Genomic DNA, 71,940 nt, shown 5'->3' with positions numbered 1-71,940 from the left:
GTTCCCTACTAACAACTCACTAACTCATCATCATCATCACACACTCCCAGTTCCCTACTAACAACTCACTAACTCATCATCATCCCAGTTCCATCATCATCACTAACAACTCAACTCACTAACTCATCATCAGTTCATCAACACACTCCCAGTTCCCTACTAACAACTCACTAACTCATCATCATCAACACACTCCCAGTTCCCTACTAACAACTCACTAACTCATCATCAACACACTCCCAGTTCCCTACTAACAACTCACTAACTCATCCATCAACACACTCCCAGTTCCCTACTAACAACTCACTAACTCATCATCATCATCAACACACTCCCAGTTCCCTACTAACAACTCACTAACTCATCATCATCATCATCAACACACTCCCAGTTCCCTACTAACAACTCACTAACTCATCATCATCATCATCAACACACTCCCAGTTCCCTACTAACAACTCACTAACTCATCATCATCATCATCATCAACACACTCCCAGTTCCCTACTAACAACTCACTAACTCATCATCATCATCAACACACTCCCAGTTCCCTACTAACAACTCACTAACTCATCATCATCATCAACACACTCCCAGTTCCCTACTAACAACTCACTAACTCATCATCATCATCATCAACACACTCCCAGTTCCCTACTAACAACTCACTAACTCATCATCATCATCAACACACTCCCAGTTCCCTACTAACAACTCACTAACTCATCATCATCAACACACTCCCAGTTCCCTACTAACAACTCACTAACTCATCATCATCATCATCAATCATCATCATCAACACACTCCCAGTTCCCTACTAACAACTCACTAACTCATCATCATCATCATCAACACACTCCCAGTTCCCTACTAACAACTCACTAACTCATCATCATCATCAACACACTCCCAGTTCCCTACTAACAACTCACTAACTCATCATCATCAACACACTCCCAGTTCCCTACTAACAACTCACTAACTCATCATCATCATCACACACTCCCAGTTCCCTACTAACAACTCACTAACTCATCATCATCATCACACACTCCCAGTTCCCTACTAACAACTCACTAACTCATCATCATCATCAACACACTCCCAGTTCCCTACTAACAACTCACTAACTCATCATCATCAACACACTCCCAGTTCCCTACTAACAACTCACTAACTCCTCATCATCATCAACACACTCCCAGTTCCCTACTAACAACTCACTAACTCATCATCATCATCACACACTCCCAGTTCCCTACTAACAACTCACTAACTCATCTCATCATCATCAACACACTCCCAGTTCCCTACTAACAACTCACTAACTCATCATCATCAACACACACTCCCAGTTCCCTACTAACAACTCACTAACTCATCATCATCATCAACACACTCCCAGTTCCCTACTAACAACTCACTAACTCATCATCATCATCAACACACTCCCAGTTCCCTACTAACAACTCACTAACTCATCATCATCATCAACACACTCCCAGTTCCCTACTAACAACTCACTAACTCATCATCATCATCATCATCAGTCATCAACAACTCACTAACTCCCATCATCAACACACTCCCAGTTCTACTACAACAACTCACTAACTCATCATCATCAACACACTCCCAGTTCCCTACTAACTAACAACTCACTAACTCCTCATCATCATCAACACACACTCCCAGTTCCCTACTAACAACTCACTAACTCATCATCATCATCATCACTCCCAGTTCATCAACAACTCACTAACTCCTCATCATCATCAACACACTCCCAGTTCCCTACTAACAACTCACTAACTCATCATCATCATCATCAACACACTCCCAGTTCCCTACTAACAACTCACTAACTCATCATCATCAACACACTCCCAGTTCCCTACTAACAACTCACTAACTCATCATCATCATCAACACACTCCCAGTTCCCTACTAACAACTCACTAACTCATCATCATCATCATCACACTCCCAGTTCCCTACTAACAACTCACTAACTCATCATCATCATCAACACACTCCCAGTTCCCTACTAACAACTCACTAACTCATCATCATCAACACACTCCCAGTTCCCTACTAACAACTCACTAACTCATCATCATCATCAACACACTCCCAGTTCCCTACTAACAACTCACTAACTCCTCCTCATCATCATCAACACACTCCCAGTTCCCTACTAACAACTCACTAACTCCTCATCATCATCCTCATCAACACACTCCCAGTTCCCTACTAACAACTCACTAACTCCTCCTCATCATCAACACACTCCCAGTTCCCTACTAACAACTCACTAACTCATCATCATCAACACACTCCCAGTTCCCTACTAACAACTAACTAACTCCTCATCATCATCATCAACACACTCCCAGTTCCCTATTAACTCACTAACTCCATCAATAACTTCCCTTTCCTTCCAGATCTGCATGCAAACATACTGTACATCTCTAGCGAGAGTTTCAATATTATAATCTAACTCCTTCCGATTCACCTTGGTGAGTTAAGCATCATAAATGTTTCATATTTCCCCCATCAACTGTGAAAATAGGCCCAGGGCTGAACCACTTCTCAAACAGAAAGCCTAAGGCGACAGAGGCCCTAAAACCCTAAAGGTAGGACAATGGGTTGTTATGACGAGCTTGTCTTGATGGACACCCCGCCACAGTGCCACTGTTGAGCAGCATGTAACAGGTCATCAGATTTTAAGTCATTTAATCAAGTGGCAATGGAGTGATTTTAACACCAATTGTAAAATATGTGACTTGTGTGACTTGGTTTGATTATGTGTTTCTTAATGTTTTAACACTGTATTAAGTAATTAGTTTACTGCAGCACAGTACAGCACCTCTCATCTCAAGTAAGTAGCATTATAAACAGCTACTCTAATGCAAGGTGGTATATTATGTAGTGACACAGTGTTAATTTATAAACGGAATCGTTTCCCTCCACCTCTTGGCCTCCCCATTAATACATGGGCATTAACAGACTTTATAAACACCCTGTTAATTAATTGTTGCTTAACACGCTGCAGGCTGGCCACGGTGGCTTTTCACGGGGCAGAGACCCTGCACGTGTCCCAAGTGGTACACTATGTCCTACAGGTCTCTGGTCAAAGGTAGTGCACTATATAGGGAATAGCATGACATTTGTGATGCGTGGTCTGGATGTCCACTGGTGGCCGGGGTGGGATCCGATCCCCATAAGCCCCCTTCCAGATCATCAGGCCCCGGAAAGATGATGCCCTTGAGGACAGGACAAACGGATGGCCTGCATTCACATCCATAAATTCACAGCTTTTCTAACTATCTCATTCATCATACGCCACACACTCTCGGCAGCATCCCCCCCCCCCCCCCCCCCCAGGTTTGCTACCTAGCAAATGCAACAGGCAGAGAGAGAGAGATATTGGGGACAGTGTATGACCGTATGATGACGCGAGACCTCCCATTTCACCTTGGAATGCCTGAATCGCTTGGCTGAGGGAACAATATTGTCTCTACAATAGATGGATACATTTTATGTCCGCATCCCAAATGGCATCCTATTCCCCATGGGCTCTGGTCAAAAGAAGTGGACAATATAGAGAATAGGGTACCATTTGTGAAGCTACAGTATATCTCCACACTTCTCCTAACGGGTTCTCTAGTCCCCATATGTTTGAATTTATTCAGGTATTTAGAGAGATAGGCTAGAGAAGCAAACGGTGCCATATTGGGTGGTCAAATAATTCACTTTCTGTGTGTCTGAGGATTACCGGAGAGTCCAAAGGCAATGCAGAATACATTATGTCTTCATCCCAAATGCCATCGTATTTCCTAAATAGTGCACTACTTTTGACCAGAACTTTATAGGCCCTGGTTAAAAGACGTGCACTATGTAGGGGATAGGGTGCCATTTGGGATGAAATCTAAAGCAACACCTGGAGAGGGAACGTAAAGACACAAACAGGACAAGGTACAAAACACCGGTTCATCGAGGTGCAGGTTGAGATACATATGATGATTTCATTGCATAAATTTTATGTCTCTTTTTTTCTCCCTTGATCTCTTGTTCCTTCCTCTCCCCCTCTCTCTCTCTCTCTGACTGCAAATTAATTTATGGACAAAAGACAATTGCAGACGGTCTGAATAAAGTAAAATGTATTTCATTTCCAACTAATTTTACGTCATTTCAACCTATTCCACCATTTCAATATTAATTATGTTATCTCTGAAATCCATCTTAATTAGTCTTTGCAATATGCGTCTGGCAGCTGGCTCATTGAATATACTGAAAGAAAGGTCCAGTCTGGTGTTTAGTGAAAACGAGACAAGAAAGGACAATCGGCTGTCTCACGATCGCCCCCAAGTGGCCACTGTGTGTGTTGCAGCAAGTGGGAAATGGACAAGTAAAAACGGTAGAAGAGGAGCATCAATAGAAGAGACTGATTCACTACCCATTTATCATATGATAAGACCACACTCTACTTTCCATAATCATGAGATAGAGTTGGACTGGAGACAGCATGAATGCCAATTTCCTACCCTCTGAATGCAACAGCAAACTAGATATTGTATATGAATATATTACCATGAATTTCTATATGTAGAATATTTGAATACATTAAAAATGTGAATAACCTTCATAACTCTTCCTCAACCTGTACACAAACACAACTGACTTTGACCCTGATTAACGTTGCCGCGGTAATGCAAGATGACGAACAGGCCAAACGGTAGGAAGGTTTACAAAAGCTCCCCTCACTTCATTTATATGTGTTCAATTGAATGTTTTTCTCACTAATGCCTCCAGGTTAAAATACATTTGCAGGATTTAATACCACCGGCCATAATGTGCCATTCCCACCATTGTATCACGGCGCACAAGTACGTTTTAGTCCCCGTGGCCGTGCTGCGATGATGACATGTACAGGTACTTTTGTATATTGTCAGAGGAATAAGAAATAAGGCGTGGTGGTGCAGGAGACAGATGTTCATAGATAATGCTTTGACGCTACTATGATGAACTGTTTTAGGAGAACTGTGTTTGTTCAGAACGTGGAAGTAGCTTCCTGTCATTTCTGGTTAACTTCCTTCAGTAAATAATACCATAGAGAACTCCCAAAATACTTTCCAGAACTCTCAAACGTTCAGATCCATATTCATATCTGTACAGAAGAGACGTCACAAACCCAAGGCACGGAAACATCTCAGTGCTGAGACTCTTTTATACGTAGATAAAGGAGGCCAAGATAGCAGACCTTTTTGTTTCAGTATTAATGTATTCCATTTGTTGCTCGTATGAGTGCAAATCCCTCTACTGGCATTCTTATGGGTGCTGCTCCCCACGACATATGGTGCTGTGTGTGTCTGCCATCAGGCGTTTCCGACCTCTGGCACCCAAACTCAGCATGTGGTTGCAGGGGCACGTCATGGACACCAAATATCTGAAGGGTCACAAAGCTGTGGCCCCCGTCCATAAATTGGTGAATGTTGTATTTGTTCAAACACCTGAAACAGCTTTTTCCTGCCATCTAGAGCCATAATCATTATGCTTCATTCTACGTTTAAAAAGAACATGCATATTTTTCTGCATATCGAAGCATTCCTCTTGAGCGGTCTATGTTTATTTTTAAAGGAAACTAAATGTGCATCTCTGCTAAAGTCTGGGTAAAAGATTGAAAGGAATTTCATTTGGGGAGTTTCTCCTATTCTTCTCTGCAGATTCCCTCAAGCTCTGTCAGGTTGGATGAGGAGCGTTGCTGTACAGCTATTTTCAGGTCTATCCAGAGATATTCGATCGGGTTGAAGTCCGGGATCTGGTTGGGCCACTCAAGGACATTCAGAGACTTGTCCCGAAGCCACTCCTGAGTTGTCTTGGCTCTGTGCTTATGGTCGTTGTCCTGTTGGAAGGTTAACCTTCACCCCAGTCTGAGGTTCTGAGTGCTCTGGAGCAGGTTTTCATCAAGGATCTCTCCATACTTTGCTCTGTTCAACTTTCCCTCGATCCTGACTAGTCTCCCAGTCCCTGCCGCTGAAAAACCATCCCCACAGCATGATGCTGCCACCACCACGCTTCACCGTAGGGATGGTATTGGCCAGGTAGTGAGCGGTGCCTGGTTTCCTCCAGACATGACAAACTCTTTGGCATTCAGGCCAAAGAGTTCAATGTTGGTTTCATCAGACCTAAGAATCTGGTTTCTCATGACCTGAGAGTCCTTTAGGTGCTTTTTGGCAAACTCACCCGAATACGCAATTTGACTGGGCGGCCAGCCCTTGGAAGAGTCGTGGTTGTTCCAAACTTCTTCTATTTAATAATAATGGAGATCGCTGTGTTCTTGGGTACCTTCAATGCTGCATAAATGTTTAGGTACCCTTCCCAAGATCTGTGCCTCGACATAATCCTGTCTAGGAGCTCTACGGACAATTCCTTCAACCTCATGGCTTGGGTTTTGCTCTGATATGCACTGTCAACTGTGGGATCTTATATAGACAGGTATATGCGTTTCCAAATAATGTTCAATCAATTGAATTTACCACAGGTGGACTCCAATCAAGTTGTAGAAACATCTCAAGGATGATCAATGGAAATGCACCTGAGCTCAATTTTGATTCTCATAGCAAAAGGTCTGAATACTTATGTAAATAAGGTATTTCTGTTTTTTATCTTTCATAAATATGCTAACATTCCTAAAAACCTGTTTTCGCTTTGTCATTATGGGATATTGTGTGTACATTGATGAGGGACGTGTATTTAATACATCCTAGAATAAGGCTGTAACATAACAAAATGTGGAAAAAGTGAATGGGTCTGAATACTTTTCGAATTGTATTTTTTTTATTTTTTTTTATTTCACCTTTATTTAACCAGGTAGGCTAGTTGAGAACAAGTTCTCATTTGCAACTGCGACCTGGCCAAGATAAAGCATAGCAGTGTGAACAGACAACACAGAGTTACACATGGAGTAAACAATTAACAAGTCAATAACACAGTAGAGAAAAAAGGGGAGTCTATATACAATGTGTGCAAAAGGCAGGTAGGCGAATAATTACAATATTGCAGATTAACACTGGAGTGATAAATGATCAGATGATCATGTACAGGTAGAGATATTGGTGTGCAAAAGAGCAGAAAAGTAAATAAATAAAAACTGTGGGGATGAGGTAGGTGAAAATGGGTGGGCTATTTACCAATAGATTATGTACAGCTGCAGCGATCGGTTAGCTGCTCAGATAGCTGATGTTTGAAGTTGGTGAGGGAGATAAAAGTCTCCAACTTCAGCGATTTTTGCAATTCGTTCCAGTCACAGGCAGCAGAGTACTGGAACGAAAGGCGGCCGAATGAGGTGTTGGCTTTAGGGATGATCAATGAGATACACCTGCTGGAGCGCGTGCTACGGATGGGTGTTGCCATCGTGACCAGTGAGCTGAGATAAGGCGGAGCTTTGCCTAGCATGGCCTTGTAGATGACCTGGAGCCAGTGGAGCCAGTGGATCTGGCGACGAATATGTAGCGAGGGCCAGCCGACTAGAGCATGCACTGTACATCCCTTTCATACTAAGATGTTTTTCTGCCAAGTTTACCATACCAGAAACTTTCTTTATATCTGAAAAGTATTGCCGGTATCAAAGACGAAACTTTTATTTCCGCCAAACAAGCTAGCAATCATTTCGGTAATGTTGAAAAGTGGCATGCACTACCCTCTTGAACTCCTGATGGTTGCTAGGCAGCTCAAGTTTTACCATCCTCCTGGCAGTTCTAAACTTTGCAAAGCATGTCACTTCGCCCATCTATTCACACAGCCCACCACTAAGCATGCACTGTTTCCTTTACCTCAACTTGATGGATCCATAAAGAACTGAAGACGAAAATATTGGAATAAAGTAGGCTAATGCAATTGAAGGCATGTATTCTTTTTCTTTTGCTTAGTGAAACTCCCAGTCATCCAATCCACACAGTGTGGTCAACTAGATTATCATTTCAGAACCGTTTTGATTGGGACAGAGTCATTATGCTGATTTGTGACAAGCATGAATATAGGTTTGGATATTAGCTAGGCCACAATTAGGCCGGGAAAATGTTAGTTCCTGATCATCTTGTTTATTAGAACATTTTGCCACGTTATGTATATTAACATGTATTTTTTCCCTTTACTCGCAGTCGCTTAGTAGCCTCCCAACCAAAAGACAGTGACTTCACTGATAATCAATCAATGTGATTTTGTTTCACTGAATCTCTGTCTGTAAGGCTATTTGGTTAAATGGTTTCTGTCTGGGCAAATAAGTGGATGTGGTATAGCTCATTTATTTGTTTGATCATCTATCATTGATCAGAAACATTTAGCATGTTACATACATACATTAGCAATAATCAGTGGCGACCTGTCATTCCGGGCTATTTTGAGCCCCACATTTTTAGGGGGCTTTCCTGTTTTGCATGTTATTTTGGCATTAATATGAGTCACATATCAGTTTGCAAACAATGTAAAAAAAAAATATAAATTAATAACCCATCCTAGATCTGAATGAATGAAATTTTTTATTAAATACTTTTTTCTTTACATAGTTGAATGTGCTGACAACAAAATCACACAAAAATGATCAATGGAAATCCAATTTATCAACCCATGGAGGTCTGGATTTGGAGTCACACTCAAAATTAAAGTGGAAAACCACACTACAGGCTGATCGAACGTTGATGTAATGCCCTTAAAACAAGTCAAAATGAGGCTCAGTAGTGTGTGTGGCCTCCACGTGCCTGTATGACCTCCCTACAACACCTGGGCATGCTCCTGATGAGGTGGCGGATGGTCTCCTGAGGGATCTCCTCCCAGGCCTGGACTAAAGCATCCGCCAACTCCTGGACAGTCTGTGGTGCAACGTGGCGTTGGTGGATGGAGCGAGACATGATGGCCCAGATGTGCTCAATTGGATTCAGGTCTGGGGAACAGGCAGGCCAGTCCATAGCATCAATGCCTTCCTCTTGCAGAAACTGCTGACACACTCCAGCCACATGAGGTCTAGCATTGTCTTGCATTAGGAGGAACCCAGGGCCAACCGCACCAGCATATGGTCTCACAAGGGGTCTGAGGATCTCATCTCGGTACCTAATGGCAGTCAGGCTACCTCTGGCGAGCACATGGAGGGCTGTGCGCCCCCCCAAAGAAATGCCACCCCACACCATGACTGACCCACCGCCAAACCGGTCATGCTAGAGGATGTTGCAGGAAGCAGAACGTTCTCTACGGCATCTCCAGACTCTGTCACGTCTGTCACATGTGCTCAGTGTGAACCTGCTTTCATCTGTGAAGAGCACAGGGCGCCAGTGGCGAATTTGCCAATCTTGGTGTTCGGGCCCTCATACCACCCTCATGAAGTCTGTTTCTGACCGTTTGAACAGACACATACACATTTGTGGTCTGCTGGAGGTCATTTTGCAGGGCTCTGGCAGTGCTCCTCCTGCTCCTCCTTGCACAAAGGTGGAGGTAGCGGTCTTGCTGCTGGGTTGTTGCCCTCCTCCACTTCTCCTGATGTACTGGCCTGTCACCTGGTAGCACCTCCATGCTCTGGACACTAGGCTGACAGACACAGTAAACCTTCTTGCCACAGCTCGCATTGATGTGCCATCCTGGATTAGCTGCACCCCCTGAGCCACTTGTGTGCGTTGTAGACTCCGTCTCATGCTACCACTAGAGTGAAAGCACTGCCAGCATTCAAAAGTGACCAAAACATCAGCCAGGAAGCATAGGAACTGAGAAGTGGTCTGCAGTCACCACCTGCAGAACCATTGGGGGTGTCTTGCTAATTGCCTATAATTTCCACCTGTTGTCTATTCCATTTGCACAACAGCATGTGAAATTTATTGTCAATCAGTGTTGCTTCCTAAGTGGACAGTTTGATTTCACAGAAGTGTGATTGACTTGGAGTTACATTGTGTTGTTTAAGTGTTCCCTTTATTTTTTTGAGCAGTGTATATACAGTGGGGCAAAAAAGTATTTAGTCATCCACCAATTGTGCAAGTTCTCCCACTTAAAAAGATGAGAGAGGCCTGTAATTTTCATCATATGTACACTTCAACTATGACAGACAAAATGAAGGAAAAAAATCCAGAAAATCACATTGTCAGATTTTTAATGAATTTATTTGCAAATGATGGTGGAAAATAAGTATTTGGTCAATAACAAAAGTTTATCTCAATACTTTGTTATATACCCTTTGTTGGCAATGACAGAGGTCAAACGTTTTCTGTAAGTCTTCACAAGGTTGGCCCATTCCTCCATGCAGATCTCCTCTAGAGCAGTGATGTTTTGGGGCTGTTGCTGGGCAACACGGACTTTCAACTCCCTCCAAAGATTTTCTATGGGGTTGAGATCTGGAGACTGGCTAGGCCACCCCAGGACCTTGAAATGCTTCTTAAGAAGCCACTCCTTTGTTGCCCGGGCAGTGTGTTTGGGATCATTGTCATGCTGAAAGACCCAGCCACGTTTCATCTTCAATGCCTTTGCTGATGAAGGAGGTTTTCACTCAAAATCTCACGATACATGGCCCCATTCATTCTTTCCTTTACACGGATCAGTCGTCCTGGTCCCTTTGCAGAAAAACAGCCCCAAAGCATGATGTTTCCACCCCCATGCTTCACAGTAGGTATGGTGTTCTTTGGATGCAACTCAGCATTCTTTGTCCTCCAAACACGACAAGTTGAGTTTTTACCAAAAAGTTATATTTTGGTTTCATCTGACCATGTGACATTCTCCCAATATTCTTCTGGATCATCCAAATGCTCTCTAGCAAACTTCAGACGGGCCTGGACATGTACTGGCTTAAGCAGGGGGACACGTCTGGCACTGTAGGATTTGAGTCCCTGGCGGCGTAGTGTGTTACTGATGGTAGGCTTTGTTACTTTGGTCCCAGCTCTCTGCAGGTCATTCACTAGCCCCCCCCCCCGGGATTTTTGCTCACCGTTCTTGTGATCATTTTGACCCCACGGGGTGAGATCTTGCGTGGAGCCCCAGATCGAGGGAGATTATCAGTGATCTTGTATGTCTTCCATTTCCTAATAATTGCTCCCACAGTTGACTTATTCAAACCAAGCTGCTTACCTATTGCAGATTAAGTCTTCCCAGCCTGGTGCAGGTCTACAATTTTGTTTCTGGTGTCCTTTGACAGCTCTTTGGTCTTGGCCATAGTGGAGTTTGGAGTGTGACTGTTTGAGGTTGTGGACAGGTGTCTTTATACTGATAACAAGTTCAAACAGGTGCAATTAATACAGGTAACGAGTGGAGGACAGAGGAGCCTCTTAAAGAAGAAGTTACAGGTCTGTGAGAGCCAGAAATCTTGCTTGTTTTTAGGTGACCAAATTCTTATTTTCCACCATAATTTGCAAATAAATTAATTAAAAATTCTACAATGTGATTTTCTGGATTTCTTTTCTCATTTTGTCTGTCATAGTTGAAGTGTACCTATGATGGAAATTACAGGCCTCTCTCATCTTTTTAAGTGGGAGAACTTGCACAATTGGTGGCTGATGAAATACTTTTTTGACCCACTGTATATACACAGTGGGGAGAAGAAGTGTTTGATACACTGCTGATTTTGCAGGTTTTCCTACTTACAAAGCATGTAGAGGTCTGTAATTTTTTATCATAGGTACACTTCAACTGTGAGAGACAGAATCTAAAACAAAAATCCAGAAAATCTCATTGTATGATTTTTAAGTAATTCATTTGCATTTTATTGCATGACATAAGTATTTGATCACCTACCAACCAGTAAGAATTCCGGCTCTCACAGACCTGTTAGTTTTTCTTTAAGAAGCCCTGTATTAACTGCACCTGGTTGAACTCGTTACCTGTATAAAAGACACCTGTCCACACACTCAATCAAACAGACTCCAACCTCTCCACAATGGCCAAGACTAGAGAGCTGTGTAAGGACATGAGGGATACAATTGTAGACCTGCACAAGGCTGGGATGGGCTACAGGACAATAGGCAAGCAGCTTGGTGAGAAGGCAACAACTGTTGGCGCAATTATTATAAAATGGAAGAAGTTCAAGATGACGGTCAATCACCCTCGGTCTGGGGATCCATGTAAGATCTCACCTTGTGGGGCTTCAATGATCATGAGGAAGGTGAGGGATCAGCCCAGAACTACATGGCAGGACCTGGTCAATGACCTAAAGAGAGCTGGGACCACAGTCTCAAAGAAAACCATTAGTAACACACTACGCCATCATGGATTAAACTCCTGCAGCGCACGCAAGGTCCCCCTGCTCAAGCCAGCGCATATCCAGGCCCGTCTGAAGTTTGCCAATGACCATCTGGATGATCCAGCGGAGGAATGGGAGAAGGTCATCTGGTCTGATGAGACAAAAATAGAGCTTTTTGGTCTAAACTCCACTCGCCGTGTTTGGAGGAAGAAGAAGGATGAGTACAACCCCAAGAACACCATCCCAACCGTGAAGCATGGAGGTGGAAACATCATTCTTTGGGGATGCTTTTCTGCAAAGGCGACAGGACGACCGCACCGTATTGAGGGGAGGATGGATGGGGCCATGTATCGCGAGATCTTGGCCATTAACCTCCTTCCCTCAGTAAGAGCATTGAAGATGGGTCGTGGCTGGGTCTTCCAGCATGACAACGACCCGAAACCCACAGCCAGGGCAACTAAGGAGTGGCTCCGTAAGAAGCATCTCAAGGTCCTGGAGTGGCCTAGCCAGTCTCCAGACCTGAACCCAATAGAAAATCTTTGGAGCTGAAAGTCCGTATTGCCCAGCGACAGCCCCGAAACCTGAAGGATCTGGAGAAGGTCTGTATGGAGGAGTGGGCCAAAATCCCTGCTGCAGTGTGTGCAAACCTGGTCAAGAACTACAGGAAACTTATGATCTCTGTAATTGCAAACAAAGGTTTCTGTACCAAATATTAAGTTCTGCTTTTCTGATGTATCAAATACTTATGTCATGCAATAAAATGCTAATTAATTACTTAAAAATCATACAATGTGATTTTCTGGATTTTTGTTTTAGATTCTGTCTCTCACCGTTGAAGTGTATCTATGATAAAAATGACAGACCTATCAAATACTTGTTCTCCCCACTGTGTGTATGTATGTATATATATATGTGTAATTGAGTTAATAAAGCCGCATACAAACATGGTCTCTTTTTCGATTTATTGAGTAAGGCAGCTCCAAAATGCAGGTGTTTTAGACTAGCTCAGTGCTTTCTGTGGTGGTGGGGCAAGCCAGCAGAAAATACAGAGTGTTGCACTGTGATTGGCTCAGTGTTCTGTCACTCATGGGGACACTACGTCACCGCCAAGTCTAAGGTTAGACCTCGGAAATTCTATCCCCTTGGGTGCTGCCATAGAGTTACATTATATGTGCCCATCCAAGAAGGCTTAAGGTCATTGGCCACAGCTAAAATGACATCAAATCATATTATATCTACAGTAGCTTTGATTCGTACTGGTCATGTCAATATCATACTTTCAAAATCTTAGCTAGCAACCTAGCAGTCATCATCATGAATCATGTTGACAATCTACTTGCAAATTATTTTTAATCCTTGTCATAATGAAGAGAAATAATGTAGAGAAATTATGCATTATTCATATCGGTGCTTATCGGCCATTGGACATAAACATTGCACAACAACTTGGAAACCGAAAATTCAACAATGAGTGGTTTGGAAGGAATCTTTGGCTAACTGCAAGCACTGCAAAGCAATCATTAGCCTGCTATTCAGTGGAGTGGCTGTGTGTTCGCAAATCTAAGATTAAGTGTCTCTTTTCCTAGTTTAAAATGATAAACATTCAACATTGGCCATGCTGTCAATGAAGAATGATTTGTGCCTCGCACAAAACAACGGTTAACTCGGAACTGCAAAATCTTACTTTAGTGAGTTCAAGACAACTGGGAACTCGGGAAAAACTAGCTACGACTGGGAAAATAAGTTTTGAACTTTCATCCAACTCTGAATTGTAAACTCGGAACTCGGGCCTCTTTATAGAGCTACGATGTGAAGATCATTATTCTACTATTATTTTCTTCGATTTCCCAGTTGTCTTGAAAGCACCATAAATCCAGAGAATTCCAGACTTTGATGACCAAATTTGCCCACGAAGGACCGCCGTGCCACCTTCCTGTTCAAGTGAGCACAGCACAACAAGGTGAGTCCAAAAATGTATTGTATGCTGCTGCATAAATTACGTAATATGCCAGGGAGATATGTGTACTGTAGCTAACAAAGTAATACTAAGTGTATGTTGTGTAGTAAGCTGTTAGTAGCCCATGTGCCTCACCCTAATAATTTGGTTTATTTTCAATATTCATTGAATATTGCTTTCATTCTGCTTATATGCCCCCTTTATTTATCCTACGGTTCTGACTTGGTGTACAGGGAGAACACTGTAAGAATGGCCCATGTTCTGAATTATGTTGCTGTACATTTCAAAAGTGCTGAACAAATAGTTATATTGACTACGTCCGTCCTAGCACGCTCATTAATGTCTTAATCGAAATCACGGACTGCCTCTTATCCACTCTTTGTCCCCTTATGCCATAGTTTGTACATCTCAGTTGTCAGTAGAAAACACATTTGTTTAAGCAAATCAGCCATATCAGCTGTTTTTTTTCTAAGTAAATGAGGCTGAATGAACTGTTTCACTGCCAGACAAGGCTCCGCTGATAGCCAGGTGTAGCAGTGGTAAGGTGTTGGGACTGCTTTTGAGACAGTTTTATGTAGGCCCTAACAGTTTGTGGGCACTGTTTGTCACTGTTATAGTGCAATTAATGTTGTTTAGTGTTGTGTAGTGGCTTTGTCTTACCCCACCAAGATTTACATGCTAAAATCGCCATTGGCAATAATGCAGGCTAAATCAAGAGTAAGCCTAAGCCTATTATTTTAGTCGACAGGCAAGCAACTCCAAAGCCTGCAGAGGTTGTGAAATATGAACAAGAGACTCACATGCTTTTAAAAATAGGATTGCTATTAATTTGTCTTGGTATCATGACAAATATATTACCAAATGCCTGCTCCCTAACAAAGTGGAGTGAGGGGAGGAAAAAGATGAAACGCCGATCAAAAAAGTATGGGCTTGGACTCCGTTTCAAAAGAGCATTTATATGACAGCGATTCCACACGTTACAGCCAAAATACAGAAAATCCTATGTGAAAGCAGTATTATTCAGTACATTTAGTTATTGCTTGCATTTCTAAAGTCTACCAACCTTACCAGCAGGCTTGCCAGCTAAGATAGTTAGACAAGCTACACTAACTTGATTGATAGCCTGATATGGCTTCTTGGTAGCTAGTTATGAGGTTGATAACCTATCTGGGCTAGCTAAAGCTAACTTCATAAAATTGCTAAGTGACTAGTACATGTGCCTGTGTGGTTGGTTGCTATTGTGCTCAAACGGTGCCACCTTGGATCACTGAACACACCAGCAGCTGGGGGTTTCATCATTCCTGATTTCATGGTTTCTATTGGTCCTGACAAAACGTTGTGGAGTTTAGCTTCCAGGTCAAGAGAGAACGAAGAGTTCATTACGGGCAACTAATTATAATAATACACTCGATACTTTGATAAAGCCAGGAAGATAATGACTCTTCAGTTGATTAATATTTACTGTGAGCAATAGGAGAACGGACCCTGAACTTCTTATCGTGGCCTTGTCATGGACATGCACCCCCTTGCTAAGAGGTGTAAAACACCTCATCTCTTTCTCTGAGCTTGGACACCCGTGTCCCAGCCCTCCCTGGGCTTCAAAGCAAAACAGCAACAAAGACTTTGGTTGTCCTCTTTACGGGGCCAGCACATAGTGCTGTGAACCCATGAGGGAACAAGACAGTCTCTGTGCACTTAGCCCATATACGATTGTCACCGTGCACTGTGTGCTGCTACCCAGCACTTTGGCGCAGATGCATTAGCCGTACCCTTCTACACCAAGTCTGGCGTAGGCTGCTAGGTTCACAACAAGCGGGCTCTGGGGTAGGAGAGGTTGGGATGTCTGTGTCCCATCGGTGACGTACAGTGGACAGCGAAAGATATCCCACATCGTGTAGTGGGAAAGTGCTGCTTTTAGTTAGCCACCAAGGACCAAGCCACCAGACAATGCGGACAAATGTCAAAGACTTGTCCGTTAAGAAAACAAGGAACTAATTTTATGGGTGCCTTTGCAGGAGACTGGATCTAGGGCTTTTTGTTGTGCTCCACTTTCAATGAATCCAACACAAGTTACAACAAACTCATTACAGTACAGAAACATCATCCATTCCCACTGGGGCACACCCTTCCAAACCATCCATGAATAGGAGCACTCAATATTTCATGGAATGGCAGCATCGTGGAGCAACACACCATCTGCAGTGGGCATGAGGGACTTCCGTTGGAGCTGACTGTAAAAGACCTGCCATGATTGACACGTTCCGCCAGTTGCTTCCCATTTCCCTCCAAGTCTTCCTGCCTACACGGCAATCGGGCAATTTTATTTCCTTGACATGACCAGACCAGGAAATCCTCCGCCGAGATACAGCGTATATAACCAAGGACCCATATACAACTGATTCAGCCTCACTTGATGCTATAGAACAAACGCTGGACTGAAAGTCTACTTTGCAGTACAAAATAGGCCTGTTTCTTGAAACTGTAGCTTAAAATGCTTTAGAGGTAGAACGCGGCTATCTGTCTGCTCACACTAAGTAATTACTAGTGCCCGAGGGCAAGAGAGGGAAGGTTTTAGACTTAATTTAGTGTGAATCCAGTAATTCATTAGCCACATCTGGGGCAGCTAATGGGGGAGGTCAACCCTCCAGACGCATTTTCAGAATTCAGCTAAATAATTGTGGAGGCCACAACTGAATCCCAGGAACACTGGCTCAAATTGCCATCTTGCACCTACACAGCTTAACTTCAAGATTGATAACAGACATCTGAATACTGTGCTCTGAATACCACACTGGAAATATACTGAAAATATAAACACAACATGTAAAGCGTTGGTCCCATGTTTCATGAGGTGAAATTTAAAAAAATCCCAGAAATGTTCCATTACACACAAAAAGTGAGCATTTCTCCAAGATAATCCATGCACCTGACAGGTGTGGCATATCAAGAAGCCGATTAACAGCATGATCATTACACAGGTGCACCTTGTGCTGGGGACAATAAAAGGCCACTGACGTCCCAAGTTTTGAGGGAGCGTGCAATTGGCACACTGACTGCAGGAATGTCCACCAGAGCTGTTGCCAGATAATTGAATGTAAATTTCTCTCCCATAAACTGCCTCCAAAGTCGTTTTATAGAATTTGGCAGTACTTCCAACCGGCCTCACAACTGCAGAACACGTGTACCTGCGCCAGCAAACGACCTCCACATAGAGCTTCACCTGCAGGACCATCAGAGACCAGCCACCCGGACAGCTGACGAAACAGGAGTATTTCTGTCTGTAATATAGCCCTTTTGTTGGGAAAAACTCATTCTGAGTGAGTGAGCCTTGCTCCCAAATGGGTGTGGGTGGGCCCCACCCCCGGCTGCACACTTTCCCAGTTATAGAAATCCATAGATTAGTCTAATTAAATTATTTAAATTGATTTCCTTATATGAACTGTAACTCAGTAAAACCATTGAAATTGTTGCATGTAGCGTTACATGCAACAATATATTTTTGTTATATATAAAACTCAAATAGTATTGGTCCAATGTTTCATGAGGTGAAATAAAAGCCGCCAGAAATGTTCCATGTGGACACAAGGCTTCTCATTTTGCACACAAATGTGTACATCCCACCTAGTGAGAATCTTTCTTTTGGTAAAATAATCCATCCACCTGAAAGGTGTGGTATATCAAGAAGCTGATTAAACAGGATGATCATTACACAGGTGCACCTTGTTCTGGGAATAAAAGGTCACTAAAATATGAAGCTTTGTCACAACACAATGTCAGATGTCTGAAGTTGAGGGAGCGTGCAATTGGACATTCCTGCAGTCAGCATGCCACCAAAGCTGTTGCCAGAGAATTTAACGTTTATCTACCATTAGCTGCCTCCATTTTAGAGGTTCTGGGGCCTCGACCCTAGACATGTATATGGTGTCGTATGGGCGAATGGCTCACTGATGTCAACAGTGACGTTATGGTATGGGCAGGCATAAACCACGGACAACAAACACAACCGCATTTTAAATCGATGGCAATTTGAATGCAGATACCATTACGAGATCCTGAGGACCATTGTCGTGCCATTCATCTGCCGCAATCACCTCACGTTTCAGCATGATAATGCACAGCCCCCATGACGCAAGGATCTGTACACAATTCCAGAAAGATGAAAATGTCCCAGTTCTTCCATGGCCTGCAGTCACCAGGCATGTCACCCATTGAGCATGTTTGGTATGCTCTGGATCAACGTGTATGACAGCGTGTTCCAGTTCCCGGCAATATCCAGCAACTGCGCAGTCATTGAGTGGGACACCATTCCACAACCAAACAACCTGATCAACTCCATGCGAAGGAGCTGTCACGCTCCATGCGGAAAATGGTAGTCACAAAAGATACTGACTGGTTCGGAACCACACCCCTACTAAAAAATAAATTATAAAAGGTTTTGACCAACAGATCCATCTTTGTGAAATCCATAGATTAGGGGCACATTAATTTATTTCAATTCACTGATTTCCTTATACGAACTAACTCAGTAAAACCTTTGAAATAGCCACATTTATATTTTTGTTCAGTATAAAATATGAATCATTCTCATTGTACCAATACATAACATTTTGACTGTAGCAATCTAATAAGACAAAATACAAAGTCCAGTCCACTGGATTTGGTGTTTTATTTTGCAGTTCTTTACATTTTAGAAAAAGAATCCAAGAATTTTCCCTCCTGTGTGTTTTCGTCTGGCTTCTTCATGGTCCATGATGCCAGCTGAGGTGGTCAGCACGATGTATCTGAAGAAACAGACATGGTGTGTAAGACATGAGTTTATAAATACTCACAACAGGCAGACTTAAATTCATTTATGGCAAGCAGAAGGGAAATTCTATTACAAAAGTAAATTTAACATTAATAGACTAAGACCATGAAACACCAGGAACAGCTGAGACAAATCCAGTTGAACCCCTTGTAAAGCAACATCAGTCGCTTCCATTGATGCCATACAACACTTAAGAAAGCATTTTCTAACCTCATCCTTCAAAAACCTGCTATAAACCAATTGCAGACAATCATTACCGCATCAAGACAATTTAAGGTACTGTTTTGGTCTCTACTCCCGAACCACTTTTCCACAGTAAAGCTAAATAGAGCCAAAGCATGTCAACTAGGTCCTGCATGAATCTAATGCATTTATAAACTACCCCATATCCAGGCCAGTGAGGGGGAAAAGGTTTGTGTTGGACCCTGGTTGGTGCTCATTTGATGTGACTTAGCTCACTTATATGGTTTGCACTATTGAAGCTGGACTGAATTTTGGCGACATTAGTTGAGTTTAGTCCTCCATTTATATTGTATGGAGGCCAATTATGATCCTAAACATTCAATGCTTTTCCAATCAAGCAATTTTAGCAATGCATGTGGATGTACAGAGTGAAGCCCATCATAACAAGAAATGCATCGCGGCGGTAAAACTATTCCTGATAGTGACTATCCAAATCACATCCAATCTTCACTGTAAGAGTCATTCTCTTAGAAAAAGCTAGATGCAACAAATGTTATGAAGTCATACAGGGGGGACTGGAATAAAAGCCTGTAAACCCATTAGCTCTCCTGGAGGATGGTTGACCACCCTTTATGAAAAACATTGCAACCAAATACGTCTTGTGCCCTTTGAAATAATTTGCCCATTCAACATATCAAATGGCTATGTAGGCAACTAATCGTTTTATTAATCTGAATCAACCCCACAAAGTTTCTTCAGGAAGTGTTTACTTTGCAGGCTGTCTAGCATCTATTGAGTTTCAATGTCCCATACATTGGATGCCCAAATCAACTGCAAGTATATACAAAACAAGTTCCTAAAATTAATGTTAAGGATTCACAAATAATCTTGATTCGAATCCCAACTAATACAATAGCAAAGTGAAAAATTTGTTTCTGCAAAAATAATTTAAATGAAACAAATTGTTAAGTGAATCAACTTTGCATGGCCTTATTCGCAAGTGTCAGGGGATATTTTTGAACATGGTAAAAACATTAATACACGTTATCCTTTGCTAAACCGTTAGAGGGTACAAGATGTTTGGAATTGGCTACCTAGTCTCTTCTTGATCATATTTTATAGACTAGGCCTACCTGCTTCAGCAATGTCCGACTGTCTCTCTCCTTGAGCAACAGGCCACACTTCTCGCACATGCAGGTGATGCTCGCAAACACGCTTAAGTGTAATTCTGATCCTGTCTGATGTAGATTTTTTGTGAATTGATAAAATATTTACACCATTCCTAAACAAATTACATTACCAGAAATAAAACTCAAACTTGCCCTAAACTTTTGGGATCTTGGAAAACACCATTTTAAAATTCCATGACCTTCCCAGGATTTTCATGACTATACAAACCCTGATCATGTGGCCACAATTCAGTCCATCTTCAATAGTACAAACCATATAAGTGCGCTAAGTCACATAAAAATGAGCACCAACCAGGGTCCAACACAAACCTTTTCCCCCTCACTGGCCTGGATATGGGGTAGTTTATAAATGCAAGACTTAGATTGACATGCTCTGGCTCCATTTAGCTAGTAATAGGCTCCATTTGGTTATGATGGCATATAATAAAAAGCGGTGTAACAATGTAGCAATGCAAGACATTATATTCTTTAAAATTGTATTAATTATATAAAATGTTGTTTCTAAAGTACATCAATTTAAGAAATAGGACGTTGCCCCTTTAAGACGAGGACTAAAAGAGACATGGCTACAGCCGGCCAGCCAAGACGAATGTGTCTTTTTGTAGCTTTCTTTTTGCAGACTATCAATAGTCGACAGTAGCCAACCTATTGCAACTTTTGCAGCATTTGAAGGTTTACTTTTGTAAATCGCTTACCCTAAAACCAATAAGTGCTTGATAAATGCTTATTTTTACTCTTGACAGTTTGTGTGCCATGTGAACGCCTCAAGTACGGTTGTAGTTCAAGAAGTTGCAAGTTCAAGTTGAATGAACTGCCAATTATATCGCTCAAATACAAATAGCATGACTTCCCCGTCTGTAGCCTTCAAAGGTTTTCTATGTCAGACTGACACAGGTAAACGCCACAGATTGAATGCCAAAATATGCCGACTATAGATGGGTTAGCTGATAACAGCAAGAAAACGATGCACATGCTTTAAATGGGGCAGAAGTCCAAGCATAGTTGTGGATGGCCAGAAAGCTAGCAAGAATGACAACTGCCCTGTGGGGAATCGTGACCTGTTTCAGCTAGTTCATCTCATTCTTGATGCCATGTCTTGTTTTGAGATGTTTTGACTGATTTCACATAATTGCTATTGGCTAAAGTTCGCTAGCTAGCTAGCCAACCACTGTAACAATGTATTTGAGAGACAAGTGCTTATTGTGCAAATTTCGGTTTTCAATAAACATTGGAGACGAAATACAGTCCACATATCAACAACCTAAGCCAGTCCCATCGGTTTTCCCCCCTAGTTGCGGACGAGTCATTGGATTCATCAATCGACATCACACAGATCAATAAATCTGTGACCGTGCCCTCACCACATCCACCATTGGACTTAAGTAAAGCTGAGAGCAATTTCATGCACATAGTGATACTGTCAGAACATTCAATCATATTCACCCCCTTTTTGCAGGTCAAATCCTGTTCAAGAGGCTGCAGCAATCATATTTCCATGGATACATTCAGTAGAAAGTGGAAGCACACAGAGGACACTCAGTCCCAGGGACCCAAGTTGCCCATCCCCGACTTATGATAAAGGTTTTAGTTCCCGTTGCCCAGGCTGCCCTCATCTTTTCTAAGTGCATTTCAAGGACTGTTCCAATCCCCAACCCAGCCAGCATCTATAAATACTAGACTAATGCTGCATTTGCTTGCTCTTAATGGTATCGGAAGCTGAACATTCAGGCACGGAAATAAAGGGCGATTAGTTTAGTTGCTTTGACATCCAAATAAACGTTCAGAGATTTAAAGTCTGTGAAACCCGGGGCACAATTTTATACACCCCAAAGGTGCACATTAACACGACATCAAGAGATGCATTCATACGTGAAACACCGTAGCAAACAAAGTCGCCACTGATGAATACCTCCCTGTTCACAAAGTTCCACTGCACAATCGTGATACGGCCACTCCGACATTCATGCCACCATTAGGGTGCTGCTGACTGATTCTCACCCGAACTGTCTTGAGGGCAGGAGGTTGTTCTGCCATTTCTCCAGATCCTTCAACTGGAGGTCAAAACGAGGGCTGATCACACCACACTGAAATGAGCAAGAGAAGGATTAGAAGTGCCAGGTGCAAATATACAATTACGCAGGTAGGCTGATAATGCCACAATGCAGAATATGAGCAGGGGAAAAAACATGTCAGAGAAGATGAGCAAAACAGAGGGGTCAGATAGTCTTATCAATCTACCCCAATACAAAAGATAAGTAAAATGAAGTAGAATGGCACTCAAAAGGTCTGATGGTAGTCCTTGTGATGCAGTATATTTAACTTTTTAAAATTGTATACCTTGTTCAGCCTGCCAGTGAGATTGACGACTATTTTCCCAGCTCTGTGGTCGTCGATGATCTCAAACTCACCAATGTAACCTGGGATAACAAGGGAGGCAGGGAATCAAAACCAAGTACAGACACACAGCATTGTCGATAGGACGTTACAGGGCTCAAACTCAGATCCCTCAACCAACCACTGTGAGGGGAACTGCACCTCAGTACCTCCAGGCTCTGATCAGGCCCTACACCCAAACAAGGGCACTGCGTTCATCCACCTCTGGCCTGCTCGCCTCCCTACCACTGAGGAAGTACAGTTCCCGCTCAGCCCAGTCAAAACTGTTCGCTGCTCTGGCCCCCCAATGGTGGAACAAACTCCCTCACGACGCCAGGACAGCGGAGTCAATCACCACCTTCCAGAGACACCTGAAACCCCACCTCTTTAAGGAATACCTAGGATAGGATAAAGTAATCCCCCTCACCCCCCCCCCTTAAAAGATTTAGATACACTACTGTTCCACTGGATGTCATAAGGTGAATGCACCAATTTGTAAGTCGCTCTGGATAAGAGCGTCTGCTAAATGACTTAAATGTAAATGTAACCAGGGGTAAGCAATTCCTCTCCTGGAGGGAAGCGGGTTATGCATGCTCATGGTCCTACCTGTAACTGACACCTGCGCATCTTGACTGGACCCATACCACTTACAAATCAAATGATACATTTCAGTAACTCACCGTGCTTCATCATGACGGTCAGGAAACGTACAATGACCTTCGAACACGGCCGGATCAGAACCTGGCGTTTCCCACGTTTCTCAGCATTGTTGATGCTTTTGAGCGCATCCGCAAGAACGTTCATGCGCACCATGATGCCTGTCGATCAGAGATACATAAAAAAGTTTAGTTTAGGAGTTGAAAGACAGCCAACTAGTTAATAGTAAACAGTCTAATAGTAGTTTGTTCTCCTCATAACATGCTGTGAAACTGGCAGGCTAACGTTAGCTGTCTAGCTAGCTATTGACTTGACAAATAAGTCAGCCAACAAACTTGACTAAGTTAGCTCAAATGTAGGTAGATGGATATTGAGTATGCAATGACAATTTGAGTATAGGCTTACCTAACGTTAGCGAAGATATTGACTAACAAAGTATTGCCCAACTAGCCGGTTAGCTTGCGTTACTTTGGTGAAGAAAACAGAAGGCTACATACTAAGGTAGCAACCTCGACAGACATTATGCTAGCTATCCAAATTACCTGGTTAGAGCGAACCGTCTACATTTCACTGGTCAAGACATAACATTAGAATGGCTAACGCCAACACCAACTATTTCAAAACTGGGGCAAACGTTAGGTCCTTAGATAAGAAATTAGAAGAGGTTTGCACGACCATACAGACACGTTTAACAACCACCATCGACTGTCTACCACGCATGGAAGGACTACGAGTACGGGCCAAACTAGCTAGAAGAGTTGGTTGGCCAACCAAACTGTACTATTCAACATTTATACCATATCTTGACAATAAAGCAAATTTGTCGATTATTTAAAAACACAACGTAATTAGCAGTATTAATTGTCGGGTTTTATTCATATGCTCTAGCTACCGATACAACACACCAGTAAAACGGACAGTGATGGGGACTTTACGAATCACAAGGCAAAACACCAACATCTCACAACATATCGACACAATAACCATTTCATGACATTAGTACATTATTAAACGTTTATATAATTTCATAAATTGTGTTTTAGACGGCTGGATGGGTTAGATTTGGGAAAGATTGACAATGAGATTTTAGAGGGGGCCCTTACCGGTTCTGCAATATGGCGGAAAGAGGAAGTAGGAAGACCTAGCGATGCATTATGGGCAAAAACTAAGATTTTTTACGACGAGTTCACGCAATCACCAGCTGAAAACCACTGGGTTTATGAAAACTTGATACAAAATAAGGTTGATAATTAAATATATATATTATATTTATTCAGACAGTGATTTAGATGCAAATGCATCCTTATTTTACAGTCTCATTACCTTATTTACCCTTTAGTCTAAATGCAAACAAACTTCCAAGTTGATAAAACAGAATCATTCAATTCATATTGCTGATTATATTTGTGCAAGAAATAGAGATGTCTAAATTAAAGACAAATCTACCAAGATATTTTGAATGTGTCGGTAAGCAAATGTAAACGTCCAAACATATTACAGTCTTTCTGAAACATCTCTGATGTCTCTCTTTTCATATTTACAGTAGTAGTTGGGAAGTCTGTAATCCCTTTTCAAACTATAGTATCTTACTTGGGGCTTTGGTTTAAATCTAAAATATCGCCATCTACTGGTTGGAGTGTGGGAAATAAATACAGTATGATGTTTTACCAGTAGGTTTACCGAGTAGATTATACTTTATTGAAACCTGATGGAGATTTTTCTTTAAATCTCAGAGCTTGTGAATTTGAGGATGATTTTAAATAATAATGATTTAATAACAGGAGGTTCAATCAAAGAAAAAGTAACAAAGCTCACTCTGAACAGGTTTTCCAGGATAATCCAACCTTTTATTTATTGTTCTGTATTCAATTCAACATACATCCACTATATAATGCCTGTCAAGTTATAGTTCTGTTTACAAGGTAAATATTTCAAGCAAAATAGGGTTCATTACATACAATTTAAAACAGTAGCAAATCAAACAATTCGGATTATAATTACCATACAATAGATTAGATATAATCACATTAAATTCATCTTTAATGATGTCAATTATGTAGATATTACAGTACATGACACACTAGCTGAGTAGTATCGACTACAGTGTTTTTGAAGAGGAAACATCACTTAAAAGGGTCCATGGGAAGATACATTAGGTTCAAACACACTTCACGGTAAACTCAAAGAAAGAAGAGATGGTCACGACCTTATCTTGATAATATAAAATATTATAAAGTATGACAATTACTTTTCATTTGGGCCACTTTTGCAAGATCAAACATCCCTTACTTCACATGCATATCAAATATATATTTATATATATCTAAAAAGTCAACATTGTAATTGCAGCAGCAGTAGAAATGTGGGAAATATAAACTGTAGGATGTGTGTGTGTGTGTGCACGCGCGTAGAACACATTCAATAAAAGTTAGAGAATGGTCTCGGCACTGCAAGTGTCCTTGCAAGACAGTCCTTCATTCTCTGGCAGTGTTTGAGCTTGGACATGGATCTAAAACAGCAGACTCATATAATATATCCTTCCAGTCAACCATCTACATTAAAATGTACATTTCCTCTGAATACTGTACCAGTCCTATGTTGGCAAGATGATAAAAAGTGACAATAGCTTATTCAAAAATCCTCAAAAGCAGTACGTTTCACTTCACAAAATGTTGTTGAAGTTTTGTATAGTACATGTAGTTGGGTGAAAGTGTGTTGCAGGTTTGGTGTCTGACTGGTTAGCTACAGGTACCTGGCACTCCTCGTTCTCCCTTGAATCAAATGTGAGACACAACCCAGGGGTAAACTGGAATCACTCCCCTCCCCTCTTTAAACTGTCCAGGAGAGGGATCCTGGAGGCAAACTGTAACGTTACAGACAGACATAGTGTAAGCCCAGTGACATACCCACCGGTCAAGACGGCATGGTAACAGTGGAGCACAATGGAATGGCTGAGCGGCACAACAGAAGTAACCAGATTCTGTACCTTTCATGGTTACGTCATAACTCATAAAAAATGTCCCTTCACTAAGCCAGAGAGTGGGCTTCTATACTCCTTGTCTTAGCCACCGTTACTGACCATGCTAGTTATAGAGCTACTGTCCCTCCTGAGGTCCAGACCTAGTTTCTGGAGGTCCAGGCCCATGCCCACTAACATCTGGAGCAGGGTGAGCTCCTGCTGGGTGGCCTGGTCCACCAAGGCTGGGCAGGTAGGGTTGCACTGGGGCCAGTGGCAGGTGTCGATCAGGTGGAAGGGACAGCCCTTCAGGGGGGTCTTGCTGTTACGGTTGGCTTCTTGGAAACTCTTATCCCAGCACTGCAGAGCCCGGGGCAGGGAGGTGCCTTTGACTTGAAACGTCATCCAGTTACTAATGTAAAGAACGGGGGGGGGGGGGGGAGAGAGAGAGAGAGAGAGAGAGAGAGAGAGAGAGAGGAGAGGGAGTGAATGGGTGCCAGAGAACGGGGAGATGATTGAAGTAGGTAGCAGTGAAAAGAGAGAGAGCGTGTTGGGCCACTTGAGCCCTGTATCTTCTCACAAGCAGTATGCCTTGGCAGGCTGCGTCTCAATTGGTTCCCCAGCTGTGCCCTCCTTGTGTCCAGCCCCCAACACCACCACCATATCTACCATCAACATAGCCCTGCATTAGATAACAAAACTGTGAAAATATGATCCACCTACCTCACACTAGTAAGATTAGGCAACCAGTTCCTCCCCTACAACCCTGAGCTAATCACTCCTCCCATCTCCAACCCTGCCCTTTACCATAACATAGGCTCCACCTTCTGCCCTGTCACTGACCCTACTATGTCCAGCTGGAGAGGTGTGTGTGTGTGTTAAGTGTGCGTGATTTTGTGAGTGTGTGTGTGTTCCCTTTTAAGTGTGTATGTGTTTGCTTGCTTAAAAGGCTGAGTTTGTTTGTGCACGTTTGTGTGTATGTAGGTGGGTGGGTGGGTGCATGTGTGTGTGTGTGTGTGCGTCCGTGCGGGTGTGGGTGTGTGGGTGCGTGTGTGTGTATGTGTAAAGCGTGCTGGAGGGTTAGTGAAAGTGTGAAATGTCATTCAGTGACACGCAGAATGTGGTTTGATGATCGAGCTACACAAAAAGAGTAGCATGAGCTTACTGGGTAGAGATGGGTCAGGGTAGGGGTGAGGGATAGATGGGACAGTGGATGTGCTTTTCAGGGCCCCCAGGGAGTCAGATGTCCTACCTTTTAGTGATCAATGTGTGGGACAGGCAGGAGGGTGCGAACACAGCCCTGCAACACACACCACAGCATAACGTCAGCACTGAGCAGCGTGACATATTTGATAGTGTTGGGAACATGTGGAGAATATTGCTGTTGATTCATTTTTGCTAATTTTCCATTTCAGCTGATCAATAGTATACACTGACAGTACAAAACATTAAGAACACCTGGTCTTTCCATGACAGACTGACCAGGTGAATCCAGGTGAAAGCTATGATCCCTTATTGATGTCACTTGTTAAATCCACTTCAGTCAGTGTAGATGAAGGGAAGGAGACAGGTTAATTACTTTTTTTAAGCCTTGAGAAAATGTAAACATGGTTTGTGTAAGTGTGCCATTGAGGGTGAATGGGCAAGACAAAACATTTAAGTGACTTTGAACAGGGTATGGTAGAAGGTGACAAAAACACACCGGTTTGAGTATGTCAAGAACTGCAACACTGCTGGGTTTGCATGTATCAAGAACGGTCCACCACCCAATGGACATCCAGCCAGCTAGACAGAACTGTGGGAAGCATTGGACTCAACATGGGCCAGCATCCCTGTGGAACACTTTCGACACCTTGTAGAGTTCATGCCCTGACGAATTGAGGCTGTTCTGAGGGCAAGAGGTGATGGGTGTAACTCAATATTAGGGAGGTGCTCTTACTTGTTTTGGTCACGAAACTTAGGTTTTGTGAATTCTTGGCCTATATGCCATGGATCAATCCCAAGCTCAGCTGTCTACCACATTCCACGGTCACGTCTGTCGCTGCAGCTGCACACTTACGTGACATCTTTGAGTGAGTTCTTGATATCCTTTCCCAGGTTCTGCATGTAGGTCCACTGCTGTTCTGACAGGGTCTGACCCCCCAGGTAGATATTCTCCACTCTCAACTGCTCCTCGTCAAACAGCCACTGCACCACAAACAGAGGGGCTGTGACACACACACACACACACACACACACACACACACACACACACACACACACAGTATGAGAACAGAGTTGGGGTGTTGCTTGTACCTATAAGTGTTTTATTGGGTAACATGAGGGTCGTAACATTTATTGGTATCTTGATGGGTAACACGATGGACATAAAGTTTACTAGCATTCCGATTCAAGACCCTTCAGCTTTGATAGATGAAAGACACATTCTTACAAGATGATGGTAGGTAGTCAAGACACTCACAGGTCAGGGAGGAGTAGAGTTTGTGGCTGAAGAAGCACTGCCACTCCTCTCCTTTCTTGTACTGCTGCCGACACTTGTCTGGGACCACCCCGTTCCACAGCCTAAGAAAACAGCCATTGGAGAAAAATGGCTTCCAGTGCGCATTGAACATAGACAGGGCAACTGTTATATGCTAAAATTATTGGTGAACTTCAAGCCAATGGAAATAAAGCTACACGTGTGATGAGATGCAATGCTTTGTTCAGGGCATCTGTCATTATAAGGTCATAGAGACATGGATAAGCTGAAGGGAGAGAGACAGATGTGTTTTACTTGAGTCCTCTCTTGATGGCGTCTACAGGTGAGCAGGAGACACTGTCTGGGCAGTCAGGAACCCTCTGCTGTTTACTCTCCAGAAACCAGCCCGAATCCACCAGGCCTCGAACCTGGGCCTCTGCCCCCAGCTGCTCCAGCTGACTGGACACTCTCTCAATGTTCAGTAGCACTCCCGTCCCTCCAGCACTGCAAGGGAGCAAATAAACTGGGTAAAAATTGGCACACTGCCAATTGGAGCCAAAATGGCCGACAGCTAGCCACAATAATGCTATGCTGTCACAGTCAGACTTAACTGTGTGTTCTTGTTTTAGTCCTCAGGGTGTCTCACCAAACATGTTGCTAATCTGGGAAGAATCTCCAGAACTGTGTCCTCCTTTATGGAAGAGGCCCCTAATAGACATGATGTCATTGTCCCACACTCTACGGCCAATACAGGACAGCAGGGCTCGTAAACATCTTTATGGTAGACAACAGTAACAGGACGTCCTAAAATAGACTCACTCTGTCAATGTGTGTGAGTGTGTGGAGCTGGGTAGCGGAGACAGACGGTGCCAGACAACGGGGCTAGATTGGGAACAGACCCAAAGCAGAGGAGAGGAACTCACCTTGTGCCAGCCAGCATGACAACCTTGGCCTGTTTGATGCCTTTAGGGACTAGGTCTTTGATGACCTCACGGATGATCAGGGAACCCATGAAGGTATACTCAACTGTAGGGAAACATAGATATGCAATCAATAGAACAAACCACCGTATTGAAATGGCTTTGGTGTTGAGGAAAATAATGAGGATCTGCTGGTGGTGAGAGGACCTACTGGCATCTTTCTCCTTCTCTTTTCCCGGGCCTCTCTTCTCCTTGGTGGCTGTGGGCCCTGTGCCACTCCACACGTCGCTGGAGCAGTACGGGATGAATCTGCAGAAGAGGAGATACACAGCTGGGTCAGAGCCACCCACCCACCCACCCACCCACCCACCCACCCACCCACCCACTCACACTCACTCACTCACTCACCACTCACTCACTCACTCACTCACTCACTCACTCACTCACTCACTCACTCACTCACTCACTCACGCACGCACGCACGCACGCACACTCTCACACGTACTCATGTACATATGTAATAGTATTAATGGGACTCCATCCCTCATTGTGAAGCAACCTGTCATGTTTGATATTCATCATCTCAGCCTGCAGTTGGCTTCTTCAATCACACAGATCCTGAGAACTTTAGTTAGCAGTACAGTATGAGCAGTACAGTATGTAGGACAACATGTACCGGTAACATACAACAACCAGCGTGTTAACAAGCATACTTACACAATATTACTGTTATACCAATGAGGGTTTTCTTCCGTCTGGGCTGACAATATTCCACTTCCTGTAAAGCAACCAATAGAAAGTCAAGCAAAGACAGTGGTGACCTCTCATTGGACATACAGTAGGACACAACTCTGATGTCATATGACAATCAACAACCCATGACACAATGTATATTGGGAATGGGACCAAACATGGACGCCCATGTAAAACATGTATGATGAATGACGAGGACGCATTCTAAAACAGTACCTACCTTTGCGCATTTGGGGCCAGTCGGATGAGGTCATGAGTCGTGGGATATTTTTATATCTGGTATCGCAGGAGTCTTTGTTGTAGCAGCACCAACCGCCTAAAAATAAGACACTAATATTAGCTTCTCACATCCGGTTTCAGAAGCTCAGAAAGGGAGACCCCCTTGTTAGCCCATTTCAGAGGCCTGAGAGGAATGGGGGTTGGGAGGAATGGGAGAGGGAGGGTAACTGAGGCATCCACCTGCAGCTCCATCTGCTAGCCTCTGGCCAGGCTCCCGAACTGAGGGAGTGTCTGTGGGGTCTGATGCACATGTATGGCAATGGACTGTTGAATAGAAAAGGCAGGGATATAAATTGGTGGCTATTATGTGACTGCTTCCTAAAATCCCACCTGGGGTCCATTAATGGTTGAGTTATAATCTTATCCATACCTATGCTTATATGCATGTTTAACATGTAAATCAAATGTAAGTAAAGTCTTTTGGAGCCGTACCACCTGCTGAGAAAATAAATGAATGAACAAACGGTGGCATTTGTGACCTAATCAGATCCTTGCCGTATAAAAGAGTGGATGTCTTGGTACTTGTTGACCTGTATCCAACAGTAAAGTACCTCTGATGTAGGATATGTATGTTGTGACATTTCAACCTGCTGAAATGTTTGTTCTTAGAAGATGTGACACATCCGGTTCTAGGTCTCAGAATACACGTGTGATGTCACAACGCAATCCTCATAAATATCTCATAGTGATGGAGGGGCGAATGCCAGAGGAGGCGTCCAATCAGAGTGACAGACAGCCGCCGAAAAAGACGAAAAAGGGAAAGGAGACTACTACCGGTCCAGATGCCGATAAGGGCGTCACGCAAACATGCCACGTGCTGACCTCTCAAGATCAAATTAACCAGATGAGTTTAAAATACACACCTTCCAGAAATATCAGCCATCTCTTACTCCCTTTGAACTCCTTTAGGTAAAACCTGTGGACCACAAATAAACATGGATGAAGGTCTGTGAATGGTGAAACCTAGAGAACACTGCTGTATAGTGTCACGTGTTGGCCGATCTTCCAACCATAATCACTCATCATTGTAACTCCTTATCAACACAATGATGCTAAGTACCATAAAGTATGTGACAATTCATGAATTCTTTAATTCCTTCAAAGTTCAACCACAAACTCTAATTCCACGTCCTTTGATAGTGATTAAAACCATCTACCCCTTGCCGTCACCAACTTAGATAGCTGATGACTAGATTACTACTTTATCTAATATCAAAACACATTACAGTGTAATAACAGCTGTAATAGCACTGACAAATACAAAAACATTAACAACTGGTTCGTTATTTCAGTGTTTTCACAGCACTATATGATTCCTAATCACATCCATTTTTGCTGAAATTGATAGATTGATTGTACTCAGGACATAAGACAATCTCTAGAGCTTTTTTATTATCTAAACAGCCATCATTTGCCTCCATAAATAGTTTTCCAGAGCATCTTACCCTGCTGCTGTTCCATCGTTGCATGTGACCTGAGTATTCTTGAGGACATGCAGCTTCATATCATCTGAAGCCTTGTTGTTCTGTGAAGCTGACTGCTGGGCTGCCGCCCGACCTCCAGAGTTACCCTCCCTGCCCGACTCCACTGGCCCAGAATGGGGCTCATCTTCTGGGGCCGACTGGGCTGCCTCAGCCCCTTGGTTCTGGTTCCCCTGGTTCTTCTTAGATGACTTGCCACTAGGTTTGGCATTGCGGTTGTTCTGGCAACAAATCCCTCCTATCAGCAGCAGGAAAACCACATGGCCCGGGATCTTCATAGTCAATCCAGCCTGAGAGTTTAGCACAAAACATGCTACATGAAACACTCAACTTATAGACACTGAAAACACACCATCCTTACTCAATGGTATAGGCGAGAGACGCAGTTTGGTTTAGAGTAATTGGGCACCAGCATTGCAAAACGAATGAAGGTTAATGATATGTTAGGCAAATTGACTTAACATACCAAACATCCTTCTCAAAAGTTAAAAGAGATTAAAGAAATGAGCAATAACAATCAGGATCCATTAAATTCCACAGAAAATCAACATACCCCTTTCAGTATCCAGTCCTGAAGAAAGTCACGTGTGAGGAAGGATCTTGGGTAAAACAGAGCAGCGATGCTACTGAGGAGACAGGTGAGGAGAGACTGTAGGTGAATGGATGCTGGCGTTGAGGACGGCTTGGCCAGTTTTTTGGTGAAGGCTCGGGGTTGGCGGTGCACTTTATAGTGCCACCATATGGATCCTATTTCCCAGCATTCCCTTTGAGCTGCCGCCAGGTTCTGACTGTGCGATGTGACGACACGCTAAGGGTGTTGGATCGTTAGTGGCGAGGAGAAAAGATAACACACGCTCTGCTGAACATATTTCAAGCGCCCCCACCCACCCACTCCCGACTCACACCCACACATCCACCCACCTGACCCAGTCCCACAACAAGAAAAAGCTATACCTCCCTCATCCCCTCCTCTAATCCACCCCTCTCCCCTCTGTTCGCCTGTGCTTTGATTTAAACACCTACATGGCTGGCATATCTGCAGCATAATCCTTCCGTGTGCCGTGTACCCCGCAGGTCAGTGGAGCACAAAGCTCAGACACACTCTGACAAGAGCGCATAAGCCCCTGTATGTTGACCTCACGTTGAAAGATCCAGAGGACACACACAAAGGTACAGAGGGGTTGATACTTTGGGTGTCAAAAGCACGTGGTGGCTGTCTTGTTGAGTGATGGGTTTCCAGCTTAATGATATCAGATAGAAGCTCTTAAATGAATGTTTATCAAGCTGAACTTTACCCCCTGTGCCACAAATGTTCAATTTGCCAACTGAAGGAAATGTGTTGGTAAACAAATGACCTCAATAACAGTTATGTGAAGTGGACTGTCGCTAAGTAAATGTGTTTAAAACGGCAAAATCAATGCACTACAGTGAAACGTTTTAAACATAACAATAAGAAAGTGTGTTGAAGGAAGGCTATTAATGTTAATATATAAAGTTATTATAAATATATTGATTCAAAGTTTACAATATGTGCAATTGAATTTGCTATGTATATATTTGACTTTTAGTCAAATCCATCGTCATTTTATGCCCGAGAATTAAAATGCAAAGCCTCGAGCTAAAGCCCTCCAAAAAGCATTGCGTGCAAAACACTGCCATCAAAACCTTTTCTAATCGTGAAGGGTTGTTCATCTTCAAACATTGTCTGGCTTGAAACACTCTAAATGCTTGAAATATAACTGTCTAGATTATAAATCATTGTTGCGGTTATTACTGCACCTGCTGGGGTAGCCTATATTGTGTGAGACTTGAATAGGACAAGTGACAGTTAAAACCGTTAGGAAATGACTCATACGAATGGTAAAGACCCCCAATAACCTATATTACAACAAATATAAGGATAATCATCAGGAAATTGAGAGATAAAACAATTGAGGGCTGTGGATTATTTTACAGTCCATATTTTATCGGGCTCTGTATTTACATATAGATAACATAAGGTAAAATTATAACATTATTGTTCATTTAATAACAATAATAATTTGTTTCTTTGGGATTCCTTAAAGCAAGAAAGGTATAATTTGGTAGTTACCAAATCTGTTTACAGAAGCACCAAAAAAAGTACCCACTGTGACCGCAATATCTTCCTATATAATTTCCAGGCAAATATTTGTTGAAAAAATAAAGTATTACCAGTAAAATCCCCAAATCCCCTTTACACCCTATGCAATATATTCTCAATTCATATATTACAGATCTCAGCATACGCACAGTACAGAAGTAAATCCAAGTTCTACACGATGTGGCGGTAGTCGACCGGCTGCGAGCTGCTTTACCTTTCGCTGTGCTCCTGCGGGGGCCAGGTTGGGCTGGGGGCTCCTGGACAGGACAGAAGGTTTGCCACTGAGGGAAGAGGCAGGGTATTTGAAACCGATCTCACGTCCCCCCTGGGATAGCTGTGGGGTGACGTACTGATCATTACAGAAGAAGTTCACGAGCCCGGCCTCTAAAATTCTCATCAATGAAATGCACACCATCCTGACGTGTCAATCAAGTCCCTTAATGAGGCCCAGGGACTGGGAGAGACAGCAGAGAGGCTGGGGTTAAGAGACTGGGATAGGGGCTGGGGATTTTGGGACTGGGGACTTGGAGGGAGGCATGGGATAGTTACATACGATACTTGACACAAAAGCATTGATTGCAGCACTAGGCAGCCTAGACCATTAGCGTTTCGACCACCTACAAAACACTCTCACTATTCCTTTAACTGAGCGTCGGGTACCTTCATCTAAATGGCTATGGGTTGTGCTATGTTTAGACACTATACACCAAACAGTTACAGCAGACAGTAATCCAGGTGTATCTACAACACAGAAATTATATCTAGAAATATTGGTATTTTGAAACTGGTATTTATTAGGATCCCATTAGCCGCTGCAAAAGCATCAGCTACTCTTCCTGGGGTCCACATAAACATGACATAATACATAGTACGGGACATTATTCATCAAGGACATCAATTATATCCAGAAATGACATCGATTATATCCAGAAATGTTGGTGTGTTTAGTCTCGTAACTAAATGTTATGTATAAAATCAGACATTTATAGTTAGTCTTATTGCTTTGGCATGTTCTAGAAAGGTATTTTAAAAAAATCTCATTCTGATTCACATTCTCACTTCTCAATAGAAAGCTTCTTCTAAAGCATTTTCTTTACTTTCAAGTTATGCCAGAAGGAACATCCGTGAAAATATGTCTGCGAGAACGTATGTGTCGAAACAATAAAATGAAATCTAATGACACTGCTATTCTGAACTTGATCTACTGAGCTGAACAATTTCTTCATTCCTTCGGTCGTCTTGAAAGCATGCACACAACCATCTGTCTTCCCAGAAATCAATGCAACAATCTGTTTAACAGATACCTCAAATAGCTGAGAAACAAAAGAAAAAACTTGTTGTAAATCTATCACCTTTTCGCTAGAACGCCTTGAGCAGTGCGCTCGAGATGGCATTGCTGCTATTTTGTTTTCTTTGATATGGGATTCGACAGATGATCATTTTTTACGCACCGACGGGCTTCAGATCAATAGCGAAAGCACATTCGATGTTCTCGGCTCCCCATGTTGGTTTCAACTCTCTGAACCAGCTAGAGGTCAGGGGCCAAGCCTCTCCAAACCACAGTGAGGACACACACACATCTCCGAGGTCCATTACCTACTCCATTACCTACTGCACTTTACTTGTAAAGAAAAACATTTAGCATAACCTCACACAGAATGTGCCGAGGCCATAAAGACCTTGCTGAACTTAACACTAGCAGGGTTAGAAGCTTGACCCCTGAGCACATAAGAGGCATACTTTCTCCCTGTGTTGTTTTTTTCTCACGTACCCTACGCATCTTCAAGGTCAGGCTATAGACACCTAAAGCTTGGGTGGTCCAGGGCACTTTGTCTGCTGAGCATGTGTGTCATCACCAGTGTCAGTGAGCTGATGGCGAGCTAGAATATCTGTCGGCAGAGAGCATCAAAGAATTGACCTACACCACATTTTATGGGGACACACCACAACACAGAAAAGGTTATGACCCTCTGGTAACAACTTCAAAATCAAGCACACGGGCAGTAAATGCCCACCATATGCTGGCCACATGGGTGTCCAACGGTGAACAGTATTCATAGCAGCTTGAAGTCAACTTGTAAGAGGACAGAATACAGAAGCTCTGTGGGTGTGAATACTGGCCGCAGTGACATATAAACCACACAGGAGCTTAAATTGGCAATCTGCTACCACATCACCCTGATATCAGGGTTGTCACCAGCGTTGTAGGGCATCGGTGAGGGGAGAAGGCCCGTGACTGATGAGCCAGGAGAGTGGCATGTTTACGAGCTGCATGAAAGCCGGGCTCAGCGGAGAGCAATGGAGCCCAGTGAGAAACAGCATTGCCAGGACACACCCTTCAATCAGCCCAGTCGACAGAAGGGACTTGACCGGGATTGGTGCAAAGTGTGAAATGGTCACTAAAGAGGACTAACAGGTGGGGTGGGCAACGCCCTCGACTAGAGCCAGGTGTTTAGAGGCCATGCGTGGCAACCTTCTGCTAACTGTCAACCAGTCAGCGTGATGGATGGAGGGGACCGATAGCAGTGAGAACGGGATCGGCTTCAGGAGCAGGGTAATGTAACGGCCATAGACACGGTGGCATGACATACTGTAGGCCCATAGGTATGGTGGGTCCGTGAGAGGCCACAGAGGGGTGCATCTAATGCTCCCACCTCTCAGCCCATCGTCGGCGTGCCTGGCGCATCTTTGCCAGAACAGATTTCATCAGTAGATGAACTGCACAGCCCCTATCCTCCAGCTAGCAACTGTAGTGCAAGTAAAGAACGAGGCAAGACAGAGAGAGGGGGTATAACTCCACGACTTCAGAAGAACAGGCCTCGTTGGTCTCATGCAACATACACTGGAACCTAAATGTGTGAAAACAAATGACATTTTAAAAGCAAATACCATTGTAAAAAAAAAAAAGTTTCAAAAACTCAGTGAAAACACAATAAAATACCAATGTTGTCTGACGCAACATACACTGGACCCTAAAACTGTCAAAACAAACAAAACTTTGAAAGCAAACACCACTGTCAAGGAATATTCCTTATTTATTAATCGGATAAAGAACTGAGCCCTGTGGCACACCTAGTACCAAAAACACCACATTAATCAGAGTAATTGTACTTGCAAACTTACTAGCAGAGTATTGCCGAGTCCATGAACGGTCTCCTGTTGCCCAGGTCATTGTCCTCTTGCCAGGGTCCCAGGGGGGCCTGGGGACATGCTTCAGTGAATAGCTTGAAGAGTCGTTGGGGCTCATGACACGGAGGAGCAGCAACGTGGCCTTGGAGTCATGCTTGAGCGGCCGAGCACCCAGCCTGTCACTGTGCTGATGTATGTGCCCGCAGGGTCACGCTACGCTCAGAGGGAAGCAGGCAGCAGGGCCTTGGCCCTCACAATAAGCCTCTCCCCAGGTGATCCACAACACAGGGTGCCAACTGCCAACACAGCTGTCCAGGCCTGGCTGCTGAGGACAAGCACACGTAATGATTGCTACCACCAATGAATAAGAGAGCTATCGGAGTCTTGGGAGTTAATGTTAATGTCCTGAATCTGTAAAAGTAGATTCATGTTAATATTAAACCTAATATTCACATAGTCATCCACTATGACTATGTGAACCTGCTAAACGCTTCATAGGCAACATACAGTATAACCCAGATACAGAACATGACCTTGGCTGGATTTCTCTGGATCTGGTAGGTGGCGGTCTTGCTCATGTCGGGGTGGCAGTAAATCAGGGATTCCTGCTGAGGTGATGTCAGTCCTTTACATCATGTGTTGTGGCTCCCCACTGTGTGGACACGTGGGCACAGCGTTTCTAGAGCGTTTTCACAGGGGGAGGGAGGGAGGGGACCCACCAGTCTGACCATTTACTGGAAAGAGAAGTCAGTTTATGTATGAGTGTACGGTATGTTTCAAAAAACATGTGAGCCTCGCTTGTCATCTTTCACTCCCACGTCCAGCTACAACAGGCAGTATAGATAGCTGTTGTTTAAAAAAAAACTTTGACAACCAAATTTGTGTACAGAATTGGCCACTTTCCAACACCATTGTGTTCAGTGCTGCAGTGGATCAGATCAAGCTAATGGCCCCTCACTTCTCAGAAGCTCATATAAAGGTTACAGGCATGAATGCTGTGACAAACAAGAACAGAATTCGAACATACAAACACTGCGTAGGAATTCTGCTTGAATTTATGGTAATGTGACAGCTAGCATCTGCGCTAGTATGCTCTGACAATAAATGAGGGACTCTCCCACTGGGCTGACTGATGTTGTGATACAAACAAAACAAAATATGATTGGCTAGTTGCCCTTGTTATAGCCTTAATCTATCAATGCAACTGTTACAAGATATGTTAAATATATGTTTAATTTCAAAGTCAAATCAGTCTTTTGAAAATAATCGTGAATGATTTTTTTAGGTCAGTAAAACCCCCCATTACAGTACCAAGCACTCGCACCTGGTTTTGCAATGTTTAAAACAGATCAAACCCAATAACTTTACAAAGAACATGGAAATTAACCAGAAAAATGTACACAAAGAAGACAGATAGGAGGTGCTACTTTCTATTTAACATCAGAAGCATAGGTTTGTTCGGCTTAAAAGTCAATGTCCAAAAAGTATCAGCATACAGCATTATGGGAAAGTTGAATATGTTATTTTGATACAGAGTTGTAAAGAAACCAAATGTGTATAAATTATTAAGGTAAATACCAGGTAGATAGCAGGCTGGAAAATACCAATCGCCTCAAAACTTCAAACATTTTAGGAGCTTAAGACGGTCCATTGGGAAGCCTCTTGAATACACAAATAAATGAACGGTGTCTTAACCTAACGAGTGACTTCTTCATATCAAGAGACTCCGGTTATGTTCCAATATCCACACATTCTTAGAATTATGATAGTGTGGGTTTCAGAACTGAGCTCTATTGTGATCCTGCTGAGAGAATGGCACCGTATGATAAATGTCAGTCAGATTTTATCCCAAGGCAGGTGATGGACAACCCTGTAGATCTAGGTCAAGAAACAATATGCTCTGCATCCGAAAGATTTTATGACTTATATGAATTTATATTGTCCACATGCACAAAATTTACAGCCTTGATTATTCACGGTCCCATTCGGGAGTTTTATTGCTATTTTCAAATTCTTGTTGCTGATTTCTCGGTCGATATATCAGCAGATTCCTTCTGAGGTGAATCTAGGGGGAAGAAGCCGAACAATTCAACCACAGTTCTCCTGATTGCCATGTTTGGATGCTAAACATAGCTTCATAATATTATGTAAAATGAATGTCAATGAAGAACGTTACGCTGCGTCATTTCTGCGTCATTTCTGCATTTCTGCTTGAGTCGTAGACTCGTAACGAAATCCTACTGCTTATCGAGTATCGTTGCTCATTTAGAAAACAGGTGCTAATTTAGACGTTGGGTTTTATGGTTAACTGTTATTAACACCTGCATCATGACTGAGTCGTCACTCATGTTTTTATGTAGCAGCAAGTTTGTCACCCAAAGCTGTGCCAAAAATGCAGTTGTGCACTTGTTGCTTTTTTAAAAAGACTTGCATCTTGGCTATAAAGCTGTCAACACTATTAATCTGGAACAGAAATAATATGTGACGATCAAACTTTAGTCACAAAAAGCCCCCCCCCCCCACCTGTCTCATGCAGCTTATCTATAGGTGGTAACGTCCTGTTTCAGTAAATAGTATGCAACATACTTTTTTATTTCTCGCTGTGACAAAGAGAAAATGTAATGTCTGTAAAAACCAAAATATCTTCTTTAATTTTGAAGCTAGTAAGCCAGGCAAGAATGTACAGTACGTAGACATGTGAAGAGTTAGGAACCATAATAGCAGGATTCATTCTCTATAGGACTTATTGGAACGATTTCATTCCACAACATCAGGTAGCCTAAGCCTGCTAAATATACTAAACTCAGCAAAAAAAGAAACATCCCTTTTTAGGACCCTGTCTTTCAAAGATAAATCGTAAAAATCCAAATAACTTCACAGATCTTTGTTGTAAAGGGTTTAAACACCGTTTCCCATGCTTGTTCAATGAAGCATAAACAATTGCACCAGTAGAAAGGTTGTTAAGACACCAACAGTTTACAGACAGTAGGCAATTAAGGTCACAGTTATGAAAACTTAGGACACTAAAGAGGCCTTTCTACTGACTCTGAAAAATACCAAAAGAAAGATGACCAGGGTCCCTGCTCATCTGCGTGAACGTGCCATAGGCATGCTGCAAGGAGACATGAGGACTGCAGATGTGGCCAGGGCAATAAATTGCAATGTCCGTACTGTGAAACACCTAAGACAGCGCTACAGGGTGACAGGACGGACAGCTGATCGTCCTCGCAGTGGCAGACCACGTGTAACAACACCTGCACAGGATCTGTACATCTGAACATCACACCTGCAGGACAGGTACAGGATGGCAACAACAACTGCCCGAGTTAAACCAGGAATGCACAATCCATCAGTGCTCAGACTGTCTGCAATAGGCTGAGAAAGGCTGGACTGAGGGCTTGTAGGCCTGTTGTAGTAAGGCAGGTCCTCACCAGACATCACAGGCAACAACGTCGCCTATAGGCACAAACCCACCGTCGCTGGACCAGATGGGACTGGCAAAAATTGCTCTTCACTGACAAGTCGCGGATTCGCCTTTATCGTCGAAGGAATGAGTGTTACACCGAGGCGGAGGGTCCGTCATGGTCTTGGGCATTGTGTCACAACATCATCGGACTGTGCATGTTGTCATTGCAGGCAAACTCAACGCTGTGCGTTACAGGGAAGACATCCTCCTCCCTCATGTGGTACCCTTTCTGCAGGCTCATCCTGACATGACCCTCCAGCATGACAATGCCACCAGCCATACTGCTCGTTCTGTGCGTGATTTACTGCAAGACAGGAATGTCAGTGTTCTGCCATGGCCAGTGAAGAGTCCGGATCTCAATCCCATTGAGCACGTATGGGACCTGTTGGATCGGAGGGTGAGGGCTAGGGCCATTCCCCCCACAAATGTCCGGGAACTTGCAGGTGCCTTGGTGGAAGAGTGGGGTAACATCTCACAGCAAGAACTAGCACATCTGGTGCAGTCCATGTGAAGGAGATGCACTGCAGTACTTAATGCAGCTGGTGGCCACACCAGATACCGACTGTTACTTTTGATTTTGAACCCCCTTTGTTCAGGGACACATTATTCCATTTCTGTTAGTCACATGTCTGTGGAACTTGTTCAGTTTATGTCTCAGTTGTTGAATCTTATGTTCATACAAATATTTACATGTTAAGTAAATGTTGCTGAAAAACGCAGTTGACAGTGAGAGGACGTTTCTTTTTTTGACGAGTTTATTATCACTATTCCAATGATATTCAACTCCTAATTGTTGGACAAAAACATGAAACCATGTTCAAAGCTGCAAAGCCATAAACACATACACTGAACGAAAATATAAACCGCGACAGGCAACAATTTCAAAGAGTTTACTGAGTTACAGTTCATATAAAGGAAGTCAATCGATTGAAATAAATAAATTAGGCCGTAATCTATGGATTTTACATGACTGGGAATACAGATATGCATCTGCTGGTCACAGATACCTTAAAAGTACCTAATGTGACCACCATTTGCCTCATATAGCGCGGCACATCTCCTTCGCATAGAGTCGATCATGCTGATGATTGTGGCCTGTGGAATGTTGTCCCACTCCTCTTCAATGGCTGTGCGAAGTTCCTGGATATTAGCGGGAACTTGAACATGCTGTGTACACGTCGATCCAGAGCCTCCCAAACATGCTAAATGGGTGACATGTCTGGTGAGTATGCAGGCCATGGAAGAACATTTTCAGCTTCCAGGAATTGTGTTCAGATCCCTGCGATATGGGGCCGTGTGTTATCATGCTGAAACATGAGGTGATGGCGGCGGAAGAATGGCACGACAATGGGTCTCAGGATCTCCTCACGTTATCTCAGTTCATTCAAATTAACATCAATAAAATGTCATTGTGTTTGTTGTCTGTAGCTTACGCCTGCCCATACCATGACCCTACCACCACGGGGCACTGATAACGCTGACATCAGCAAACCGCTCGCCCCCACACACACTGTCCGCCACCTGCCTGGTACAGTTCAAATTCGGGATTCATCCATGAAGAGCACACTTCTCCAGTGTGCCAGTGACCATCGAAGGTGAGCATTTGCCCACTGAAGTCAGTTATGACGCCGAACTGCAGTCAGGTCAAGACCCTGGTGAGGACGACGATTACGCAGATGAGCTTCCCTGAGACGGTTTCTGACAGTTTGGGCAGAAATTCTTTGGTTGTGAAAACCCAGTTTCATTAGCTGTTCAGGTGGCTGGTCGCAGACGATCCCGCAGGTGAAGAAGTTGCGTTTATAGTGTATTTTTGATTGGTGTATATTAGTAGCTAATTAGCAATTCTCTTGCCAGATATCCGTAAGCCTATTAGCAGCGTTTGCCAAATGCACGGCTTGCAGAGATGCTTTGTTTGTCCAACCCTCAGATTTATAGACTGTTTTGCATCAAGAGCTAAAGCAGGAACTTTATGATTGATGATGGGTAGCCTATTTGAGTATTTCAGTAATAATAAACGCTGGGTAGCCCAGCGTTTATTAATACTGAAAGAGACTCATTGGCTGTTCAGATAGGTACACTTGTATCTTTATGCTGTGATGTCATGGTATTAAAAGGTATATGAGAACATAGTACCAAGGAAGAAGGGAGCGGGTATGGGACTAGGTCACAGAGCAAACCAATCCATGTCAGTCTGTGTATCCCATCATGCCAAAAAAAAGACCTACATACATACAGTTGAAGTTTGAAGTTTACATACACTTAGGTTGGAGTCATTAAAACTCGTTTTTCAACCACTCCACAAATTTCTTGTTAACAAACTATAGTTTAGGCAAGTTGGTTAGGACATCTACTTTGTGCATGACACAAGTAATTTTTCCAACAATTGTTACAGACAGATTATTTCACTTATAAATCACTGTATCACAATTCCAGTGGGTCAGAAGTTTACATACACTAAGTTGACTGTGCCTTTAAACAGCTTGGAAAATTCCAGAAAATGATGTCATGGCTATAGAAGCTTCTGATAGGCTAATTGACATAATTTGAGTCAGTTGGAGGTGTACCTGTGGATGTATTTCAAGGCATACCTTCAAACTCAGTGCCTCTTTGCTTGACATCATGGAAAATCAAAAGAAATCAGCCAAGACCTCAGAAAATAAAATATAGACCTCTACAAGTCTGGTTCATCCTTGGGAGCAATTTCCAAACACCCGAAGGTACCCCGTTCATCTGTACAAACAATAGTGCGCAAGTATAAACACCATGGGACCACGCAGCCATCATACCTCTCAGGAAGGAGACGCGTTCTGTGTCTTAGAGGTGAAAGTACTTTCGTGCAAAAAGTGCAAATCAATCCCAGAACAACAGCAAAGGACCTTGTGAAGATGCTGGCGGAAACAGGTACAAAAGTATCTATATCCACAGTAAAACAAGTCCTATATCGACATAACCTGGAAAGCCACTCAGCAATGAAGAAGCCACTACTCCAAAACCGCTATAATAAAAACTGACAACAGTTTGCAACTGCACATGGGGACAAAGATTGTTCTTTTTGGAGAAATGTCCTCTGGTCTGATGAAACAAAAATAGAACTGTTGGACATAATGACCAACCATCGTTATGTTTGGAGGAAAAAGGGGGAGGCTTGCAAGCCGAAGAACCCATCCCAACCATCAAGCACGGGTGTGGTAGCATCATGTTGTGGGGGTGCTTTGCTGCAGTAGGGACTAGTACACTTCACAAAATAGATCATGAGGATAGAAAATTATGTGAATATATTGAAGCAAGACATCAGTCAGGAAGTTGAAGCTTGGTCGCAAATGGGTCTTCCAAATGGACAATGACCCAAAGCATACTTCCAACGTTGTGGCAAAATAGCTTAAGGACAACAAAGTCAAGGTATTGGAGTGGCCATCACAAAGCCCTGAGGGCAGAACTGAAAAAACGTGTGCGAGCAAGGAGGCCTACAAACCTGACTCAGTTACACCAGCTCTGTCAGGAGGAATGGGACAAAATTCACCCAACTTATTGTGGGAAGCTTGTGGAAGGCTACCCAAAATATTTGATCCAAGTTAAACAATTTAAACCAAATACTAATTGAGTGTATGTAAACTTCTGACCCACTGGGAATGTGATGAAAGAAATAAAAGCTGAATTAAATCATTCTCTCTACTATTATTCTGACATTTCACATTCTTAAAATAAAGTGGTGATCCTAACTGACCAAAGACAGGGATTTTTTACTAGGATTAAATGTCAGGAATTGTGAAAAACTGAGTTTCAATGTTTTTGTCTAAGGTGTATGTAAACTTCCAACTTCAACTGTACATACATGTGCGTTTCTGTTTGTGTCGTCATAAGTCATCGCGGACTGCTAATAGTACGCTGGGTGGACGGGTAAGGTTTAAACAAAGTGTTCCCGGTATAGGACTCGTAATACGTTTGAGTAGTTTTGTCCATCTTGGGGTGTGTGCCAGCCGGCCCGCTCGGTGCATTTACATGAGGGGAGGAGGGGCTATTTTTAAGGCAGAGGGCACAAAAAGAGCAGAGTTACAGCATGTTAACCTTTAGGGTCAGGTCTGATACGTAAACCCACCCCATCTAAAAAAAACTCAGCTGAACTCATGCTGGGGAAAATAACTCCCTGCCTGAGAACCAGCGGCCTAGCCCCAGTGAGAAATTACTCCTCAGTGGGCCGTTCCTGGGCCGTTAGAAGCCGAAAACAGCTGGGGTACAGGTGACGAAACACACATACACACAATGCCTAGTGAAGTTTAAAGGGTCATTACACTTCCAAATTAAAGTTTGTCAGATTTTTTCAGACAGCTACAGTAGTCTCATGTCAAGACAAAAGCACGTCCCCCAACATTGGGGCAGAAAACAGTTCAGTGGGCTGTTCATGGGCCTTGGCTGGGGCGGCAGGAGCGGAAACAGTTCAGTGGGCTGTTCATGGGCCTTGGCTGGGGCGGCAGGAGCGGAAACAGTTCAGTGGGCTGTTCATGGGCCTTGGCTGGGGCGGCAGGAGCGGAAACAGTTCAGTGGGCTGTTCATGGGCCTTGGCTGGGGCGGCAGGAGCGGAAACAGTTCAGTGGGCTGTTCATGGGCCTTGGCTGGGGCGGCAGGAGCGGAAACAGTTCAGTGGGCTGTTCATGGGCCTTGGCTGGGGCGGCAGGAGCGGAAACAGTTCAGTGGGCTGTTCATGGGCCTTGGCTGGGGCGGCAGGAGCGGAAACAGTTCAGTGTGCTGTTCATGGGCCTTGGCTGGGGCGGCAGGAGCGGAAACAGTTCAGTGGGCTGTTCATGGGCCTTGGCTGGGGCGGCAGGAGCGGAAACAGTTCAGTGGGCTGTTCATGGGCCTTGGCTGGGGCGGCAGGAGCGGAAATAGTTCAGCGGGCCGAAAGCACATAAGTGGGCTGTGGCTTGGATGCCAGAGGCACCCTCGCATACAGAGCAGGATCGGTACTGTCGAAGAATAATATACGTCAAAAACATGATATCACACTGTTCCTTTAAACCCTTTTTGTTACACCAACAACAACACAGCTACCTTGTATTCTCTCTTTGCTACTTTACATTCTGTCGTAGGCATTGCATGTGGAATGGAGATCAATACGTCTCTCTGTGCTAACTGATGTGTACTATACACTGCATCTGAAGTGGCTAGGGCAGATCTCAGGCACTAGGTCAGTACAGAACATACTATAAGGACACTTCAATCCCTATAGTCAATACAGGGGTCTCTGGGGAGTAAACTGAACTCTGCAGCGCTGAACGGCATAGATTAGCTAGACCCCCCTGCCAGCACCCGTCAGTTGTCAATCCTTCTTTCACTCTGATCTAATGTACTGGAACAGCTGTGTAAGAGGCTTAACCATTCATCTGGACTGACAAGCCATTGTTCATTGTGATTTATGACACATAATGTGTGAAAGAGGATAGTTTGTTGAAAGGTATGGTGATGGCGTGACAATGCCATTATCGATATGTCCTCGGTAGAGATATGTTAGATATTTATCTTTCGGGGAATAACAAAGGCATGGGGGGTTGCAGTGGGAAGGTGATTAGTCATTCAAACAATTAAACCTAACAGATAGGTAATTACAGTATGTAGTACATTACTTAGTATCAATGATGTTACAAAATAAACTTGATAAGGAAGGTAGGTTCCAGCTCTGTCAGTGATGACCACAATACCTTAGCATAGCAGGATAACACACTATCCCCATCACCTAGACCAGACAGAGGGTAGAATTACACCAACTTTCCCACCAATATCTCTTTGACAACTTGCTTATTCTAGGATGCCAACTCAGAGAGGTTTCAGCATTGAGCTGGTACCTATATGGTTTGGCTGCTAGTGCTAGCGTTTAAGTAAATGACAACATCTTGGTTACAATTGGACAAAAAACATATATTTTTGATGGGAGTCCTTTTTTGGAAAAGTGCACTGACTATTACATTGTAGAAAGTAGCCAGGTTCACTTTACTAATACAATTTACATCACTTAAATCATTATATTTTTTAGAAAACCATCTTTGAGAAACTGAATTAATTATTACTTTATAGGCGCTGAGACACAAATATTGCGGCTGTGCAGCCAAGTTGTATTGCACTCTTCAAAAGATTGTATCCGGGTAGCTGAAACAAAAGAAAGAAAACACAAGAAAACCTTTATCAGAAGAGTTCAAAGCATATGATGTTTGACAGTAAGCAGTGAAGGAATGTAACACCACAGTGCTCCCAAGCCGCATGCAATCTTTCCCACCATGACCCAGTTTTGGAGGAATCAAAGCATTTGAGTGGGAGATAATGAGACGGAATCCCTTCCTTGTTTTCATGGAATAAATTTAAAGGGAAAACCCATAATGATCCAGGGACAATAAACCACAACATAAAAAGACTGGGAAACACTGAGACATCACTATGCAACAACAACAACAACATACCACAATAACATCATTATTGACCGATCATGATATATTGCTTGCTTGATTATTATTAGAACTGAACTTGATTAAGATTCACTCCACCAGCCATAGCTGTTGTCAATAACAGCATAACAACAGAAGCTTAACCAAAGGATTAAAATAAAGTAAAACCTAAAGATCAAAGTGGGAAAGAGGGCTTACAGATTCAGCATCGTGCTCCAGTCCTGTATCATGATGTTCCATCTCATCATCTCGGAATTCCTTTATTAACTGTATGGAAAATAAATGGCCACATTCACTTCCCAGAAATCAAGACAACAAACACTCAAGACAAAGTACAGTATGCATTAGTAAATTATAGGGGTAGGGTTTTACCTGACCAGGAAAGTACGAGGGTCCTCACTAGCTACTATAGCCACAAAGTCATAAATCCCACCCATTTCTACAATTTCTCTTCTTACAATCTGATTTTAAAACTTACCCTAACCTTAACCACACTGCTAACCTTATGCCTAACTTTAAATGAAAGACCAAAAAGCCTACATTTGGACTTTTTGGCTGTGGGACCTGACTTTGTGGCTGTGGAAACTGACTTTGTGGCTAAAGAAAGCTACTGTAAGAGCTACAAGTAAGAGCCCTAGCTGGGGCACAGAGTTTTTCTTGATAGAGCCCAGCCCTGGTCAGGAAAAACTCCAGGGCCCATGGTACGAGGGATGGTTCTTACTTTTAACAGCTCTACGTATCTGTCTGGGTCCTCCTCCATGAGGTTTCTGATCTGGCTGTTGTAGTGCTCTGAGATGCTCTCCTCCACAGCCACAGTACAGGCCATGGCCCCTTCCTTACCCAGTAGAGCGGTGCCCGCTCCTGCGGGGACACACAACAGAATATGGTCTATCCCCCGAGTGCCATATGTATCATACTGTTGTATTGGATTATTGTCTCATTGCAACAGAACTCACAGACACAGTGTAAGTGTACATTACAATGGCACGTGTTAAGTGCTTACCTACAGACCCATTTTAAGTCATTAAATCAAGGCTACTTATTTTAGAATGTAAAAAATACATCCATTCCCTTTGTTTATTTGTCAGGCATATGTGACAACTGTTGACTGTATGGAGTGAAGCCTTGTTCCTTACCAAGTAAAAAACCTGCAACGTTCCAGAGGGGCAACAGCAACGTAGGGCGAACTCTGTTCTCTGCAAGGATCTCATTGAATTTGGCAAGATGCTTCTTCTCTTGATCCCACATTTCCTTGAAGCATAGTGAAAATGAATATATAACTGAGGATGCTGGAATGTCAACATTTTGTTTTTGTGGGTCACCAAGCACTGACAACATGATTACATCCATTCACTTTAATTGTTGTCATAAAGTTAACTTTGGGGATACTGGAATGGTAGCCAATAGCGACTCATCTAAAAACCAAAACAAGTAGTTAGGCTATTGTTTTCTGCAAGAATGTAAGAAAAGTAGCTACATCTGTGCACGTGTAATGCAGAATACCTATACCTGAATAAGCGGTCCTGTCTGTGACCTTCCCAACACTGCCATCTGGCCGGCGTAGATGCGGGTGGCACCGTATTCCCCTGCGTGGTCCACCCGCAACATACTGTGCAGCAGAGCCTTCTCTGCTTCGTCGCGCGGGGGCGGTATCACACTGTATGCCCGAGAACTGAGCTGTACTGGTAGTGCTTCAAACAGGACGAAAGGGTTTATTAAAACATGTAGCTAATTTTACTTTGCAGTCGAACGTGTCACCTGCATTACAGTTTTTTTTATTCTGCAGAACAACATAACTATTAGCTATAACGACTGAAGTGTCTCACCCCTTACAAAAGCACCATGTAAACAAAAGGTGAAATTGCCAGCTAAGTTAGTTAACGTTACGTTAGCTAATAACTAGCTCTAGCTGCAAAGCTCACTTGAGCTGCTATGAGGATGCAAGCAAGACAGAAACTGACCACTGACAAATTGTATATGACTAGCTAAGGCATTCGTAGGTCAGCATTCATGTATGAACACTGAGCAGACTTGCTTTTAGCATTGTAGCTAGCTAAACAGCATTGAGTGCCTACCTCTGTGCTTCAAACAACATTGTCCTATCCTCAAAGGACTGAAAACATGCGTCCAATCATGCAATGCAATGTGTGCAAAAACGGCTCGTTGCATTGTTATGTGGCTCTATTATTGTGTAATTAATATTTGTTACATATGCAGGTTGTCATTGAAATGTGCCTGCTTGTGGAGATGGCGCGGTCAAATGACGTAACTTCTTCCATGGTTTAATAGCAGCCCGCAAATAAAGGTTTAAGGTGCATGCCGCCACCTACTGTCCTGGAATGTGTGGTCAATCACGGTTTACATTAACTCTACATTGTTATATACAGTGCATTCGAAAAGTATTCAGACCACTTGACATTTTCTTCATTTTGTTACGTTACAGCCTTATTCTAAACTGGATTGTCCTCATCAATCTACACACAATACCCTATAATGACAAAGCAAAAACAGGTTTTTAGAAATGTTTGCAAATTCATAAAAAAAAAAAAAATAGAAATAACTTATTTACATAAGTATTCAGATCCTTTGCTATGAAACTCGACATTGAGCTCAGGTGCATCCTGTTTCCATTGATCATCCTACAGATGTTTCTATAGCTTGATTGGAGTCCACCTTTCAAAAATTCAATTGATCGGACATGATTTGGAAAGGCACACACCTGTCTTTATTTTTACATTTACATTTAAGTCATTTAGCAGACGCTCTTATCCAGAGCGACTTACAAATTGGTGCTTTCACCTTATGACATCCAGTGGAACAGCCACTTTACAATAGTGCATCTAGGTCTTTTAAGGGGGGGGGGGGGTGAGAAGGATTACTTTATCCTATCCTAGGTATTCCTTAAAGAGGTGGGGTTTCAGGTGTCTCCGGAAGGTGGTGATTGACTCCGCTGTCCTGGCGTCGTGAGGGAGTTTGTTCCACCATTGGGGGGCCACAGTTGACAGTGCATGTCAGAGCAAAAACAAAGCCATGAGGTCAAAGGAATTGTCCTTAGAGCTCTGAGACAGGATTGTGTCGAGGCACAGATCTGAGGAACGGTACCAAAACATTTCTGCAGCATTGAAGGTCCCCAATAACACAGTGGCCTCCATCATTCTTCAATGGAAGAAGTTTGGAACTACCAAGTCTCTTCCTAGAGCTGGCCGTCCGGCCAAACAATCAGGGGAGAAGGGCCTTGGTCAGGGAGGTGACCAAGAACCCGATGGTCACTCTGACAGAGCTCCAGAGTTCCTGTGGAAATGGGAGAACCTTCCAGAAGGACAACCATCTCTGCAGCGCTCCACCAATCAGGCCTTTATGGTAGAGTGGCCAGACAGTAAAAGGCCCATGACAGCCCGCTTGGAGTTTGCCTAAAGACTCTCAGACCATGAGAAACAAGATTCTCTTGTCTGATGAAACCAAATCGAATAGTAAATACATACAGTATCTACACTGTGCTAACAAACCTCCAAATGAGCTTCAACGCCATACAACACTCCTTTCGTGGCCTCCAACTGCTTTTAAATGCCAGTAAAACTAAGTGCATGCTCTTCAACCGATCGCTGCCCCCAACCTCCCGCCCGACTAGCATCAGTACTCTGGACGGTTCTGACCTAGAATATGTGGACAACTACAAATACCTAGGTGTCTGGTTAGACTGTAAACTCTCCTTCCAGACTCACATTAAGCATCTCCAATCCAAAATTAAATCTAGAATCGGCTTACTATTTCGCAACAAAGCCTCTTTCCCTCATGGCGCCAAACATTCCCTCGTAAAACTGACTATCCTACCAATCCTTGACTTTGGCGATGTCATTTATAAAATAGCCCCCAACACTCTACTCAGCAAAGTGGATGTAGTCTATCACAGTTCCATCCGTTTTGTCACCAAAACCCCATATACTACCCACCACTGTGACCTCTATGCCTTCGTTGGCTGGCCCTCACTACATATCCATCGCCAAACCCACTGGCTCCAGGTCATCTATAAGTCTTTGCTAGGTAAAGCCCCGCCTTATCTCAGCTAACTGGTCACCATAGCAACACCCACCCGTAGCATGAGCTCCAGCAGGTATATTGCACTAGTCATCCCCAAAGCCAACACTTCCTTTCGCTGCCTTTCCTTCCAGTTCTCTGCTGCCAATGACTAGAACGAATTGCAAAAATCTCTGAACCTGCAGTCTTATATCTTCCTCGCTAACTTTAAGCATCAGCTGTCAGAGCAGCTCACCGATCACTGTACCTGTACACAGCCAATCTGTAAATAGCACACCCGACTACCTCATCCCCATATTATTACTTACCCTCTTGCTCTTTTGCTCCCCCAGTATCTCTACTTGCACATCATCATCTGCATATATATCACTCCAGTGTTAATGCTAAATTGTAATTAATTTTGCCTCTATTGCCTATTTATTGCCTACCTCCTCTTTTCTTTTGTGTTATTGACTGTACGTTTGTTTATGTGTAACTCTGTGTTGTTGTTTTTGTCGCACTGCTATGCTTTATCTTGGCCAGGTCGCAGTTGTAAAATCTGAGCACAATTCTGACAGGTTGAACATCCTCCACTGCACTGGAGGGCAGCTACTATCGCCAACATTCCAACAGAGTATACAGACAGTTCATCTGTTTGTCTTCTACATACTGTATCTGCACATCAAATTCATGAAAGTAAACACCTCCTCCTGTATGACCACTATCTGGGTCCTTGGAGCCATCTGTGAAATGGGGTAAAAATGCATAAAAGTGTCTACCAATGTAATTGTAAACCAGTTTCCCTATATCACTGACATCGGGCCAATGTTGATCTAATCCAAGGTTAGATCAACAATAAGAGGTTAGATCAACAATAAGAGCCAGTAGTAACCACTGAGGAACATCCCCCATCACCACAGAAGGGCCAAACTCCAACTCCCTCAGACCACTCTCCTCAGCAAGCTTTCCAACTGTTCATCCAAAGCCACTGCCTTGTCTACTAGTATTTTCCCAACATTCATCTAGAACAATAACAGTGGGCTGAGCCACCTCACAACCTTTCAGTCTAATCAAATCAAATTAAAGTTTATTTTTCACGTGCGCCGAATACAACAGGTGTGGTAGACCTTACAGTGAAATGCTTACTTACAGGCTCTAACCAATGGTGCGGGAAAAAAAGGTATGTGTGTGTGTGTGTGTAGGTAAGTAAAGAAATAAAACAACAGTAAAAAGACATTTGAAAAAAGAGTAGCAAGGCTATATACAGACACCTGTTAGCCAGGCTTATTGAGATGGTATGTAGATGTAGGTATGTTAAAGTGACTATGCATATTTGATGAACAGAGAGTAGCAGAAGCGTAAAAAGAGGGATTGGCGGGTGGTGAGACACAATGCAGATAGCCAGGTTAGCCAATGTGCTGGGAGCACTGGTTGGTCGGGCCATTTAGGCAGTATGTACATGAATGTATAGTTAAAGTGACTATGCATATAAGATAAACAGAGAGTAGCAGAAGCGTAAAAGAGGGGTTGGGGGTGGGGTACACAATGCAAAAAATCCGGGTAACCATTTGGTTAGATATTCAGGAGTCTTATGGCTTGGGGGTAAAAACTGTTGAGAATCCTTTTTGTCCTAGACTTGGCACTCCGGTACCGCTTGCCATGTGATAGTAGAGAGAACAGTCTATGACTGGGGTGGCAGTGATGCAACCGGTCAGGATGCTCTCAATGTTGCAGCTGTAGAACCTTTTGAGGATCTCAGGACCCATGCCAAATCTTTTTAGTTTCCTGAGGGGGAATAGGCTTTGTCGTGCCCTCTTCACGACTGTCTTGGTGTGTTTGAACCAATCTGGTTTGTTGTTGATGTGGACACCAAGGAATTTGAAGCTCTCAACCTGCTCCACTACAGCCCCGTCGATGAGAATGGGGACGTGCTCGGTGCTCCTTTTCCTGTAGTCCACAATCATCTCCTTAATCTTGCTTACGTTGAGTGATAGGTTGTTATTCTGGCACCACCCGACCAGGTCTCTGACGTTGTCGGTGATCAGGCCTACTACTGTTGTGTCGTCAGCAAACTTAATGATGATGTTGCAGTCGTGGATGAACAGGGAGTACCGGAGGGGACTGAGCACGCACCCCTGGGGAGCTCCAGTGTTGAGGATCAGCTTGGCAGATGTGTTGCTACCTACCCTCACCACCTGGGGGCGGCCTGTCAGAAAGTCCAGGATCCAGTTGCAGAAGGAGGTGTTTAGTCCCAGGATCCTTTGCTTGGTGATGAGCTTTGAGGGTACTATGGTGTTGAACGTTGAGCTGTAGTCAATGAACAGAATTCTCACATAGGTGTTCCTTTTATCCAGGTGGGAAAGGGCAGTGTGGAGTGCAATAGAGATTGCATCATCTGTGGATCTGTTTGGAAATTGTGGATCGGTATGCAAATTGGAGTGGGTCTAGGGTTTCTGTGATAATGGTGTTGATGTGAGCCATTACTAGCCTTTCAAAGCACTTCATGGCTACGGACGTAAGTACTACAGGTCTGTAGTCATAATCCAATAAGATTAAAAAAATGTTTTTACTGCGTATGTCCAAAGGCATCTCTCCTGCCTCCACTAGTAAGGCACTTACAGATGTTGATTTAAATGCACCAACACATATCCTTAAAGCGATATACTGGATTCTGTCCAGCCTCTGAAGCCAAGTCTTCAACGATGCTCCATAAACTATGCAACCCTAATCAATTGTCGTCCTCATCAGAGCTCTATAAATATCCATCAGCGTTTATGTCAGCACCCCATTAATATAACCAGAGTCCGAGCACATAAGATTCACCACCTGCTTACACTTTGTTTCAACATTTATGACATGATCTTTCCATGTATATCTCTCATTGAACCATATACCCAAATATTTGAAGGTACAGTAGAAAGCCTACCGATAGGCTGTCCATTCAGAAACAACTGTATATTAATCAGCAACAACTGTATATTAATCAGCAACTTTCTTCTTTGAGAAGAACATACAGCAAGACTTAGCCACTGACAATTTAAAACCACAGTCAATCGACCATCTTTCAACAGCCACTATAGATTGTTGAATAGATTTGGTCACATGAGAGACATTCCTTCCCCACTTCCAAATAGCTCTAAAGTCAGCATATAGGGAAGCCCCAATGCCCCTACCCACATTCGTAAACACATTGTTATTCATAATATTGAATAGGACTGATAGCACTGCCTTGAGGAATACCAGTGTCAACTCCATAGGCATTGCATAAAAAGGATCCTATTTTAACTCGAAAACAGAGATGAAATATGAAGGCCAAACCCTAGTTATATAACCTACCACCAATAGCCCGTCTCTCCACATTGTGTCGTAGGCCTTTTCAATGTAAAAAAAAAAGACAGTAGCCATTAGGCTACTTCTTTCATGACCAAAGTTTTTTCAACTTCATTGCTCACCTTTACTAATGCATCCAAGGTAAATCTACCTTTATGGAATCTACTTTGATCTTGACTCAATAAACCTCTATGTTCCAGGAAATAGGACAGTCTGTTGACTATCATCTTTTCCATCAGTTTACACAAGTTAGAGGTCAGTGCTGCTGGTCTGTAACTATCAGCACATGAAGGATCCTTACCAGGCTTTACAAAAGGTAATATTACTACATGTTTCCATCCAGAAAGTATAACCCCCTCACTCTAAATCTTATTAAATAATTCCAGGAGAACATGTATGACCTCATCAGGTAATAACATTACATCACGTTCGCAACGCACATTTATTACCCTCCAAAAATAGCCCAATCAAATCATTTTTGGCAGTCAAATAACAAAGAAAAAAATATTCACATACAAAAACATTATCTTCTTCCATGAATACATTTTTCTTTTGTGAATACACTTGTAATCTCATTCAACAATGCAATAATTCACCAAAAATGCATTGGGAATATAACTTAAACTACCTGTATGTCAGTGGCGGCTGCCAAGGGGAGGACGACTCATAATTGTCACGCCTGCTCCCACTCTTCCACCCTGGCGCTCGAAGGCACCAGGCTTCCCAGCATTGCGCACTCCTGCCATCATCATTACGCATACCTGCCTTTCCCCGGCACACGTGTCAGTGATTATTGGACTCACCTGGACTCAATCACCTCTGTCATTACCTTCCCTATATCAGTCTGGTTCACTGCTCTGTTCCCTGCTTCTGCATTGTTTGTCAAATGTCCTTGTTTACCCGTGTGCTGACTCTGGTTCTGTCCTGTTACCTGTCTGGTTCTTATTAAATGTTCAACTCCCAGTACCTGCTTCTCATCCCTGCCGTCGGTCCTTGCAATAATAATGGCTGGAATGACGTCAATGGAATGGTATCAAACACATGGCTTCCATGAGGTTGATACCATTCCACTGACTCCATTCCATCCACTATTATAAACCATCCTCCCCTCAGCAGCCTCCCCTGATGTATGCTGTTATTGTTTCAGTTATGAAATAATAATCAGTATTTCCCTATGTGACCCATAGATGGCAGTCATATACAAATATATTAGGCCGGACAACTTCAGAAGGCTAGAAATATCCAATAACTTTCATTTGGTGTGGATCAACAATTCAAAGTTTTGCCACAGTGAATGATCATCATATACAAACATCCAAAACATTGCATTGATATTTTATAGAGAACCCCACCAACCAACAGCACCTCACACATATGCAACTTCATGAATCGGGCCTTTTATGATGTACACGTAGACCAGCATGCAGCAGTCAGCCAGTCAGTCAGACACTGTCATTCTGCAGGTTTATAAAAGAACGTGCAGAGACATCTGAGGAATGGTGAAGCTGACTGCGATGGCCCAGGGTAACCAGGGATGAGACTGGTGCATTTAATGGAATAGCTGAGGCTGGCTGTGAGGCAGACTGAGATTGAGGCAGTTAGAGCTGAGGCTGGCTGTGAGGCAGACTGGAAATGGGGAAGGCAGCGTGGTTGTGTGTGGGGCTGACAATGGATGTGGGGCAGACTTGGACTTGAGGGGTTTGGGCTAGGGACGTGGGGTGTGGAGATGGGGCTGGAGCATGGGGCTAGGGAAGGCAGGGCTGAGGTGAGGGATGTGGGGCTGAGGAAAACAGGTGGGGCAGGAACAGCGGGCTGGAGCTGCAGGGGGTAGGCTGTGGCGGTGTGAGGTGTAAGAGGTAGCGGGCACTTGGTTTGGAGTGAAGGAAGACAGCTCTGTTCCTGCTGTCAGGCTGCCTGGCTGGTAGTGGTGTGGCATGGAGCATCAGTCTAGTGCTGGAGGACCAATGTTCATTGTCCTGGCTAGATCCACATACAGTGGCAAGAAAAAAAAGTGAACCCTTTGGAATTACCTGGATTTCTGCATAAATTAGTCATACAATTTGACCTGATCTTCATCTTAGTCACAACAATGAACAAACACAGTGTGCTAAAACTAACAACACCCAAATTATTGTATTTTTCTTGTCTATATTGAATACATAATTTAAACTTTCACAGTGTAGGTTGGAAAAAGTATGTGAAGCCCCTAGGCTAATGACTTTTCCAAAAGATAATCGGAGTCAGGAGTCAGCTAACCTGGAGTCCAATCAATGAGATGAGATTAGAGATGTTGGTTAGAGCTGCCTTTCCCTATAAAAAACACTCGCAAAATTTGAGTTTGCTATTCACAAGAAGCATTGCCTGATGTGAACCATGCCTTAAACAAAAGAGATCTCAGAAGACCTATGATTAAGAATGGTTGACTTGCATAAAGCTGGAAAGGGTTACAAAAGTATCTCTAAAAGCCTTGATGTTCATCAGTCCACGGTAAGGCAAACTGTCTATAAATGGAGAAAGTTCTGCACTGTTGCTACTCTCCCTAGGAGTGTCCATCCTGCAAAGATGACTAGAAGAGCACAGAGCAGAATGCTCAAAGAGGTTAAGAAGAATCCTAGAGTGTCAGCTAAAGACTTAAAGAAATCTCTGGAACATGCTAACATCTCTGTTGACAAGTCTACGATACATAAAACACTAAACTAGAATGGTGTTCATGGGAGGACACCAGGGAAGAAGCCACTGCGTGTCCAAAATAAACATTGTTGCACGTCTGAAATTCGCAAAAAAAAAGCTCCTGGATGTTACACAGCGTTTCTGGCTAAATATTCCGTGGATAGATTAAACTAAAGTTGAGTTGTTTGGAAGGAACACACAACACTATGTGTGGAGAAGAAAAGGCACAGCACAGCACAGCACAGCACACCAACATCAAAACCTCATCCCAACTGTAAAGAATTGTGGAGGGAACATCATGGTTTGGGGATGCTTTGCTGCCTCAGGGCCTGGACAGCTTGCTATCATCGACGGAAAAATGAATTCCCAAGTTTATCAAGACATTTTGAATGTTAGGCTGTCTGTACGCCAATTGAAGCTCAACAGAAGTTGGGCGACGCAACAGGACAACGACCCAAAACACAGAAGTAAATCGACAACAGAATGGCTTCAACAGAAGAAAATACGCCTTCTGGAGTGGCCCAGTCAGAGTTCTGACCTCAACTCTGTACCGGACCATACTCACCACCCTCTGGAGCGCCTTGCGGTCAGGTACCTTGCAGTTGCCATACTGAGAGAAAGCGTGAAAGAGAGAGAGCAGTTGTTTTCCCCTTGTTGTCTGCAACTGGTGAGTGGATCAGGGCTGTGTGCAGGTGCATGTGTGTGTGTAGGCCTGTGTACTATGCGCCTGTGTCTCTCTGTTTGTGTATGTTCGTATGTGTACACCCTTGCTCCAGGGTTCTGGTCAGACAGTGCATAGCTGTGGTGGGGCTCAGGCTAAGGACCCTTAGGCTAGAGTGAGTGAACACGTCTGTACATAGAGGGGGGCCTGGAAGGCAGCACTGCCTGGCTGAAGAGCATGACATGTCTTGTCTGGTTCTGGTACGACAGACACCCAGTTTGTTTCCTAAATGGCATCCTATTTTCTATATAGTGCACTACTTTTGGTGAAAAGAAGTGCTCTATTTTGGGAATAGGGTGTATTTGGGAAGCACCCCCTGAGACTGTGTAGGTATTTATGTATCCAAGTTGTGGGTCGTTGCCTGGCTGCGACATGACATGTCGTGCCTGATCTTGGTCCTCCCAGTCCTGTCAGGACACCCAAAAAAACAGTATGTCCTGTGTTTATGTGTCCAAGTTGGAGGGCATAGATTTCAAAACCCCAAGTCAACCCCAAGTAAACAACAAACAAGTTTCGTCAATTCAACAGCTTGTTAGTCAGCTTCTCCCTAGCTTGGGTTAAGATGTCGACATGTAGAGATTTTATATTGGTGGCACCTTAATTTGGGAGAATGGGCTCGTGGTAATGACTCGAGCTGAATAAGTGGAATGGTAACAAATATATCAAACACACGGTTTCCAGGTGTTTGATGACATTCCATTCGCTCTGTTCTGAGCATTATTACGCTCCATTCTCCCCTCAGAAGCCTCCTGTGCTGGACATTGTTGGATGCTAATATTGTCCCAAAGTCAGGAGGTTACCGCCATTACTCAATGCATAGAAACACCACAATACCTATTTTGTTTGAAAGTGGCATGTGGTCTACATACTGTATATGTTCTGATTCCGCTGTGGATTTGAGTCTTTGTTTTTTCAACGTGTTGGCCTCTTCAAATCAATATCCAAAGGAACCGCAAACTGTCCACACTGCACATGTGATTGTGTCTTCTTGCATACATACATGCACGCGTGGTGTCATCTTGGATAACTGTAGGCTCTCAGGTGTTCTGACATGAAGCCTTTGTTAAAGACAAAGTCTGTCAATGTTATTCACATGACAAGTGGACTAAGTCACCTATTCAGGAAACATGTCTTTCATTATACAAAGAGGGCTGGAGCCGGTTTCTCTAAAGCATCTTAAGTCTAATTTCTTCGATTTTGATGGTTCTAACGATGAACTTAGCCTTCAAATGCTTTTGGGAAACCGGGTCCTGGTATAGAACGAATGGGTACTTTAATTTGCCTCAAATCCTCCTCCATTACCCTCCCCCAAACCTGGTAAGGAAAACTAGGTCGACAAACAGAAAAATCAAGGGTTACGCAACATCGGCCTCATATCCAAAACTCTCAAAGTCACCCATTTTTATTGCTGTAGCGGTATCCCTCTGGAGAAGAGTAAGTTGTCTCGTAAAAAGCTTAACAATTCATTTTCAGATTTACATTTCTGTCTCCCCGAAGCCACCCAACCCTTTTTATAGAGGCCTTTATAAGAATAAGAACTGGTGGAGAGTGATGTTTCTGGCATTATTGAAGTGCTGACACTCAAGAAATCGTTTATTTTTGCGTTCCTCGGCACTCAGACCTTGTTAAAGCACTGTAAACAGACTGTTTTCATGAACATTGGCGATCCAGTGTGTTTTAATGTAGCTATGTCTCGGGTTTGATTTGATTTGATTGGGCAAATAAGCCACTGCCTGTCTGAAAGTGTCGCTCAAGTTGTAATTTTCTCAGGAGAAATGCAGGCTCAAGGCCTTATCCCTCTGTAGAGGTAAGGTGTGTGTGAGCTGCACCTGTAGATGAAGAAGTTAATGATTTTTCATGTCAGGACATATCTCACCCAGGTAGGACATTGGATGTCTCAATGAAACCACCCTTATAATAACTGCTATTACAGAGGAAATCGTTGGGCTACTTGATTTGTTTTTGTTTGGTTTCTATGGCGCTCCTAAACAGATCTCCAACTCTAGGGTTTACACAAGTGATAGAGGCAAGCGGGAACATGTCAATGGTTTTACAGGAGAAACTAAAGTTCTTCATGAAAACAACAACCACATGCAATGCTCTTGAGGGTTGATAGACCTCAAGCTGATATAGTATGAATTGTCAATGGAACACACATTAAAAGACCTGTATCAACAACCATGAGGTATTCTTTTTTTTGTCTTAATTGTTTTGAAGACAGTTTTTTCAAGAAAAAATAACGATTGATCCATTACTTAACGCAGTGGTTTTGCTTTTGCAGTCTAGTAATGTTCAACATCAGCATACATAACATTGAGTCGAGCTCAGAAATAAGCCACATTTTTCTTTCATATTTGTAAAGATCATCAGTGCCAGCCAATATTACACTAACTAAGTGCTGAAACAGAGAGAACTGTAAGCTCAGGGCAGGGCCAGGGTTAAAGGGTTGTGATGGCAAACCAAGCCAGACCTATTTATCATAAAACCTAGCATTTACCTAGCATTACCTGTTCCTGTTAGTCACAGGATGTGGGCATCATGCGGATGTCTGCCATGGTGGAAAAAGTACCCAATTTCCATACTTGAGTAAAAGTAAAGATACCTTAATAGAAAATGACTCAAGTAAAAGTGAAAGCCACCTGGTAAAAAACAACTTGTCTAAAAGTATATCGTTTTAAGTATACTTAAGTATCGAAAGTAAATGTAATTGCAAAAATATACTTAAGTATCAAAAGTAAAAGTATAAATCATTTCAAATTTGATTATATTATGCAAATAAAATGGCACAATTGTCTTGTTTGTTTTTTATTTACGGATAGCCAGAAGCACACTCCAACTCTCAGACATCATTGTACATTTTACAAACGAAGCATTTGTGTTTAGTGAGTCCACCAGATCTGAGGCAGTAGGGATGACCAGGGATGTTCTCTTGATAGGGGCATGAATTGGACCATTTTTCTGTCCTGCTAAGCATTCAAAATGTACTCTTGGGTGTCAGGATAAATGTATGGAGTAAAAAGTACATTATTTCCTTTAGGACTGAAGTAAAGTAAAAATTGTCAGAAATATAAATATTAAACTACAGATACCCCAAAAAACTACTTAAAGTATTTTTACTTAAGTACTTTACACCACTGGATGTCTGTGGAATTATGGGAATTATCCCTAGAGTTCTGTAACTGACAACGACAGTTTCAGGAAGTCTCTTCCATAGAGATCCTATGATTCTATATGTAATTCTAAACTCTCCTAAGCTCTCCTCATCCTTGGGTTAATAGAGAGCTAACTGGGGTTCCAAGGAAGTGCACACTAACGAGGAAAAAAGTACACAAAACAAATCGTTTTCCTATAGGAAGTAAATTAAGGGTTCGAGTGTCAAAACAAGTTCACATTTTTACGTATAATGTTGGTTATTTTTTAAGACATTATTCGAAAGCACATATGGGGCGTTCACATGCTGTCGGAGTTATTGGAAGTTCTGACTAGGAAGTTTCACTTGAACGACTCTCCAAGTCTTAATTGCAAGTGGGAAACTCTGAGAAAATGTTGTTACCCGTGTTGCCGAGTTGTGACATTTCACCACGACCTTTCACCTTTTCAACCAAAAGATGAGAACATATCAGTTTTTGACAATTACAAACATATCAATGCACATAATGAAGCCCAGCTAGCAGTGGTGGTTCTAGCTTGTATGGTTCCCTGGGCGAACCCCCACTTCAGCCCCACCACCACAAAAGAAAGCAGGATTTGGTGGGGATTCTAATGGAGAGCACATGGGCATTAGTTTACACACTTTATTCACAGCATTTATAGTTTTATAGTGGTGGAACATCCCACATACATACCCAGTAATAATAAAATCATCATTGTTACCTACAATATGGAAGTATAAAACTTTGCAAAAGGGAAATTATTAATTTAGTTTATGTTATGCAGGGATGCACACATAAACACATGTGCGTGGACCCACACGCATGCGTACAAACAGACCTAAAGAATCCTGCTGGGAAGATGTGGAAGCAAATGGGTCTTCATCATCTTCAGGCTCAGACAACATTTGTTAAGACACCTGTGTGGCTGAGGAGGTGGATGGCTCCTCATCCTGAGGCTCCGAAGTAATTTCTGAAGAGGCCTGTGTGGCTGAGGAGGTAGATGGCTCCTCATCCTGGCCTGTGCCAGAGGGTGCTCCAAAATATTTGATAGATTCCCCCACTCCCCCTACCTTGGGCTTCGAGTGGGGAGACCTGAGGTCAACCTACCCCCGCCCCCCTCCCCAACTCGTACTTCTGAGTGGGAGACCTTCCCAGGCAGTAGCCTGCCTAGCTCACAAACTAGAATCAGGGCGCCAAATCTGACAAGGTTAACTGACCCACAGTCCCACACGGTGACATGATATCGTTGACGTGACGTGCAAATGAGCGATAGAAAACCGATCGTGCAAATGTCACCATTCCAAATTGTTTGGTGCGAGCGCCTCGTGCTGCCCTGGGCGTCTGCCCATGTTACCTATACCTAAACCCGCCACTGCCAGCTAGTTTGACAATATTTTCAATTTAAGCAAGCTAGCCAACTTTATTATTAGCAACGTTAGCTAGCTTATCAAGCTAGCTAAAACCTTATTGGTTGAAGAATTGGCCCTCTTCTCTCTGGTCTAAAGAGAGGGCAGTGAAGGGGACATCCCAGGGCAGTGAAGGATTCTAATGTTGCAAAGGGTGACATTGTCTGCATTGTCTGCACATGTCTGCAAAGGGTGACATTTTTCAGATGGGACGTTAAAACGGGTGTCTAGACTCTCTGTGGTCACTAAAGATCCCATGGCAGTTATCGTAAGTTATCGTATGTTCTTTATTTCTTTTGTTCTTGTTCTTGATCTTGTTCTTGATCTTGTTCTTTGTTTGTGTGCAGGTAGTTTGCACAACGAAGCTGTTCGGTCATTGTATTCTTTATTGTTTTGTCTTTTCTAAAGTTTCACTTCGTTAATTAATTATGTGGAACTCAAAGAACGCTGCGCCTTGGTCTCATCCTTCCGACGACACCCGTTACAATAGGCCAGTGAGTGGGCTGGTTTGTTTTGGGGTGGAGGACATAGGGCGCCTTCTTTAGGATAATGACTATACGAGAGGTTGACTGGGCTATCCTGGGTTGGTTCTATATGAAAAGATATTGGTTAAAAACATTTAAGAAAATGGCTCTGGCGTTATTTTGCCACTTTAATCGAGGGTAATTGCTGTGTTTACATGTCGCTTCGCTGCTGTTCTTGTGCAACAGGCGGTTGCAGAGGCACATATGGGAAACAGCTGCAGACTGAGAGAGGAGAGAAGGAACCAACAGGAGTGGAAGTTTGACAGACCAGATAAATGATTCCCTTCTTCAGTCAGACAGAATCAAATCAGCTTGACACAACTCAAAGCATTAACTTTCAACTACATTCTTTACTTAAAGATGTACCTTCTTGGAAAAGGAAGATCCCAGATAACGAATTACAGTATTAATAGGACCTTATATTTTGGTGTCACATGACATTAAGATATTATATACTATTACCTTAAGCATAGAGTGGGACATTTCAACTGAACAACTGAACATATCTTACACCCAGATAGCCTACAGTAGGTAAAGTCTAACCCACTTTTATGTACATTTTCCCAGACAGACTCCAGACAAATCCGGTTTCTCTAGTCACAACCCCACAATCACATAATATATCATAACCCATATCTTGAACCTCCATATATAGCAAAGCTGGCTAAGTAAAGCTGAACCCACTTTTTGGTTTGTTTCCCAGACAGAGTCCAGACAGATAGGGTTCTCTAGTCTCACCTCCCTCTATAGACAGGAAGTGATGACGATGAGGAATGATGTTGTGATTGCACCGTTGAAGAAAACCACAGTCTTGCGGAGGTACGGCAGCCAGTAGAATGGAGGTGGTGAAGACTCATCAAAAAATGGTTGTCTATTTTTTAGCCTACTAAAGGCTCTTAAAAAGTATCTGACAAGCGGAAGCTGTGTTCATTAAAGCTTTGATACAGTAATTAACGGACACTTTTTAAAATGTCTTCACATTTCTAAATCCTCACACTACAGTGTAAGTACCGAGTCACACAGTGTGTGGTAAACTCTTCTTCCTCTTGAAGCTTGTCAGAATGCATATTCCTTTGTGTCATATTTCATAAGTACATTAGTGACATCATGGCTAACTGTTGTTGCTTTTAGCTTGCCCCACCTTAAGCCACACAGTGTTTACATGCATCTTCTCTATCCCTTCTACTGTCGCTATCCGCTAGGTGTGTGAATGAAATTGGGATCCTTGACGTTAAGAAACATCACAAAACGAAAAATGATCCACATCGACAGGGCTGTTGTGGAACAGGTTGAGAGTCTACATCTCTAAGGAATTAACATGGTCCACACACCAACACAGTTGTGAAGAGGGCACAACAATGCCTCTTCCCCGTCAGCAGGCTGAAAAGATTTGTCATGAGCCCTCAGATCCTCAAAAAGTTCTACAGCTGCACCATTGAAAGCATCTTGACAGGCTGCATTACCGCTTGGTATTGCAACTGCTTGGCATCTGAGCGCAAGGGGCTATAGAGGGTAGTGCAGCCTCTATATTTCCTGTCAGAGGAAGGCCCTAAAAATAATCAAAGACTCCAGCCGTTCAAGTCATAGACTCTTCTCTCTGCTACCGCATGGCAAGCGGTACCGATGCACCACGTCTGGAACCAACAGGAACCTGAACAGCTTCTACCCCCAAGCCATAAGACTGCTAAATAATGAACCCAATAGCTACCTGGACTATCTGCGTGGACACTCCTTTGCACTAACTGTTTTGACTCATCACATACGCTGCTGCTACTGCTTATTATCTATCATGTTGCCTAGTCACTTTACCCCTACCCACAACATCACACTTTAACCCTACCCACAACATTACACTTTATCCCTACCCACAACATCAAACTTTAAACCTACCCACAACATCACACTTTAAGCCTACCCACATCACACTTTAACCCTACCCACAACATCACACTTTACCCCTACCCACAACATCACACTTTAACCCTACCCACAACATCACACTTTACCCCTACCCACAACATCACACTTTAACTTTTGGTCAGGCCAGGGTGTGACATGGGTTATTTATGTGGTGTGTTTTGTCTAAGGGTTTTTTGTAGGTCATGGGATTGTGGTTAGTGGGGTTGTCTAGAAAAGTCTATGGTTGCCTGGAGTGGTTCTCAATCAGAGGCAGGTGTTTATCGTTGTCTCTGATTGGGAACCATATTTAGGCAGCCATATTCTTTGAGTGTTTCGTGGGTGATTGTTCCTGTCTCTGTGTTAGTTGTCACCAGATAGGCTCAGTCACTTTGGTTTTTCTTTTTTCCTTGTTTTGGAAGAGAAGAAGAGAAGAGAAGAGAAGAGAAGAGAACGAGCGCCATTCTCCTTGCGGAGATGGTGCTAAATACATCAACACGGTCGGTCCCTGGGATTGGGCTGGCCAACACGATTCGGTTTGCTTGGAAGGAAAAGGAGTTGGAGCCTTTAGGACGGGAAACTTTTGGAAGGATAATATTGATGGGGATTCTAAAGCTGACGGTGAAGGACGTGTTTTGTTTCCAAGGCAACTCGTTGGAGGGAGCATACGACGTGGCACTATATACAGAGGAGAACCACGATGATATCATGAGAAGGGCAAGAGCAGTGGGAGGTGAGAGGCCGATGAGCCACTATGAAATAACAAGGCTGGCGAAGAACAACTTTAGGGTTGTAACTGTCAACATTTACAACCCTTACGTTAAGGACGAAGAGGTGAGGGCCTTTCTGGGGAGATACATGGATAACGTCTCCTCAGCAAGGCACCTCAAAGACTCCCTTGGGTTTTGGAATGGGAGGAGAGGCTTCCAGGCCCTCCTCAGGGAGGACCCAAAGGGACATGGTGGCTACCTCCATCCTCCTGCTATGTTCTCCCTGGGGGCTGACAGGGGGACGTTGTTTTATGCACGTCAGCCTCCATTTTGCAGGCGCTGTATGGCCTATGGCCATATTTTCGCTTTGTGCAGCACAAGAAAATGCAGATTTTGTGGATCTGAGGAACACTAGGCGAGGGATTGTGACGAGCCTAAGGCGTGCCACGGGTGTGGCTCGTTAGCACACCTGTGGCGGGGGTGCCCGGCTCGTCAGAGGTCATACGCGTCTGTGGCTGGGGGGGGAGCAGGAGCGGGGGATGGGGGAAGAAGAGGAGGGGAAGGAAGAATGCCTCATGACCAGAGTACAGGTCCAGAGGGGAGGGTCGCAAGGAAGGAGGAGGAGCAAGAAGCGGCGGAAGGAAGAGAGAAGGAAACGGAAGGCACGGGAGTAGGAGAACCAGGAAAAGCGGCGGAAGAAGAAGGCAAGCGAGTGGAGGAGCATGAGAGAGAAGAAAGTGAGGGAGGGGTGGTGGAGAAGGAGACTGTGGAAGAGCAAGTGGAGTGGGGGAAAGTGCCCTGGTGGAAGAGATGAGGGGTATGGTGGAGGAGCTGGCAGGGGGGGAGGGTGGTAATCTCTCCACTGCCGCCATCACCACAGAAGAGAATGAAGAGGAGGGTGCGATTGGCCGACAAGAGAGGGAGGGGATGGTCAAGAGAGTGATGGGGGTGGTAGAAACCTCTGGGTTGCTGCTGGTTTCCCCAGGCCCTCAACTTCTGTTGGGTGGGGTCACACCTAACAAGACTCAGGACTGGGTACAGGAGGAGGTGGGGAGTTTTTTGTTTGGGGACTCAGCCTCCCCTATTTTTTTCCAAACCAGCTGCAGCACTGGGGAGGGGGGAGGAGTGTGGGGGTAGACCCAGGGTGCAGGGCACCCCGGAGCCAAACACTATTCCTGCATCCTGGGTTGGTGAGATGGAGGAAGAGGGGGGGATGTCGGGAGTACGGATGGTGTTTTCACAGGTAGATATGGAGCAGGGGAGCATCGGGTGAGTCTCCTGTTTTTGTTTTTTTCTGTCTGGATTTAGTATTTGAGTGTATTACATGTTTTTCTTTCATGGGGTCTAATTTTACTTTTGTTAGTTTAAATGTAAGGAGTTTATGGGATTTTGTTAAGAGGAGTGCGGTTTTTGGTTATTTGGAGGGTGTGGGGTTTGATTTTAGTTTTTTACAGGAGGTTCACCTGAGGGATGGAGGGGATGTTAGTAGGTTTAAGAGGGAGTGGGACAAGGGGGAGTCGGTTTGGGGTATTGGGGGGGTGCACTCATCGGGGGTAGGGATTTTGTGTGGGCACAGGGAGGTAAAAGTGGAGGGTTCTTTTGTGGTGATGCAGGGGAGGGTTATAGGGGTGGATGTTACGATAAGGGATTGTAATTTTAGAATAGTGGTGGTGTATGGGCCACAGGTGGTGGCAGACAGGAGGGAGATGGTGGACTGTCTGATGCCCCTGTGTGTCACAAATAGGAAATTAGTGATAGGGGGGAATTTAATACAGATTTAGGAATAGGGGGATAGCAGTGCAGGCGCCATCACCAGGCTAATGGCTTGCCATGGTCTGGTTGATGGTGGCCTGCACACTACTCCGAAAATGGCCGGTCCTACATGGCGCAACTCCAGGGGGGTTGCGCGGAGGCTCGACTATATTTTTGTACCCAGGTCTTTGGGTAAGTTGTCTGGGCGGCTGTTGCCTGTTTTCTTTTCAGATCACGACGGGGTGCTCCTGCAGGTGGGGTCGCCAGTCTGCCTCTTTGGTAGGAGGTACTGGAAGTTAGATCGGAATGTGCTGGAGGAGCAGGCTTTTGTTGACTGGTTTTTTGGTTTCTTTTGGAGGCTTGAAGGCCTCTGGTCCATGTGCGAGGGGGGTGTTGGTGGGAATTAGTTAAGGTGAGGATTAAGGCTTTTATAATAGGGTATTGCAAGAGGAAAAAAAGGGAGGAGAGGAGGGAGGTGGATCGTATCCAAAGGTTAATTGAACTCGAATACGAGGCAGGCAACCTCGGCGGGTCGTTTGACTGGGAGAGATCCGCAACCCTAAAGGCGCAGCTCAGGGAGTTGCAGGAGCAGAAGGCTCGAGCTTTCCTGGAGCGTGCGCATAGTGGCTTTCTAGAACACAATGAGACTTGTTCTGCTATGTTCTTTAAGTCGGTTAGGGCCAGACAGAGTAGGAAGGTAATGCATGGCGTTAGAGAAGAAAATGGTAGTATAGTTAGAGAACCAGAGGAAATGGTCAGGGTGACAACTGATCATTTCCAAGGTTTATTTAAGGAAAGGGAAATAGATGTAGAGCAGGGAAATGTGTTTTTAGAACACTTGTCCAGGCGGTTGCCGGAAGACATTAGAGAAGTGATGGAGGCCCAGATCTCACTAGAAGAGGTTGAGAGCGCTCTTAGGAGGATGGGAAAAGGGAAGGTGCCTGGGATGGATGGGCTGCCGGCTGAGTTTTATCTCAAGTTTAGGGGTATACTTGGACCAGTGGTCCTCGAAGTCTTGAAGGCCATCCTTGAGACGGGGGTCCCGGGGGGATCAATGGCTGTTGGTGTGCTGTCACTTTTATATAAGAAGGGGGAAGTAACAGACCTTGGCAACTGGCGGCCGTTGACCATGCTGTGTGTAGATTACAAGCTACTTGCAAAGCTTTTAGCAGACAGGTTGCGCACAGCCCTTCCCTACGTCGTCCATGAGGATCAGATGTGCGGGGTAGAGGGCCGCTCTATTAGATGGAACCTACAGTTAATCAGGGACTCCATCGCTTGGGTTGAAGATAGAGGATTGCCTTTAATGGTAGCAGCGCTAGATCAGGCGAAAGCCTTTGATCGCGTGAAAAGATCCTTTTTATTCAGAGTGTTAGGTCGATTAGGATTTGGGGAGAAGTTCATAGGATGGATTCGTACATTATATGTCGGAGCGGGGTGCCGAGTTAGTGTAAATAGTCACTTGGGTGACGTTTTTGACCTCTCGTCTGGGGTCAGGCAGGGGTGCCCACTCTCGGCTCTCCTCTTCGTTCTGTACATGGAGCCTCTGGGGGCTGCCATTAGGGCAGACACAGGGGTGGAAGGCTTGCTGATCCCTGGAAGTGGTGGGCTGCGTGTTAAGATGACACAGTACGCCGACGACACTTCCTTGCTGCTGTGCAAGGACTCGTGCCCGACAAGGTCCCTTGCCATCTTTGGGGATTTCACCCGAGCGTCGGGAGCGGTTCTGAACCATGCAAAGTCTTCCGTCAAGTTTTTCGGAAGATGGTGCGGTAGAACGGATGTGCCCGGGGGGTTATCTCTCTGTGAGGGGGCCCTGAGGATTCTCGGGGTCCATTTTGAGACCTCCGGCTCAGCGATGCTAAACATGCGTATCGCAGTGGTACAGAGGAAGTTAGCAATGTGGAAGGCTAGGTATTTGTCCTTTATGGGCAAAGTCCTGGTCCTAAAGGTGGATGTGTTGCCGTCTCTTTTGTATTTGGCGTACATCTACCCATTGCCGGCTTGTCTGAGGAGGCCTCTAGTGAGGCTTGTGTTTCAGTTCATGTGGAGTGGCAGGTGCGAGTGGGTCGCCAGGGCACGCATGCTCTGTCCCATCGGGGATGGAGGTAGGGGGGTACCACATTTCCCCCTCAAGCTGCACGCAATTTTTGTTTCTTTCTTGTTAACGGAGCTTGCTCATCCAGTGATACACCCGTCCGGTTACCTCCTGCGGGTGTTCTTCTCGTATCAGGCGAGAAGCGTAATGGTGTGGTCTAACACGGGTCCTCGGGCGGAACAGCTGCCGTGGCACTTTGGTCATGCGGCCAAGTGGCTGCGTGCGCACCCTGAGGTTGAAGTTGCCCGAGTAGGTTTAGATCACATGCACCTGTACGAGGAGGTCAGAAAGGCAGGGAGTCCGGCCGCCTGTAGTGGGCATCTCGGAAGTGGTCTGGGAGGGGGTGCAGGCGCGGGGTCTGGACAACAGGCTCAAGGACCTGAATTGTTGAGCCTCCATAAGTGCTTGCCGGTACGTTCCATCATGTACCGGTATAGTTTGGTGCAATCCCCCACCTGTCCAAGATCCTCTTGTGGCAGGGAGGAGACTGTGCGCCATGTCATTTGGGACTGTGCCTTTGCCGGAGTAGTATGGGCTAGGGCACTGGTGTTGTTAGGTTTGGTAAGGGGGGATTTTGTATTGACGTGGGCCAGGTTAGAGAGAGGTGTAGGGAGAGCGAGAGGGACGGATAGGGACAGGTTTCTGCTCTGGCTTCTCATGAGTCTCTTTAAACGGGGGCTGTGGGAAGCCAGGCAGAACATGGTGAAGACAGGGAGAGATTGGGGGGTGGAAGGGATAGTGAGGAGGGTGGAAGGAGATTTGAGGGGGAGGATGAAGAGGGAGGAGAGGAAGTGGGGGCAGCATGCTGCTCGGGAGAGGTGGAAGGGGGGTTTAGGGCTGGGTGTCATTTAGATTTGTAAGGGCATAGATTAGGGACGGGGAGATAGGGAAAGGTATTTTGTAGGGTGACTGGAAGAGAAGATGCTCCCCTGAGGTTTTGTTTGGGGTTTTTGTTTAGTTAAATTAAAATACCATTATTGGAGTATGTATGAAAATTATGAGTTGTAAAGAATGAATGGTATTGAAAAATTATTAAATTATTTTTTATTTAAAAAAAAAAAAATATAGGGCTGTTTTGGTTTTTCACGTTACGTTTATTGTTTTTGTATTGTTCGTTTCATCTTTATTAAAGATGTATCGAGATAACCACGCTGCATTTTGGTCCTCTCTTTCGATAGAAGAAAACCTTAACAGAATCACCCACCACAAAAGGACCAAGCGGCGTGGTGACAGGCAGCAGGAGCAACGAAGTCTGGATTATACGACTTGGGAGGAAATAGACAGGTGGGCGGTCAACCCAGGGAGAGTGCCGGAGCCTGCCTGGGATTCGCTGGAGCAGTGCGAAGAGGGTTGTAGGAGAATGGAGTTGGAGAGACGAGCACGGCGGCGCGGACGGAAGCCTGAGAGTCAGCCCCAAAAATGTATTGGGGGGGGACACACAAGGAGTATGGCGACGCCAGGTAGGAGACCTGCGCCAACTTCCTGTGCTTAGAGTGGGCATCGAGCCAAGTGCCATGAAGCCGGCTCTACGCATCTGGTCTTCAGTGCGTCTCCTTGGGCCGGCTTACATGGCACCAGCTTTGCGCACAGTGTCCCCGGTTCGCCTGCATAGCCCAGTGCGGGCTATTCCACCTCGCCGCACTGGCAGGGCGACCGGGAGCATTCAACCAGGTAAGGTTGGGCAGGCTCGGTGCTCAAGAGCTCCAGTGCGCCTGCACGGTCCGGTCTATCCAATACCACCTCCCCGCACCAGGCTTCCTGTGCGTGTCCTCGGCCCAGTACCACCAGTGCCAGCACCACGCATCAGGCCTACAGTGCGACCCGCCTGTCCAGCGCTGCCGGAGTCTCCCGCCTGTCCAGCGCTGCCGGAGTCTCCCGCCTGTCTGCACGGAGCAGCCAGAGCCGCCAGTCTGCATGGAGCAGCCAGTCAGCCAGGATATTCCAGATCTGCCAGGATCCGCCAGTCAGCCAGGATCTGCCAGAGCTGCCAGTCAGCCGGGATCTGACGGAACCACCAGTCAGCCAGGATCTGCCAGAACCACCAGCCAGCCAGGATCTGCCAGAGCCATCAACCTGCCTGAGCTTCCTCTCAGTCCCGAGCTACCCCTCAGTCCCGAGCTACCCCTCAGTTTCGAGCTGTCCCTCAGTCCGGAGCTGCCCCTCAGTCCAGTGGGGCCCTTGGTTAGGGTTACTAGGCCAGGGTTGGCGGTGAGGGTCGCCAATCTAAGGACGCAAATTAAGCGGACTAAGACATTGTTGGAGTGGGGTCCACGTCACGCGCCGGAGCCGCC

At 44.1% G+C, this 71,940-nt stretch overlaps 3 protein-coding genes across 5 annotated transcripts; all 3 read right to left on the bottom strand.

The window, feature by feature from the left end:
• Positions 1-18,818: 18,818 nt before the first annotated feature.
• On the bottom strand, positions 18,819-24,571 carry LOC115142412 (small ribosomal subunit protein uS8). The gene is made up of 5 exons (XM_029681841.2): positions 24,485-24,571; positions 23,405-23,542; positions 22,689-22,768; positions 22,350-22,435; positions 18,819-18,952 (listed from the first exon to the last, which is right to left on the bottom strand). Exons 2-5 carry the CDS (start codon positions 23,535-23,537, stop codon positions 18,859-18,861), a joined length of 393 nt encoding a protein of 130 aa, XP_029537701.1. The 5' UTR covers positions 23,538-23,542; positions 24,485-24,571; the 3' UTR covers positions 18,819-18,858.
• Positions 24,572-25,215: 644 nt separating this feature from the next.
• On the bottom strand, positions 25,216-33,050 carry LOC115142401 (carboxylesterase notum2-like). Of its 2 annotated transcripts, XM_029681825.2 has the most exons (12): positions 32,782-33,050; positions 32,193-32,518; positions 31,611-31,663; positions 30,689-30,784; positions 30,433-30,493; positions 29,927-30,024; positions 29,719-29,821; positions 29,111-29,299; positions 28,799-28,899; positions 28,397-28,544; positions 27,590-27,637; positions 25,216-26,749 (listed from the first exon to the last, which is right to left on the bottom strand). In XM_029681825.2, the coding sequence occupies exons 2-12, from the start codon at positions 32,504-32,506 to the stop codon at positions 26,443-26,445; spliced, it is 1,518 nt and encodes a 505-aa protein (XP_029537685.2). In that variant the 5' UTR covers positions 32,507-32,518; positions 32,782-33,050; the 3' UTR covers positions 25,216-26,442. The 2 variants fall into 2 exon arrangements, with proteins under 2 accessions (XP_029537685.2, XP_064857540.1); XM_065001468.1 differs by lacking the exon at positions 27,590-27,637.
• A 10,130-nt stretch (positions 33,051-43,180) lies between these two features.
• On the bottom strand, positions 43,181-49,644 carry LOC115142409 (5-demethoxyubiquinone hydroxylase, mitochondrial-like). 2 transcript variants are annotated; one of them, XM_029681838.2, is made up of 8 exons: positions 49,452-49,644; positions 48,886-49,067; positions 48,513-48,627; positions 48,098-48,237; positions 47,575-47,643; positions 47,005-47,083; positions 46,639-46,673; positions 43,181-45,906 (listed from the first exon to the last, which is right to left on the bottom strand). In XM_029681838.2, exons 1-6 carry the CDS (start codon positions 49,543-49,545, stop codon positions 47,006-47,008), a joined length of 678 nt encoding a protein of 225 aa, XP_029537698.1. In that variant the 5' UTR covers positions 49,546-49,644; the 3' UTR covers positions 43,181-45,906; positions 46,639-46,673; position 47,005. The 2 variants fall into 2 exon arrangements, with proteins under 2 accessions (XP_029537698.1, XP_029537697.1); XM_029681837.2 differs by having other exon boundaries at positions 43,181-47,083.
• Between the last annotated feature and the right edge of the window lie 22,296 nt (positions 49,645-71,940).

The sequence above is a fragment of the Oncorhynchus nerka genome, linkage group LG15 (assembly GCF_034236695.1).
Source record: "Oncorhynchus nerka isolate Pitt River linkage group LG15, Oner_Uvic_2.0, whole genome shotgun sequence".
NCBI lineage: Eukaryota > Metazoa > Chordata > Actinopteri > Salmoniformes > Salmonidae > Oncorhynchus > Oncorhynchus nerka.
Note: the sequence above shows the minus strand (reverse complement) of the source record. Positions and strands in the feature narration are given on the sequence as shown.

What these genes read in the sequence shown, in the direction of transcription:
- LOC115142412 (XM_029681841.2), bottom strand. Translation starts at nt 23,537, where the DNA reads ATGGTGCGCATGAACGTTCTTGCGGATGCGCTCAAAAGCATCAACAAT. An exon ending in GACCGTCATGATGAAGCACG is followed by an intron (nt 22,769 to 23,404) that starts GTGAGTTACTGA and finishes TTGTTATCCCAG; the next exon opens with GTTACATTGGTGAGTTTGAG. An exon ending in TCACTGGCAGGCTGAACAAG is followed by an intron (nt 22,436 to 22,688) that starts GTATACAATTTT and finishes TGCTCATTTCAG; the next exon opens with TGTGGTGTGATCAGCCCTCG.
- LOC115142401 (XM_029681825.2), bottom strand. Translation starts at nt 32,506, where the DNA reads ATGAAGATCCCGGGCCATGTGGTTTTCCTGCTGCTGATAGGAGGGATT. An exon ending in AACTCACTCAAAGATGTCAC is followed by an intron (nt 27,638 to 28,396) that starts GTAAGTGTGCAG and finishes TGTGTGTTGCAG; the next exon opens with GGCTGTGTTCGCACCCTCCT. An exon ending in CACACATTGATCACTAAAAG is followed by an intron (nt 26,750 to 27,589) that starts GTAGGACATCTG and finishes TCTTTACATTAG; the next exon opens with TAACTGGATGACGTTTCAAG.
- LOC115142409 (XM_029681837.2), bottom strand. Translation starts at nt 49,545, where the DNA reads ATGCAACGAGCCGTTTTTGCACACATTGCATTGCATGATTGGACGCAT. An exon ending in AGACAGGACCGCTTATTCAG is followed by an intron (nt 48,628 to 48,885) that starts GTATAGGTATTC and finishes CTATGCTTCAAG; the next exon opens with GAAATGTGGGATCAAGAGAA. An exon ending in CGTTGCAGGTTTTTTACTTG is followed by an intron (nt 48,238 to 48,512) that starts GTAAGGAACAAG and finishes GTGTCCCCGCAG; the next exon opens with GAGCGGGCACCGCTCTACTG.